We start from the raw sequence: 72,089 nt of genomic DNA on the forward strand, positions 1-72,089 counted from the left end.
TGAATCCAGCTGGCCTGGGTGGCAAGATAGACTGGAATTCCCCAGGGGACTGTCTGGCTCCTTGGTAGGACTGTTATGGTGCTTCAGAAGTTCACTTTTGTTACTGAGTTGGTGAAATTTAATTATAGACCATACCACCACTTTGGGGGGTCTGCCCTGTTTTTTGACAGTCTTGCCTGAGGTTGGTACTCATGGTAGTGAATCACCCCAGACATCGTGACAAAGGTATTTTCACAGGTTTTAGAATAAAGTCTCAGTAGGCAGCTGTTAACGTTTTTGATATAAAGACACTTCCGGGCCTGCATCTCCCCTGTCTTGCCTCTTGTGTAATCATTCATACCTGAATGTGCAGAGTGGGAAGAACACTGCCACTCTGACTAGGGAAGGTTTTACATTCACTATGAAAGTGATTACACAAGAAGCAAGGTGGGGCTGAATCCAAGCCACCATCTTCTTGGAATTCTTTCAGACAGAAATCTGCATTATCCAAATCAGCTTTTAAATGGGTCTGTCTTAATATCTGAATTTAAGCTGATGCTTTGGACCAGATCCTGCTCTTCATTTTAATAATTTTACACCAATCCCCCAGTGTGAAGGTGGACTCGTTGAGGCTCTTGTCTGCCTAGAAGAGATATAAACCCTCAAGCTCCAGGGCATGAGCCAAGCACTAACTGATGAGTGTTGGAAAGAAACTTCTCCTATGGACAGGTTATTCTACAATAGTCCAGTGCAGTGTTTCTGGATCCGTTCTCCAAAGCCTCTGGTACTGGTCACTGTTGGAGTCAGGATACTGCAATGAATGGACTGCTGCTCCTATCCACTCTGGCAATTCCTATCTACTCTTTCCAAAGATGACCAATGCAGTTTCTTACAGAATGGTGTGTGGTGTCCTGCCACGCTTTCCCTGCACAAAAGGAGTTCAAGTGACTCATGGCCCCCGTGGCACCATGTTGCTAGACAATACTTACTTTAATGTTTTGCAACCCACGCACTCCTGCCTTTAGAAAACACTGTGTCAGACTGAACAAGACAGGCCCAGAGGCAAAGTGAATGTAAACACTAAGTGGAAAACCTCTTAGGAAGGTGTAATGATGCATGCTCCTCACCATTGGGTAGTGCCCTCTCTAGTGATTCTGGGGATTAGCTCTGGCTGGTTCAGCACCCCTCTCTGGTCTTCCACCACTGCCGCTCTCCTCCCACTGGTGAAGTAGTGGTACCGCTGGTTTGTGACTCAGCCCTCCGACCAGGTCCCCTCATGATTTCTCCTTCCAGGGGAGTCTTTCAGAGTGTCTCTGCACAAGCAGCAGCAGGCAGTTCCCATGCCCACTACCCTATATGACACCCACAGTGACTCAAGCAGTCTTCCCATTTACTAGGGTTGCCAACCCTCCAGGATTTGCCTGGAATCTCCCAGAATCTGCATCAATCTCCCAGTGACTATTGAAAGCAATCCAGATTTTATTAGGATATTTTAAGAAAATGACATTACATCATATTGGGGGGGAAAAAAATCTCCTGGAACAGCTTTAGTCATAGTTGGCAGCCCTATCATTCACTGCCGCATGAAGTACCACTCTGCAGTGGATGGCAGGGGAACCCAGGCCCACCCTCCATTCTGGGTTCCAGTCCAAGGCCCTATTATAGTGAGCAGTTAAGGTCTGAGACTTCACCAATCCTACCGCTCTCTTCCCTGGACTACTTCCTACCATGCTTCTGTAAGCTCCTCCTTCACATGTAATCAGACCCCTCTTTCATAGGCCCACTAGGAAAACCCTTCCTCATGGATTCCTATCCCTTTCTCAGAAGTTCCTATCTCCCCTAGCTTCTCCCTTCCTCAGGTAGAGAGACTGCAGGCTTCTTCCTCCCTATCCCCCTTCTCCCACTGTTACCAGCCTCCTTACTTTATAGAAGCCCCACCTGTTCCCTCACAGGTGAACTTCCTTCTAATAAGCACCCTGCACACAGCCTAAATCTCCCCCATTTGCAGTTTAATTGGCTGATTGTGGCCACCTGGCCTAATTCAGCTCTTGCAGGGCCAGTGTGGGGAGCACACCCCTTCTCAGAAGGTCACAGCTCTGTGGGTGCCATTTCTACAAGCACTACTCTAGCAATGTCCTTAGAAACCTGTTACACTTAGGCCTGCTCTACACTACAGAGTTAGGCCACTTACTACAGACATAGATCTCAGACCAGCCAGTACAACCTTTAAGCATAAATAATTATTTAACTTGCCTCCCAAGGTGTTTTGATCATTTTTAGCTTTTTGTTTGTTTGTAAACAATGGAGCAAACTGCTGTAAGAGTTGTATTAAGCCCATGCCAAGTGTGCCAGGCCATTGCTTTTGCACACCGCCACAAATTACTAGACAAGCACAGGCATTTTCCAAAAACAATGAGTGTTAAGTGTCCTCTGGCAAAGGCTTGTAACATCTGCTTCCTCTTAAGTCCTTCAGTTACAGATATGAAGTGCTCAGACAATGGCTATCAAATGTTTGTTTAAAAAAAGTTCCCCTTGGAGTACTTCTCTCTGGGCCCTTCCACCACAACCATCTCTCCTGTGCTTTCCTGCATTGTAAGCAGAGAAACGATGTATGCTCACACCAATGACTCTATCAGAGATGTTTGGTGCTGTAGGATGACATGCTGAACTCTCATTATGCCAGGCTAGGCCCTGAACATATTGGTCATCTTATATTTGTGAAAATGGACTTTATGGGGTTGAATTGCAGTTGTCAGTTGTGTGGGTTAAAGTAAGTGCCCTGAGAAAGGTAGCATTGTCTAAAAGATGCAGCAGACTGCTTGTGTAGTCTATGAAAGTGAATTTTAGTGCACAAAGAAAGTGACAGCCTTGGAGACTGAAGTCCTCTGTGTAGCCATAGAATTGATACAACAATTCTGTACTGTGGCACTGCTTCTCCTCTCAGGCTTTGACCTTGTTCTAGAGGGACCATCGTTTATGACAGAGAAGGTATTTCATTCTCTGTATCTGTTCAGTCCGTGGCCTATTAATAATATGGATCCTCTCCCAAAGAGAATTATATTGACACCTTGAATTAGTTTCAAACAACCCATGATGTGGTCTTTTTAATTGCTCAAGCAGGAAAAAAACAACAAAAAAAGATACTCAAGAACAAATTAGGGCCAGATTTTCCAGGGCTCACCACCCACAACTAAATTTCAGATTTTCAGAGTTCAGCTCCCACTTAATCACCTAAACAAGAGCTGGATTTTCAAAAATGCTCTGCACCTCCTGTTGTGACATTTATGGCCAGTTTTTCAGTGAAGATCAGCAGCCAATGTGCTGAGCTCTTGTTCATTCTGGTGGTTAAATGGGGGTTGAGCTCTTCAGAAAATCTAGCCTTTTAGAGTGTGCTGAAATCTAGCACTTTTCAAGCATTGCAATGTGTAAGTAACAGCTGTCTGGTGCGTGCCAGAGTATAAGTAGCAATGTGCGCCGCTAGCCAGCTGCCATTTACTAGTGTGAGCAACAAATCAACCCTCTGGGAAAGTGGATGCTGCATGGCCATTGAAGTCAAGAGGTGTTTGCATGGGCACAGGAGTCTACCAACATAGATCCAGTTGCAAAATATGTCCCTCTCTTCTGTGAGCTCAAGCCTGAGTTAGCATGCTCAACTTTGATATAGTCAAATAAAAAGGTGTTTCTCACATCCCAGGTTTAGCTTAATATTAATTAAAACACCGCACAATACTCTTATCTATTCTCTTTGGTAATTGTACGGATTTGATGCTTTTTTGAAAATCATGCTGGTTCTGAATACAAATCATTGCCTTGGAATGCAAGACCCTTGGTTAGGAATCCAACTGAGGAAAGCCTAAACCCGTGCATATCCCTATCCCGCATGATTTCCACTGGAATCTCTATATGACATCCATGTGTTAGCCTCGGTGGGAAATTCAGATACCGCCATGCTATACTCCCAGCGTATGAAACTCCTTTCCAAAGCAGCAGCATCACAGCCGGCAGAAGAGTGTAGGAGGATTGCTCCACTGGGGACATCTCAGAAACAGGATCTTTCCTGCTTCCTTTCAATTATGCACCATCAGATGTGTGGAGTTTGACATCAAATAGACAAGCATTTCAATAACTCTACTGGTGAGCATTTCAAAGGTTAACAAGTCAAAATGACCATTTCTCATCCCTTTAATGGTCAAGAGCATGGGCAGTAATGTATATGGCTCATCAGTTTGTTGCATTTTTAAACGTAAGGTATGGCAGTGATGAAGTGCAATACAAATATAGCAAAATGCCTAAGATTCCAAATCTGCAGGGTGATCACATTTGCACTGTCCCCTTCCTTCTCCTCCCTAAAAACTGAAAGGATCTCCTGGAACAAATGTGAAACCCTTGTGAGATATGATGGACCAGGCAGCCAGGAACTGTGGCATGTCTGCAGAGTACTGGTTTGATTAGAGCCACTGTTACCATTCCATGCTGTTGAGCAGAGAAAGTTAAACCTGGCCTCCTTTTGCTACAGGTTGGAGGAATTTTTGGGTAGATGCTTGGCAGCAATAACTTTTTACACTAACTAGGAAAATAACCCTGCTCCTTCCTACATCTACTTCTCAATGACATTCTGGCTAAGTTAACTGGTGGGAACTTGGGACCATTTTTAGAAGCTTTAAAAACAGCCAGTGAGGTTACTTTCAATTTGATTTATATGCAAGGCTGGTGGAAAAATTTCTAACTATACTGTCTGGCAGAAAGTTGGGATTTTAACAAAACTTCTTTTTTTAAAAAAAGTGCCTGCTTTCCACAGAAAATTTGGGTCTTTTCATGAAAATAGGAATGCCCGAAAACAACAATTATCAGTTCTGACCCCAAAACCAAAATATTTAGGCTAAACCCCCAAATATTTAGATTCTGAAATGCCATGGTGGTGCCTCATGGGAGTTGTACTTTGGGTACCTCATGCTCGTATTCCCCTCTATGGGCCAGGCTCTCCAGCTGGCCTTAATTTCCCATTATGCATGGAGGCTGTGAAGTTGCTATAATGCACCATTTCCCTCACCAAGAAGCTTCTTTAGAAGCATTCTTCTTTAAAGAGCTTTATCAAAAATCATTGCTTTAAACTTTTGAGCATGATTCTCATTTATACTAAGGCCCCTTTATACCACTCTGGCTGTGTGAAGGGGTGTTGGTGGCAGAAGTTATATTTACTATCATTTTAAGTCCCCATTACAATGATGTTAAAGGGGCTTAGTATAAATGAGACTCAGGCCCATTATATTTGTTTCTCTTCACCATAACATAAATTAGCATTATTTTGGGTATCTTCATTATTTGCACAATATTATAATAAATTAACCCACCAAACTTATATTTAGCATACAATAAATTAGCCAACTAAGATGCTAAATCTAATCACTTCATTCCATTAATGGGCCCCAGCCCTTACACACAGAATGGGCAGTTAGGGGAATGAGTTACCACTTATCTTACTGATCCATCTGAGGAGTTTTAAAATTTCCTTAACTATGGTATTTTCATGTTGTAAAGATCTGTACTAGAGACACAAGAATGGCTGACTACAAGAAGTGATAGATGGATAGACAGAATGCATGCAGGAAATCATCTCTGAGTTGTGTTTTATGTGTTTGGTTTTGAGACAAACTAAACAAGATCGCACTTAGCAGGCAGGCAACACCAGGCAACATACCAAAGCATCACAGAAGGTAGAGTGCTTTCTACAGCAGCTCCGTAAGCTTATTTTCTCAGAACCTGCTGATACACAGAGAGACTTGTGACTGTAGTTGTGGTAAGGAGCATACAAGTACTTGATGTGTCTACACAAATTACAACATCTTAGCTGCAGTTGGCTTAAGGTTCGGTTTTGTACAAAATGCTGTATATCAGCCAAACTGTGTCCTATGGCTCTGTGTTAAAACACACACAGCAAACACTGAGCACAGCAAAATACTGTCCTAAGATTTGAATGTGTGACCACAAATGTGTTTTAAGGCAACCTATGCATAGAACTATCTTTAACTTTTTTAAGGGCTGCAGGATATGGATAGCCTGTGAAGAAGTATTGCCAAGGGGTGAAATCTTGGTGACACTGAAGTCAATGGAAGTTTTGCCATTGACTTCACTGGAGCCTAGATTTCACCCATGTGCTGTTCTTCTACATCTCTACTCCACTGAAGACAACGGGCCAGATTCTCAGGTGGTGTGAAATGGCATAACTCCATTGACCATGAGTCCAGTTGAGAATCTGGTCCAATAAGCCCATTAATTAATTTATTTATGTAGGAAAAGAAATACTGTTTCAAGCTAGAAGTTTACGAAACCCTACAGTCAGATCAGGAAGATTCCAAAGTAAAGTCTTCGGAATGTGACTCCTCAAAGAAGAATCACATAAACCAGTAAAAGAGCTACTGCGCTTGAAGTAATTTTAGAATTACATGGAAGAAAAGATTTGCTTTCAATTGGCTGACCCTCACTTGGAAGATGAGACTCTTAACAACAAGATCCAGGTTCTCTCCTGTAAACTGATGAGTAACTGATTATATCCTGTACTCACACCCTATACACTATTGTAATAATCTTTGGACAAAATGTGCCTTGTGAAGTATCCTTTGAAAACTAATAACTCACTGGTCAATACTATCATGGTGCAATGTGTGTAGAAACATTATACGTAAAGCTGTGAACATAAACTGAAATGATGACTGCAATGTGTTTTACCAGACAAGTCTGGGGAGGGGATAAACCTGTTCCTCCAAGACTAAGGACAGGCTGATGCCTCTAGCCAGGTGTCATCAAAGTTAATTGGCAATCCTGTCAAGTAGCCATTCTTTGGAAATGAAAGGGGGCAGGAACAGATTGATCTGCATTTTAGCAAATGACTTTGGAGACCTGCCTTTTATTCCTGGCTCTACCACTGACTTGCTGGGTGATGGACAAGTCATTTCACCTCCCTGTACCTCAGTTTATCCATCTATAAAAGGTGGATAATGATACTGATCTCCTTTTTAAAGTGCTTTGAGATTTCCTGATGCCAAGCCCTGTATAAGAACTAAGTATTTATTATTGCAAAATTTGGCAACACCATGTACTCCATGTAACTTCACTGACTTCAGGAGTGAAACTTGTGCAGAGCCTAGAGAGCAGGAAAGGAATGCAAGAGGAAATCAGTACATAGGAAAAGTCAGAGAGCTTTGAAAAGGAGAACTTCTCAAAAGCTTGAACTTAAGACGGAAGAAAAATGTGTATGTGGGTTCTGGTGGGATCTTGATTAACTGCTTCGCTTTTGCTCACAGCTTCTTATTAGTAATAGAGCTGATCAGAAGTTATCACAGAAAAAAATGTTTCAGTAAAAAGGACACGAAACAATTTGTGATTTCCCCACCTTGTTTTCTGACCAGATCTGTTCAGCAACCTTAAAAAATAGTTCTATCAGTAATGGAACCGAATGTCCTCCAGAGACCCTCACCTTCTATAAACTCAGATAATAGCATGGTCCTCTCAAGTGCATCCTTCTCAAAACATGGTGTACTGGCTCAGAAGTGATAGTTTTCACCCTTCTCCCAAAATCACTAGACATGTATTTGTCATTCTTAGAAGCAAGTGCAATGAAACATTTTGAAAGTTCCTGAAATACTTGGATATAGCTTTTTTTTTTTTCTCCTCTTCACGTTTTCAGTTGGGAACAAAACCTAAAGAACCAAAATAATGCAAGACAGCTTGTGTTCTAACCAAGATTGGAAACACTGAGACCCCCCCTTTAGGACTTTGAACCCAGTTTAGCAGGTTCAACATGTTCAGATGGACTTTTTGGATAGGTATCTAATTTGAAATTCTGGCTCCAGTAATGTCGATAACAAAACTCTGACTTCAGAGAAGCATGCAGAAATTCAGGGCAGCAATCCTGGCTCCATTGAACAAAACCCAAACATACGCCATACCTTTTGAGGCTGACCCATTGCTATTCTCTGTTATCAACCATACTCTTACCCCTCCTTAAGAGTGTCCTACTTTTTCACAAAGAGAGTTTACATGGCTTACAAAGAGCCTCAAGCTGTGGGACTGTGATAGATGGATTATTTTGTTGTTTTAGTTTTCTAGGAAGTATCACTGATTTGGTTCCTCCAGAAATCAAGTGCTGACATCTCACTACATTTATGCACAGCTTGGAACACTAAAGTATGTGGTAACCATTTTTTTTGTCCACTTGGAGAAACATTTTAAAGTACATACACCTACTTATTAGAGTTAACACCCCCTCCCAAAAAGAACCTTTACTTGTTAGATAAAAAAATATATCCATAAAATCCAAATCCACAAAATAACAGGCTTTTGAACAAATAAGCACATTTATCCAAAAGAACTCGTATCTGCTAAATCACTTGTATAGCAATGTGGTAAATCAGCCCACAGACTAAGTGATACTTGATAGAAAGGACTAGTTGGATATAAAAGCTTAAGTTTCCAGAATGCAGCCAGCACTAATGTTTGCAAAGCTAAGACTTGCTGTATAACATGTTGAATGTGCTTTCCATTTTTACTTTCTTGCTGCTGCAAGCATCTCATGTCAGCATTCCTTAGTCTGCATAATTCACATATATGCTGATCTTTAGCCTCCTTGTCATCACCCAGACAACAACCAATAGAGGGACATGACATTGATGGGACCATTTGCCCATGGTAGTTCAGTCAAACAGATGGGCTGCTGCATAAATGTGACACCAAAGAAGACTGAATTGGGTTGATGTTTTTTCCCGAAAATAAAAACAAGTTCCCAGAGATTTGATGCAGAAGGAGACAGTTTAGTTTTAGCATCAGCAAAACCACTTCAGGTACTGAAAACTTTGCACCTTGGGGCATGAAGACTTGATTGCCAGCTTTTCAGCTTTGCTGTTTGCTGTCTCATTTATTGTAGGAATTTCCCCATGGTTCACAAAACCATGCTTCACCCTCTCAGACTGAACTAACTCAGGGATCATGAACGAAAACAGCAGTTGTCCTTTCCAGTCCCTGTACGACCACTTGGGCCTTGCTTCAAAGGACTGGAATTACAGATGGTACCAGTACAGGGATGTGAGAGAGGAGGAAGCCCTTCTAGCATACTGTCCACCCTTGTAGGCATAGGTCGGGCCAGCTATAATCTGAATGAAGGTAGTGGGACTGCTAGTAGGAGGGAGAGCTGCAGGACTTGGGATCCTAAAGATATTTTAATGTGAGATGATACAAACTAGTGATTACCTACTATAGAGATACAGTTTCCAGAATTCATATTTCTTTGGTGTGCCAGGCCCTTTGGTTTCAGTAGAGGACTGTTGTGCCAGAGCTGGAAGATCTGTGACTCTGTTAATGGAAGTTTTTGTACAGAACGTGACAGCAGAAGCCCAATGATCATAGGACAGGAAGGGAACTCGAGAGGTCTTAGAGTGCAGTCCCCTGCACTCATGACAGGTGTTTGTCTAACCTGCTCTTAAAATTCTCCAATGACTAAATCTCCAGTGACTAAAAATGTCTAATAAAGTCTAACTCTGTTATTCCCATCAGAGGGAGCCCAGGCTTGTCCACTGAGTGGTACCATAGAATCATAGAATATCAGGGTTGGAAGGGACCCCAGAAGGTCATCTAGTCCAACCCCCTGCTCAAAGCAGGACCAAGTCCCAGTTAAATCATCCTAGCCAGGGCTTTGTCAAGCCTGACCTTAAAAACCTCTAAGGAAGGAGATTCTACCACCTCCCTAGGTAACGCATTCCAGTGTTTCACCACCCTCTTAGTGAAAAAGTTTTTCCTAATATCCAATCTAAACCTCCCCCATTGCAACTTGAGACCATTACTCCTCGTTCTGTCATCTGCTACCATTGAGAACAGTCTAGAGCCATCCTTTTTGAAACCCCCTTTCAGGTAGTTGAAAGCAGCTATCAAATCCCCCCTCATTCTTCTCTTCTGCAGACTAAACAATCCCAGCTCCCTCAGCCTCTCCTCATAAGTCATGTGCTCTAGACCCCTAATCATTTTTGTTGCCCTTCGCTGTACTCTTTCCAATTTATCCACATCCTTCTTGTAGTGTGGGGCCCAAAACTGGACACAGTACTCCAGATGAGGCCTCACCAGTGTCGAATAGAGGGGAACGATCACGTCCCTCGATCTGCTCGCTATGCCCCTACTTATACATCCCAAAATGCCATTGGCCTTCTTGGCAACAAGGGCACACTGCTGACTCATATCCAGCTTCTCGTCCACTGTCACCCCTAGGTCCTTTTCCGCAGAACTGCTGCCGAGCCATTCGGTCCCTAGTCTGTAGCGGTGCATTGGATTCTTCCATCCTAAGTGCAGGACCCTGCACTTATCCTTATTGAACCTCATTAGATTTCTTTTGGCCCAATCCTCCAATTTGTCTAGGTCCTTCTGTATCCTATCCCTCCCCTCCAGCGTATCTACCACTCCTCCCAGTTTAGTATCATCCGCAAATTTGCTGAGAGTGCAATCCACACCATCCTCCAGATCATTTATGAAGATATTGAACAAAACGGGCCCCAGGACCGACCCCTGGGGCACTCCACTTGACACCGGCTGCCAACTAGACATGGAGCCATTGATCACTACCCGTTGAGCCCGACAATCTAGCCAGCTTTCTACCCACCTTATAGTGCATTCATCCGGCCCATACTTCCTTAACTTGCTGACAAGAATGCTGTGGGAGACCGTGTCAAAAGCTTTGCTAAAGTCAAGAAACAATACATCCACTGCTTTCCCTTCATCCACAGAACCAGTAATCTCATCATAAAAGGCGATTAGATTAGTCAGGCATGACCTTCCCTTGGTGAATCCATGCTGACTGTTCCTGATCACTTTCCTCTCCTCTAAGTGCTTCAGGATTGATTCTTTGAGGACCTGCTCCATGATTTTTCCAGGGACTGAGGTGAGGCTGACTGGCCTGTAGTTCCCAGGATCCTCCTTCTTCCCTTTTTTAAAGATGGGCACTACATTAGCCTTTTTCCAGTCATCCGGGACTTCCCCCGTTCGCCACGAGTTTTCAAAGATAATGGCCAAGGGCTCTGCAATCACAGCCGCCAATTCCTTCAGCACTCTCGGATGCAATTCGTCCGGCCCCATGGACTTGTGCACGTCCAGCTTTTCTAAATAGTCCCTAACCACCTCTATCTCTACAGAGGGCTGGCCATCTCTTCCCCATTTTGTGATGCCCAGCACAGCAGTCTGGGAGCTGACCTTGTTAGTGAAAACAGAGGCAAAAAAAGCATTGAGTACATTAGCTTTTTCCACATCCTCTGTCACTAGCTTGCCTCCCTCATTCAGTAAGGGGCCCACACTTTCCTTGGCTTTCTTCTTGTTGCCAACATACCTGAAGAAACCCTTCTTGTTACTCTTGACATCTCTTGCTAGCTGCAGCTCCAGGTGCGATTTGGCCCTCCTGATATCTTTCCTACATGCCCGAGCAATATTTTTATACTCTTCCCTGGTCATATGTCCAACCTTCCACTTCTTGTAAGCTTCTTTTTTATGTTTAAGATCCGCTAGGATTTCACCATTAAGCCAAGCTGGTCGCCTGCCATATTTACTATTCTTTCGACTCATCGGGATGGTTTGTCCCTGTAACCTCAACAGGGATTCCTTGAAATACAGCCAGCTCTCCTGGACTCCCTTCCCTTTCATGTTAGTCCCCCAGGGGATCCTGGCCATCTGTTCCCTGAGGGAGTCAAAGTCTGCTTTCCTGAAGTCCAGGGTCCGTATCCTGCTGCTTACCTTTCTTCCCTGCGTCAGGATCCTGAACTCAACCAACTCATGGTCACTGCCTCCCAGATTCCCATCCACTTTTGCTTCCCCCACTAATTCTACCCGGTTTGTGAGCAGCAGGTCAAGAAAAGCGCTCCCCCTAGTTGGCTCCCCTAGCACTTGCACCAGGAAATTGTCCCCTACGCTTTCCAAAAACTTCCTGGATTGTCTATGCACCGCTGTATTGCTCTCCCAGCAGATATCAGGAAAATTAAAGTCACCCATGAGAATCAGGGCATGCGATCTAGTAGCTTCCGTGAGTTGCCGGAAGAAAGCCTCATCCACCTCATCCCCCTGGTCCGGTGGTCTATAGCAGACTCCCACCATGACATCACTCTTGTTGCACACGCTTCTAAACTTAATCCAGAGACACTCAGGTTTTTCCACAGTTTCGTACCGGAGCTCTGAGCAGTCATACTGCTCCCTTACATACAGTGCTACTCCCCCACCTTTTCTGCCCTGCCTGTCCTTCCTGAACAGTTTATAACCATCCATGACTGTACTCCAGTCATGTGAGTTATCCCACCAAGTCTCTGTTATTCCAATCACGTCATAATTCCTTGACATCACCAGGACCTCCAGTTCTCCCTGCTTGTTTCCAAGGCTTTGTGCATTTGTATATAAGCACTTGAGATAACCTGTTGATCGCCCCTCATTCCCAGTATGAGGCAGGAGCCCTCCCCTCACAGACATTCCTGCCTGTGCTTCCTCCCGGTATCTCGCTTTCCCACTTACCTCAGGGCTTTGGTCTCCTTCCCCCGGTGAACCTAGTTTAAAGCCCTCCTCACTAGGTTAGCCAGCCTGCTGGCAAAGATGTTCTTCCCTCTCTTCGTAAGATGGAGTCCGTCTCTGCCCAGCACTCCTCCTTCATGGAACACCATCCCATGGTCAAAGAATCCAAAGCCTTCACTCCGACACCACCTGCGTAGCCATTCGTTGACCTCCACGATTCGACGGTCCCTACCCAGGCCTTTTCCTTCCACGGGGAGGATGGACGAGAACACCACTTGCGCCTCCAACTCCTTTATCCTTCTTCCCAGAGCCACGTAGTCCGCAGTGATCCGCTCAAGGTCATTCTTGGCAGTATCATTGGTGCCCACGTGGAGAAGCAGGAAGGGGTAGCGATCCGAGGGCTTGATGAGTCTCGGCAGTCTCTCCGTCACATCACGAATCTTAGCCCCTGGCAAGCAGCAGACTTCTCGGTTTTCCCGGTCAGGGCGGCAGATAGATGACTCAGTCCCCCGGAGGAGAGAGTCCCCGACCACCACCACCCGCCTTCTCCTCTTGGGAGTGGTGGTCGTGGAACCCCCAACCTCAGGACATCGCATCTCATGCCTCCCAACCAGCGGAGTCTCCTTCTGCTTTCTCCCCCCAGACATATCATCTGGTCCACTCTCCGCATTGGTACCTGTGGAGAGAACATGAAAGCGGTTAGTTACCTGTGTCTGTGTTACTGGAACCCGGACATTCCGCTTACCTCTTCTGGAGGTCACATGTTGCCAAGCTTCTTCACTGGCCTCTTGGCTCCTCTGTGCAACCTGCTCTATATCTTTAGAGCTTTGTGCCCCTAGAAGCCTATCCTGAGTTTGGTCCAGAAAATCCTCAGTCTCTCGTATACAACGCAGGGTCGTTACCTGTTGCTCCAGACCTTCAATCTTCTCTTCCAATATGGAGACCAGCTTGCACTTTGTACAGACAAAGTCGCTTCTGTCCTGTGGAAGAAAGACAAACATGGCACATCCAGTGCAGGTCACAACAGCTGAACCCCCCCCTTCCATATCACCTACCTACTATGAGCTTCCTCAGAGACGTTGGCAAGATGTAAGCCTCACTGGGCTCACTCCAGGCGAACTCCCAGGCAAACTCCTGCTGTGAGCTGCTCTGCTGTCCCCGCTGCTCAGCTGGTTCGCTGCCGCTCGGCCATGGCCTTGTCCATACCATTCACCCACCCACACACAAAGGAGGCTTGTTCTGAAATCCCTTTTTGGCTAACATGGTCTGGTTCCACTGTGGATGGGCTACAATTTGGTTAAAAATGGCTTTGAAAATCAAAGTCTAGGGGACAGTCAAAGCCAAAAGGGCTACTGGCATAAGTATAGAGAACGTGAGGGCTAGAGCGTGATCCTGACTAAGGGAGAATGTGTCCCTTTACTCCCCTGTATGAGCTTCCCTTATATGTGCAGCAATACAGCAGGGAGAATAGTCATTACTAGACCATCAGTCCCTTCCTTCATATCTGGGTGGGGTGAGGGCGAAGTCTTGGTGCCACCCTCTCCAAAGAGTTGGTAAGTGCAGCTGAGGGAGAAGTAAATTGCTCCAGAAATAGGGCTGGTTGGCACAGCTTACTGTCAGCCGGGGTAGCTCTGCTGCTGCAAATGCCCCCAGATGCTGCTGGCCCTTACTCAGTATGGATTGTAAGGTTTGCAGAAGCAGAAAGGAGACATCTCATTAAATATCTTTCTTTGCTGGAAAGCCGTTAAAAAGCACTTGCTTTTTCAATCCAGATGTCCTGGCACTGAGTCTCTCTATGCCTCCCTTCCTCATCTATACAATGCCGAGAATAGCACATCCCCATCCTGCAGGAGCATTGTGAGGATAAATACACTAAAATATTGTGAGGTGCCCAGACACCATGGTCATGGGGGCCATATAAGTAGATAGGGCAACAGAAGAATCACGCTACTTCTGGGTGTAGAGAGACCTAAAGCATTAACCCCGAGTGTTGAATAGTACAAGTTTTATTATTTGCCTTCTCTTCTATATGCTTCTTTCTTGACCCCCAAAGCAATACATAAGCTAAACATTGTATAGGCTTTATCAGTTGTAAAGGAGCTATTTGTAAATCCAGGTTTTCTTCAAATATCCTTTTTTATTGTGTAGTTATGTACAGCCCCCCGTGAAATAGAGACATAAAGCTGGCCTTTCATTGCATTCCAGCTGAATATCTTAGCCAAGGAAAGACAACATAAAAAGTTAATCTCTGTGCGTTAGCTAGAAGGATTTTTTGCCAGCCAAACAGATCTTTTTTTTTTAAAATGTGTAATGAAATCAATGTATTTTTATAGATAATGAAACCAAGTGTATATTTTAAAATATTAACTCCATTTGCTTTTACATCTTACGTTTCCATTTTGCTCTTTATGTCTCCTAATAAAAATATTTATTTTTTGTGTTGTTTAATATAATGAAAATGAAAGCTCTTCCTTCAGGTTTTATCAAGCCAGCGCTTATTACTCCCATATGTGAGGGTAACAACCAAATCACTCTAACAGTTCATTCTCCTCCTTTTCACCTGATTAGGGAAAGCTTATTTTCTTTACAACAAGCATGTACAAGGGATTTGGCCCACCATTCACCACTGGACACAGAGGGTAAAAAAAGTGATCTACCAAAGTGATCTATTCTGTTTGTAGGGAACACGGGGTGACCTTTTCCCCCATGGATCAAATCAAATCAAATGATCTCTGTTACAAAATTAAAGAATTAAAAGTCTATACCAGTGAAACAAGGCTTCCTGATTTCAGCTGCACTGCTGGGCTTGGACCTTTCCTCTTGCTAGTAGTCCCATCACAGGCTATGCTTTAGAAGTCATTGAAAACAGTGGCCAAACTCCCATGGATTTCAATGGGATCAGGTTCAAAGCAAATAGGGCTACTTGTGTGAAGGAATTTGGCAAGACCGGATCCTTTAGCATTCATTTGTCTCAGCATATTGCAGTCTAGTTTTCATTTGGGATAACCATAAGTTTATTTTGAATTGCATTTGACTTCAATGCACTAGTATTTACAGTAGGCTTTGAAATAGACTATTTAAAGACAGACATGCACAAGTCATGAAATTCAATTGGATCCGGAGTTAGGGTGACCAAGACAGCAAGTATGAAAAATTGGGATGGGGGTGGGAGGTAATAGGAGCTGATATAAGAGAGACCCAAAAATCGGGACTGTCCCTATAAAATCAGGACTTCTGGTCACCTTATCAGAGCCAAACTTCTCTCAAACTGGGATGAAGCAAGAGAGGCATGAGATAGGTAGAGTATTGGAGGGTTTTTTTAAAAAAAAAAAAAATCTTTATCTTTACAAATATTAAAGCCCCAATTTAGCAAATCATCCCTGCTCAGGATAGAACATTGTTTTAAACACATATTAATGTCAGGGAGACTTAAAGCACATGCTTAAGTGAAATCCTGAACAGAAAGGGAGTTAAACATGGGTTTAAGTACTTACCTAAGGGCTTGATCCTGTACCATTGAAACCCGTGGGAGTTTTGCTATTGAATTCAATAGGAGCAGAACAGGGCCTAAATGAGCTAGGCCCTGATTAGGCAAAGGACTTAATGTGCCTAAGTGCTTTGCTGAATCATCTCCTAAGTGATTTGCCTTCAAACATTCTGAGGTAGATATCTTTATTGCGCCTGGGTTTATAAATAGGGAAATTGAGTCACAGAGCAGTTGAGTGACTTGTCTAAAGCCACAGAGGGAGCCAGAGTAAGAGATGGGATTTGAAACAAGGAATTCCTGGTTCTCACCATCTTATTTTAATCACCAGCCTGTCTAACCTAAGATAGATAATTTGGGGAAATAAATGCAGTTTTTTCTTAAGGTGTAATAATTCAGGCTATAACATGAAACTGGGTGTGGAGGGAGGAAGAAGTAAAGGCAGAAAAAGTAAAGTGGCACATAAACCCATGACAATACATCTCACACTGAAAGGGAAAATGACTTGGCTATTCATGGGTGATTCCCACCTGTTTACACAGAGATGCCAGTTTGAGTATGATGCCCTTTTGGGGGGTGCACTTTCCCTTTTAAACTCAGTGTCGTTTTGCACTATGGACAGCTCACTTAAGCCCCTATAAAATATATTTGACAACCACTTAAGCATGAGAATGCATTGGCCAAATCATTTTAAACCTTGTCACAAATGAAAAACAAACGCCAGGAACAGAACAAAAACAACAAAAAAAATCAGTAGAAAGGGAATCATTCTACAAGCTATTCCATAATACCTAAGTAAAGCTAAGCTACTGAAGTATGTTACAAAACCTGCTTGAGAGCAACAAGCCTTACAAGTCAGAACGCCCTAGTATCTCGTTCAAAGGTATTTCTGCTTCAGAAGAAGGTGGGGTGGGGGGATGAAATATGCAAAAATAAACCAAAACAATGAGATAAACCTGTGTGTTTGTTCCAACTATTTTCCCTGATTTTTATTTTCCATTTCATTAGTAATAAAATACTACTTCCTCTTGTTTGGTTTTAATATAACTAAAATAAAAACTGGTTGCACTGGGAGGGTCCCATGTTTTAATGTCCTTCATTCAACCTAGAATTGCCAATTCTTTCAATTTTAATGCGAGTCTTGCTGTATTTGGTGTTCCTAAAGCCTCAGTCTCCTGGAATCATGTGATTACATATAAATCCCAGCTCCTTTTTTCATAAACAGGTTGCTATCCCCATGGTTGCAGGGAAAAGCTTGAAAATATGACCTGAGTGCATCCAAGTGTCATTATTTCTAAAATCTCATGATTTTGGGGCTTGACTCATGATTTTCGAAGACTTGGGATTGGCGACCCTGTGAATCCAAAACCCATACCCTTTTTTGGGCATTAGGACTTGTCCTTTATTCATTTAAACCACGGGTATTATATCTTTTGCTGAAAAGGCATGTGTGCTGCGCTTAATGTGTACCTATGACGCATCTACAGGTCGCCAGCATTTGAAATGTTTTGGCATAATGTATTACTTTGTTTGCTTGTGTGGGTATAACTTGTAAGCAACAACTGTACACCTGTGAATGGATCCTGGTCAGAGGGATTAAGTCAGGGAACTGACTTTAATTGCAGAATGATTGGCACTTACAGACAAGCGCATCACAGCTAACAAACATTTCTTACAAGATATGAACTATCTATATATTTAGTTAAACAAAAGCTGCAGCCTTATCTATAATAGTGCTGTCTGGGGACTCCCAATTATTTTAACAGCACGATGACACAACTGAGTAGATGGAAACAGAACAAGTTTACGTGGACATGAATAAAAGGTCTGGGTTTCCAGAAACAGCCTCTAGTTTGCCCCTAGGATTTGCATGCAAAACTGGTTATATTTAGGGTGACCATATTTCCCGACAGGAAAATGGGACACCACGCTGGGCTGGCCCAAGCCACACACCCCCACTCACACCTGCATAGGGCTGGCCTGAGCTGCTCACCCAAGGGCAGCCCCCCACTCCCTGGGGCTGGCCTGAGCCTCCTCCCTGCACAGTGCTGGCCCAAGCCACTTACTGGAGCCCTGGCTGCCCCCCCGCATGAGGCTGTCGCTGGTTGCTCCAGCCCTGCCTGCCCCCGCCTGAGCCTTGCCTCCTCCACTGTGCGGGGCTCGCATCGCCGCTCGCCCCCCTGCATGTTCCTCTGCACTGGACCCCACTTTTTTGACAAAAGTTGGATTTGTCCCGTTTGCTCTTACCAACTGATCAAGTCATGAAGAGAAAACGGGACAGATGCCCACTTCTTCCAAAAAGAATTGGGACAGCTAGGACAGGACTTAAGAAAGGGACTGTCCCAGCCAAAATGGTCACCTTAGATATATTCTAGCTTCTAAATTGGCCTGTATATTGTGAAAATGTAGCACTAAGCTTCCAAGGCAAATCTTCAGTCAGTCAGGCCATCACCATGTTTCCATAGCTTACTATCTATTTTAGGATTTTGAACTGGTGTCCATCAACGTAGTGCCTGAGCTTCCTCCATGCCAATTAGATTGGCAATAGCACAGTCCCTAGTGGACTTCATGGAGTCTCTGGATAGTCTCTCTTTCTTGGGTCATAGAAAGCTCTGCTTTGGGTCAGTGAGTTTGAGCTCCTGGGATGCTCACTGGGGTTGAGGAACAGCTGGAGAGTTGGAACCTGAAAAGCAACACTAGAGAAAATGAGAGACAAGGTGGGGAAGGTAATATCTTTTTTGGACCCTCTTCTGCTGGTGAGACGGACAAAATTTCAAGCTTATTCAGACTTGAAGAAGAGCTCTCTCACCAGCAAAAGTTGACCCAGTAAAAGATTATTATCCCACGCACCTTGTCTCTCTAATATCCTGGAACCAACATGCCTACAACCCCACTTTTATTTTATTACTGTGCTGCGTTGACTCGGTAGACAAAGGAAGCATATTTCAATGATTAAAGCAGAGATCTGTGGGTCTAGCAATCTGGATTCTATTATTGGCTCTGCCACAATTTTTTCTGAGACCTTTGGCTTAATCTCTGTGTGTAGGTCCCCCCCTCCGCCCCCCACCTTGTGGAAAATGGAGTGTTTGGAGGTTTATAATTCATTAGTCTTTGTAAAGTGCTTTGGGATTCTTGGATGAAAAGTGCTGTAGAAGTGCAAAATATTATTACAACTTCATGGCATTTATAAATTAGCAACGATTGATGGCACCACGCTGTTGAGGTTCTTTTTTGTGCATTGATATGGGGCTGGTTCAGGGGGCACATGTGCTAAAGGGAAGATTTCTTGCTCTGAATCTTAGGCCTCACTCTGGGATACTCCTTCATGGCACCATTTGTGGATTAACTGCAGAACAGCCACTTGAGGAAGACCAAATCAGGGCTGAACATTTCTTCTCTGCACTCTCCCTCTGTCTGTGGCCTGTGCCTTGGCACAAACACCGGGCCGTAATTGCCTTTGATTGTCAACTGTAAACTCACTGACATTTATAACAATTTGGGAACCATATGAAAGAGCAACACACAGCAGAGAGGGTGTTGGTGGGGAACGTGGAGTAAGCAAAATATTTCCCTTTGAAAGAGTTTATAATCACTTTGCCATCTGGAGCATTGTGTGTCTATTATCAATGTCGTGTGATCATGGCAAATCTGCACAGCAGCCTTTGCTTCTAGGATAAACAGCTACAAAGTAGTATTTTACTACTTATTTTCTGGCTGGGATTTAGGCCTGGTGTACACCTAGTTTTTGTACTGATATAACTATTTCAGTTACAGTGTGTGACTTTTTACTGATATTTTCACACCAGTACAACTGCTAGTGTGAATGCAGTTAAACCAGTATAAAGATGCCTTATATCTCCTTCTTGTACAAGAATAACTATACTGGTATCCACACATTTATACTAGAATTACATCCACATTAATGGGATTGTATTGCTTTAACTATACCACTATCATTAAAGTAATACAATGTGTGTGTAGTCAAGCCATTAGAATGTTTAAACAGACCATATTTTAAGAAGCTATTACAAGCCATATGAAGTTCAAGCAATGTAACATGCTCACAAGGCAATAGAGTATAAATTAATGGCTAGGACTAGCAATCATGAGTTCAGGTATAAACCCATTTTACAAGTATTGATTGACTTTTTTAATATCTAGACACCCATATCCTGCTCCACCATGGAATGTCGGCTAGGTAATACAGTTGCTGTTTAAGTGGCTTATGTTGTATTATAAAATTTGTATATTATGTACCTACACATGTACACCCCCACCCCTCCATCAAGATGTTCAAAAAATATTAGGTTTCAGAGTAGCAGCCGTGTTAGTCTGTATCCACAAAAAGAACAGGAGTACTTGTGGCACCTTAGAGACTAACACATTTATTTGAGCATAAGCTTTCGTGAGCTACAGCTCACTTCATCGGATGCATTCAGTGGAAAATTTTATATACACAGAGAACATGAAACAATGGGTGTTACCATACACACTGTAACCAGAGTGATCAATTAAGGTGAAAAGAGAACAGAAGTACTTGTGGCACCTTAGAGTCTAAGGGTTTTTTTGTTTTTGTTTTTTTTCCCCACCATTCTCCTGTTAGTAATAGTTCACCTTAACGGATCACTCTCCTTATAGTGTGTATGGTAACACCCATTGTTTCATGTTCTCTGTGTATATAAAATCGTTCTACTGTATTTTCCACTGCGTGCATCCGATGAAGTGGGCTGTAGCCCACGAAAGCTTATGCTCAAATTTATTAGTCTCTAAGGTGCCACAAGTACTCCTGTTTTTTAAAAAAAAATATTAGTGATTTACGGGGCTTCCATTTTTGTGTGCCCAAATGCGAGACCTGAAAGGGAGCTCTGATTTTCAGAAAGTGCTGAGAATTTCACCTTCTGAAAAAAACCATACATTTCTACCATGTCATTTTCTATTTTTAGGACTTTTAAGGAAAAAAGATGCTGAAGGAGAAGGAAAGAGATATGATAACCAATAGGGCAGAGAAATAAATAGGGAAATAAGGGAGAGTCTTGGGGGGAGGATATGAAATAAAAGACAGCAAAGAAAAACAACTGATAGAAAGAAAGGTCAGAGAGATGTCTAAAATGGAAAAAGAGAAATAAAGGAATAAAGAAATTGAACTGAAAACAAAACTGAGAAGGCAAGAAAAGTCCCAAACCTGATAACATGTGTACGTTTTGTTCGTATTTTATTTACATTCCAGTCAGTGTTTTAGGGGTGACTCTCCAGGTGTAATTTATTGTATTTTTCCCCCTTTCAGTGTTGCAGGGGGTGGGCGGAGAGCAGAGAAGATTAATTCTTTGCCTAAGGCACCAGTTTCCCTAAGGCTGGACCTGAATTCAGAAATATGCTCACATTCCCTTGAGTTGGAATGCAATTAATTTTATATGGCACAATGTTCTAAACAGAGCATATTTGGTGAGTCTCAGGTTTGTGATTTTAGGCTACCCTCAGTCTATCTGTGCAAACAGGATTTGCAAAACCAGCCCTAGTGGAGACAACAGATCAGATTTAAATTTTATAGTTGGGAAATTAATATGCTTGGGGGTTTTGGACAAACATTTATGCAAAAAAAAAAAGTATTTACATGAAGTTTCATTAAATGAAGAGGCAAGGGTCTCATTTTACTCCTGTACGTCCAATCCTGAATCTACACAAGTCCCTAGCAAAACCCGCATTGACCTCAATGGGCCCATGCCAAAGATTTGGCTCTTATTCTGTTTAAATTTGTAGCTATCTTTCTAAAATACACTTAACTGAGACACTGGATCATTTAAAAAAGTGAATAAAAATAAGAGGCACCAAATGTAGCTTAAGGAGCATGGACTTTTCATTAATACACTGTTGTGCATTACAGGGGCTTTCAACACGCACTGCACTAGCCCAGACAGTCACGGCTGCAGCTTCATTTAAAGCAAGATGCCCTAGGTTTAAATCAGTGTACCTCCACTGAGGTCCATATGCTTCACCTCTAGTCATAATATCCCATCTTCCCTTTCAGTCAATGGAGATGCACCGAATTATACCATCTGAGGATTTGACTCAGTGCTCTAGGTGTCTCCTCAAATCTTAATCACTTTGTAAATATCCTGCCATAATACTCCATCTTCCCCTTCTCTCTGGCATTCCAAAGTAAGGAGTGGAAAGCAATGCCTCCTTACTAGCAAATACCTTGGCTACCTTCAGACATTCCCCATAAGAAATCTATTCTCATAGAACCAGTGGCCAGAATTTTCAAATCTGAAAGTCTAAAGATAGATGGTTCTAATCTTTCCGCCGCATTTACCCCCTCGGTAAAATGGAGACAATACAATTTACCTACCTCTCAGAGGTGCTGTAAGAATTAATGTAGTTTGGAAACGTTGGAAAGGATCTTGGAGAGACTAAGTATTGCTATGGTTGTCATCACCCAAAACGAACAATATGGCATGTCTTCCCAAGTGTCAAAACTTGCTCGCTGTCAGGAGCAACACCCTGCAGCTGCGCCTGCTCAGTATTCCTGACACCCTAAGGAGCCAGCGAGGCTGCCTGGTGGACCACTCTGCCTGATTGGCTGAGGAAGCCAGCATGATGCTGCTTAAGCTCAGCAACAGCAGTAGGTCTCTGGCTGCTCAATACACGTGTCCATGGACACCTTGCGCTTGTCTCTTGCTAAACCTGCTTCTGTTATGGTTCTCCATGGCTCCAGCCCAAATTCTGGACCCCGCCTTACTCCCATTCTGTCCCAGCCTTGCTCCGAGTCTTACCTCAGAACCAGCCCTGCTCCTGCCTTCCCTGACTCCTTCTAATCCAGTTCTGACCCTTGACTCTGATTCCTGACTTCAAGTGTGTCTCAACCCTCTGCTCTGACATTTGGACTCTGACTCCAGTTCTGACCTTCAACCCTAATTCCTGGTTCTGGCCCTGTCTTGACCCTTGGCACTGGCATTCGGACTCAAACCACTAGGCCTGATCATCTATGACCTGGTCTCCTGAAACTTGCATGCTGAGAAAATGATCTTGGAAGACTTCATAATAATTTTGACACTTGGGAAGACATGGAGTGGTGTTAGTTTTGAGTTATATTCAAGGAATAACATATAAGGTATTGATGTAGAGGTACTCTGGGTGAGAGGGAACTATGTGAGAAACAGAAGAGTTTGCCTCAAAAATTCATTCAACCAGAGGTCAGGGTAGTGAGTAAAATTGCTCCCCGGTGACCAGGGACTAATGCTGGGCTGGGATATAGATACAAGGAAAGAAGCATTTTTTGGGCAATGCAGGGTTTAGTGCATTCCAGCTTCCACTGTTTAATGAATAATTGAAAATGTTTGTATCAGGAAGGTAGGATTTCATGTGTTGGAATAAGATATACAGGGCATGGACCCTGCTGGGAAGAAGCTAAAGTGTGTTGACAATATATAAACTATTGTTTGGAGGGGAAAAAATGTGCTTCCTTGTGAGTCATTCATGGATCAATATCTGGTTTCAGAAGCTGCTAACCTTGAATGTAGCACCTGTTCTCATTTCTTGACTCCTAAACGGGGAAATTATGTGTTTTAACAATCTCATTTCTCTTGTAATGTGTGGCTAGAGCAGGGGCGGGCAAACTTTTTGGCCACATTGGGTTTCCAAAATTATATGGAGGGCCGGTTAGGGGAGGCTGTGTCTCCCCAAACAGCCAGCTGTGGCCCAGCCCCCGCCTCCTATCTGACATTACCCCCCGCCCCGCTTCTCGCCCTGACAGCTCCCCTGGGTCTCCTGCCCCATCCAGCCTCTCCCCCCGTTCCCTGTCCCCTGACCACTTTCGGCCCCCTACCCCTGACTGCCCCCTGCTGCCTCTCATTCCTGACTGCCCCCCTGGGACACCTGCTGCATCCAACCCCCCTGTTCCCCACCCTCTGACTGCCCCGACCCCTATCCACACCCCTGACCACTGCCCTCGAGCTCCCTTGCCCTCTACCAAACCACCCCACCCCCTTATTGCGCTGCCCAGCAGCCCAGAGTGTTGTCTGCTGCGCAGTGCACTGAGGCTGCGGGGGAAGGGGAAGAGCTGGGGGGGGGCCGGGGGAAAGCCTCCTGGGCCAGGAGCTCAGGGGCCGGGCAGGAGGATCCCGTGGGCCAGATGTGGCCTCTGGGCTGTAGTTTGCCCACCTCTGTGCTAGAGTATGTATCTACCTCTGCCCTCTGTTGGATGGACTCAGAACTGCTCATACATTGGTCATATTCCTCATACTGCTGACAGTTGACAGAAATTCTCCTTTAAACCCAAATGGCCTATGATTTTGCAGTCTAGGAACCTGAACTGTATATTTGCTGCCACCATGAAATTTTGAGTATCTTAAGTGTTGAGTGCAGTGACTGGTCTTCTCCTTGGGCCTTACTTAGAATTGGGCCTGAGCTACACAGGTCAAATGACTCCATGTCAGTCACTGGCCCAGCACCCTTCTTTACCATGCTTGGGACTATGAGATCAGCTCCGCTGGGCCATTGAGTTAGCCAGCACTAACCGTCACTGTGTTCCTGGCTGGGGAGCAAACTGTGGGATCTGCTCTTCTGTGCTGGCTCATGGGCCAGTGCTAAATGTCACTGTGCTCCAGGTTGGAGACTCTGCTGTGGCAGTCCCTTAGGCCTCATCTCGGTGCTTTGGGTTGGAGAGTGGAGCGGGAGCAGCCCTGCGGGCCAGTCACTGGATTGTGGGCTAGTCGCCAGGATATGGCCTACTCCAAGAGGGGAGATTAACACCTCTCACTCCGTTGCAAGCTGGGGAGCCAGAGCGGGGGTTCTAAACTGGCCGAGGTACAGAAGGGTGCTTAGTATATATATAAGGGCACCTGTGCCTGTCTCTGCTTGGCATTATAAAGCTCTCTGGAATGAAGACTCACAGGTCTTGGTATCATCTGAAGAATGAGTGAGTACAATTTAAAAACAACAAAACAAGTCAGGCCTGGGAACCCTCATAAACATAACAAAAAACTAATTTAGCCCTAGGTAAACACTTGTAAAATCTGCATGCTATTTACCAGCTGTGCCCACAATGAAGACAGAAATAATCCTATTAAAACATGACCTTTGATCAGCCAGGCACAGAAGGTAGGCCTAGCAGATTTTTGCTTGGCTAAAGTCATAGCTGTGCACAGACAGAAACGAGCTGTCTTCAAAAAACAGCTTAGCCAATGTCTTGACCAAAAGCCGACACTCAGCATATGGCAGATTTGGTGGTTTTGGGAACATTCCTTGCATCAGCATGTATCATTTAAGGAATTTATAAACTAGCACTGATCACTGGCAACAAGTGCTGGTTTTTCTTTTTAACAATATAAGCTATAGCCAATGTTTTAAAGTGAGTAGATTGTGATATACTTGTGGCAGACAGTGGGAGTTGGAGGAGGTGGCTCTGCTAAGTAATAAGTAAAATATTTTTAAGCTGTTTGGAGGTATTTGGGTGGAGTCTGAAATTGCACATGCTATATTTGTACATACACAAACCCTATCTGATTGGATGCAAAGCTTTGGGGAAAAGAAGGGCACGGGAAAACGGTCTTATGGCTAAGCACTAGGACTGGGAGACAGGAAGTGATTAGAGTTGAAGCATGTTGGCAATGCTGACTTTGTTACAGACTTCTTGTGTGAGACCATGGTAAATCCCTTAATCTCTTTTAGAGCTAAAAATGAAAATGTTCATTGGCATAGCTGCATCTAAGGGGTGTGCATTTTTCCCACAGTAGACAGTACTAGGTCAATGGAAGAATTTTTCAGTCTACCTAGCTACTGCCTCACAGGGAGGTGGATTAACTACTGTGCCACAGTAGTGTTTTAAGTTTAGACATACCCTTAGTCTCAGTTTTTCTACCTGTAAAATGGTACTTCCCTATATCACTGGAACTATGAGAAACTTAACTTGCTAACATTTTGCAGAGGGCTTTGAAGCCCTGGGATGGGAGATGCTATAGAAATGCAGAGTATCCTTATTTGCACACACAATTGCACCCCTGCACCATTTGCATGTGCATTTATCCACTTTGCAAGCATAGGTCCTGATCCTGCAGTTTGATCCATGGAAGTGAAGTCAATGAGACTACTTATCTGGATGCAAGCAATCCATGTGGCTCAGTCTGCAGGATCAAGACCATAGATCTCTGCTGTGAATTCATGTACAGATCAGCTGCTAGAGCATTTCCAGACTCAGATGTGCCAGTTGACATGAGCTTCAACTTTTTAGCGCGTGCTAAAGTGCATCTCCAAGTTTTGCCTTCAGTTTTGAGTGTGAATAAAGTCAAAATCTCAAAGTGAAATCCACCCCCAAATGCTAAGCGTGGCCTGTTGTTAGAGTGAATCCAAGGAAAGCTGTGTCCCATATGTTTTCCACTTAGACCCATAAATTCCCCCTCCCTCCCCCCTACTTTAAACTTTGAGCAGGTTTGCAGGAGACTAGTTAAAACCTGTCCTAGCACAGCCCAGCTAGATTGACAGTCGGCCAGGATAGGATATCCATTTACCTACTGAACATAGCAGTAAATCTAGCTTGACTTCAGTTTATTTTTAAATAGTTTATTGGTGCTTTATAGGGACAGTGACAGGTAAGCACAGTACATGAGCAAATGTGTATATATATGGAACATACACACGTAGGTACAAAGGTTTAAGGTGTGATGTTATGACTGGCAGCAGTATAAAGCCCTGACATAGAGAGAGAATTATGTAAAAGTAGGTGCACGAGGCTGGTACAGGACTGTTCTACAAGTATTGGTGTGGCATTATGCATTAGTATTTACACATTGATTTGTGCAATACTACTACATGCAGACAAACAAGTATGTTAAGGGGGAATTAAGGTTGACAGTAGAGCTGGGTGAAATTTTTCAGCGGAAGCATTTTTTCCAGTGAAAAATGCAAATTGGGCAACACCAAAATATCTCGCAAATTCCTATCAATTTTGCCAAATTGTTCTCGTAGGAAAAAATTTAGTATTTCATATTCAACATGGAATGTTTAGATTCAGTGACTGCTGAAATTTTCTTAAATTTTATTTTAAGAATAAAATGTTTTAAAATGCTCAAAACTGAAACAAAAAGCGTGTCTTTTGACCCAAAGGAGTTTTATTCTTTTGATTTGCCAAAAACTTTGAAAAATTACATGTTTTGGGTTGACTCAACATAGAATCATAGAATCATAGAATATCAGGGTTGGAAGGGACCTCAGGAGGTCATCTAGTCCAACCCCCTGATCAAAGCAGGGCCAATCCCCAATTTTTGCCCCAGATCCCTAAATGGCCCCTTCAAGGATTGAGCTCACAACCCTGGGTTTAGCAGGCCAATGCTCAAACCATGATTTTATTAATTGTTATGTGGAATTCACAGTGAACCAAAGAAGAAAAAAAAAATCTAGTTGAAAGTGCTTATCTGTACCTGGCAGGTAAAAAGATCCTCAGAAATACAAGTAATTAGCAAAAAGACTATCATGAAAAATCCATAAGTATATGGTGTTATGTATTCAGAATGGGTCAAGATGGTAAACCCCTTATCCAACTCTGTGGAGCTACCCAGCAGAGTCCCTGATCACTATTAGGATTATGAGAGTCATAACCTGAAATAAATGAATAAGAAGTCACCATTTGAGAATACAGTACAGCATTTTTCCATTTAATTTTGAACATTTCACTAACATACACACACTTCCCCAAGCATTTATTTAGCTGGTATCAGACACACATGAGCACTGAGGGTTAAAAGCAATGAATTGGTGACATGGCTATTTCTGTGGGCAATTTGTTCCAAAGATCAGCTGCTCTCAAAGCAAATGACAGGTTTCAGAGTAGCAGCCGTGTTAGTCTGTATTCGCAAAAAGAAAAGCAGTACTTGTGGCACCTTAGAGACTAACAAATTTATTAGAGCATAAGCTTTCGTGAGCTACAGCTCACTTCATCGGATGCATTTGGTGGAAAAAACAGAGGGCCAAATGCATCCGATGAAGTGAGCTGTAGCTCACGAAAGCTTATGCTCTAATAAATTTGTTAGTCTCTAAGGTGCCACAAGTACTGCTTTTCTTTTCACTTAAGATAAGCCATCACCAGCACCGGGGGGGGGGGGGGAAGGAGGAAAACCTTTCATGGTGACAAGCAAGGTAGGCTATTTCCAGCAGTTAACAAGAATATCTGAGGAACAATGGAGGGTGGGGTGGGGGGGAGAAATAACATGGGGAAATAGTTTTACTTATAAAACTATAAGTGGGCCTAATCACATCAGCCACACTATCAGAGGCTCGTTCACCTGCGCATCTACCAATGTGATATATGCCATCATGTGCCAGCAATGCCCCTCTGCCATGTACATTGGTCAAACTGGACAGTCTCTATGTAAAAGAATGAATGGACACAAATCAGACGTCAAGAATTATAACATTCAAAAACCAAAAAGAAATGGAGTACTTGTGGCACCTTAGAGACTAACAAATTTATTAGAGCATATTTGTTAGTCTCTGAGGTGCCACAAGTACTCCTTTTCTTTTTGCAAATACAGACTAACACGGCTGCTACTCTGAAACCATTCAAAAACCAGGTGGAGAACACTTCAGTCTCTCTGGTCACTCGATTACAGACCTAAGAGTGGCTATCCTTCAACAAAAAAGCTTCAAAAACAGACTCCCACGAGAGACTGCTGAATTGGAATTAATTTGCAAACTGGATACAATTTAACTTAGGCTTGAATAGAGACTGGGAATGGATGAGTCATTATACAAAGTAAAACTATTTCCCCATGTTGTTTCTCCCCCCACCCACCCCCCATTGTTCCTCAGATATTCTTGTTAACTGCTGGAAATAGCCTACCTTGCTTGTCACCATGAAAGGTTTTCCTCCTTTCCCCCCCTGCTGCTGGTGATGGCTTATCTTAAGTGATCACTCTCCTTACAGTGTGTATGATAAAACCCATTGTTTCATGTTCTCTGAGTGTGTATATCAATCTCCCCTCTGTATTTTCCACCAAATGCATCCGATGAAGTGAGCTGTAGCTCACGAAAGCTTATGCTCTAATAAATTTGTTAGTCTCTAAGGTGCCACAAGTACTCCTTTTCTTTTTTTCTCAAAGCAAATGTAAACTTGCAATGTTTATTATGAGTCACCAGAGCAAGCAAATTAGTGGTAGAATCTGACCTAGAATCCCCCCAGAAACGGGGACTTGAGGAGAAGGTAATTTCCCTCCCCCACCTTGCCAAACTCTGTGGTGTGTTAGCAACTATAATGGGAAAGGGCTAGCCATGCCTATCTGTGAAATAAACACGAGAAATATGGACACATTGGATAGCACTGAACACTGTTAGAATTGATTATGCTGCAATATTATTCTGGCTGCTTGGCTACAAAGGACATGGAATGGTTTTTACCTACTGTGGGCTTGATCAATGAGAATCTTTTCATTTCTTTCAATGGGCTTTGGATCAGGCTCTATGTGAATAACTGAATAGCAGAAGTCTCCAGTGCAGCAATGGACCATAAACAATGCATGTCCTCCCACTGCCCTACCAATGACCTTATGTCTGAACTGAGTGACTTTAAGAAACTGCCTATTGGAAGAGGAGCGGCTGGCTTTGGGGCGGCTATCACAGCGAGAGGGCAAAGCCCCCTGTAAAAACTTCTTCTGGAAAACCTTCACTTCCTGCTAACCCGCAAGCCCCACTACCAACCCTGGATCCAGGCCCCCTCAGATTTTCCCTGGCCCCTTTAGAACACAAGAACTATACCTGCATTGTAAATAACATCCACATGTCAATGGTTTCTGTTTTCTTCAAATGATTTGAGCTCTGTTTGTTTATTACTCCAGTCACAAATAAAGCATGGCTGAGAGGCAAAAAAAAAAAAACAAAAACAAAAAAACAAACAAACAGAAAATTTCCAATTTATCCCTAGCCCAGCCTTTACCCTTTGGGTCTGATTATTTTTTGCTTATGATAATGCCCACTATGGACTGGGTGCCGTCCAACACACAAAGGACAGTCGCTGTTCAGAGGAGCTCACAGCTAAGAGAAAACAAGAGAACAGAGACTACAACTATAGGGAATTTATATGCACCTGACCCCCTCATTAAAATTAATAGTATTTTTGAATGTTCAGGGAAAGCATGTTTAATCTTGTGTTAGAGTGCAATCCTTTAATCCCATTGAAATCAATGGGATGACTCCCATGAGTAAAGGATTGGGCCCTTCAATTCATTATGTGGGCTAAAATGGAGTTTCCAAGCTCATCTGCACTTAAGACACCAGCTTGCATCTGAACCAGAGATCACAGGATAAAAGACCTTGCTCACTATATCTTATCAGAAAATTGGGTAATAGATTTTTTTAGGCAAACAGAAGTAGTTCTACAGATAGCTGCATTACAAGATGTTGCTTCTAATGGCAAATGGATTAAAAAAAATCTAGTCAGTTCCCTCCTAAAAATCCCTTGGAAGTCAAAGCACCAGATTCTGCTCTGTTATACTGATGTAAGTCCCTTGGAGTCACTATAACACCGGTATAAGTGAAAGGAGAGTCAATCCTAGTGGGTTTAGAATTCATAAGGCCTTCAGGACTGGAAAACAGTAGCTTCTATCTCTGGCTCTGCCTTGACTTGGTATATGAAATTGGACAAACCTCAGTTTACCCATCTATAAAATGGGGACAATACCTTACTGCAGGCTTAATGAGTGTTCTATAATATGTCTGGGGCATTCAAGAGAGAGGCAACAAGCTGACAGAAGTGTTCTGGAATTTTCTTTCAAAATTATTTTGATGGAAAATGCAGTTCCTGCAGAACTGTGGTATTATTATTTTTTTCTGAGAAAACCAAAATGAAATGTGTTGTTTTGAGTCAGTTTGATTGAAATCAACATTTTTGAGTTTGCTGAACTGACCCAAATTATTTTGAGTCAGTTCAACATTTTAAAACTTCATTTCCCCGTGGTGTTGCACAACCTCAAAGTAGTTATTCAGGTGCCTCGTGTCTCCATCTTCTTCTATGGCCTGGACTGCATCTCCCATTATGCGAGAGAGAAAACTAAGCCACATATGAGAGATGTAGTCCAGCCCGGGAGAGCCTCATTATTTGCTGCCATTTTGTTTCAGTTCAGGTGCAGAATGGTAGAGTGAAACACTGTATGTACTTACTTTGATCTAATGCATACTTCACTTGCTCTTTGTTAGTTGTTTCCCTTAATCCTAAATAAAAATAATAGGGCTGAAATAATGCACATTTTATTTCTTTGTGTCTTTTGGGAAAACAGGGGAAAACATGATCGTACCCACTGTTTTTGAGTGAAATATGTTGGAACTGGATTGTCAGTGTCTGAATTACATGGTAAGCTCCTTGACAATATGGGTAGGGCTTGATTATCTGCCTCAGTTTGACCACTTTGAACTCTCACAGCAGCAAAAAACTACCCGAAAGCTACCCTAATACTTATCTGGCCGAGAGGTATTTTGCAAAACTGGCTCTGTATAAGCCTGCCTGCACTCTGGGCAGGTACTCATGTTCGTAGCCTGTGCTGAAGTCCCATGCTGCCATAGCTTCACTGCTATTTTTAGCAGCATTAGCTAGATGAAAGCTCGTACAGGTATGCCTACCTGAGCTGCAGTCACACTTCTGACCGCAGAGTAGAGACACCCTTAGGCTGCTCTAAGTTATATTGGGGCCATTTCAGCCCCAAGCCAGCCAAGGAACAGGGGAGTTGAAAGGTGTAACAGCTGAGGATAAAGCTCCTGGACTGTAGTATTAGCCCAGCACAGTGCTCAACAAACAAACAATAATAAAGAATGTCCAGATTTTCCACATAAAGTAATGGAATTAGGGCTTGAGTCAAATCTAGATACAGTTTAAAAGGTTCTTTGGAGTACTGGCTCTGTGTTTGTAAGGCACCCTGTAAACTTGTACTAAAAATCATGTGAATAGTAAAATAGGAATTATAATAACTTATAAGTGAGAGTGTCTTCTTTGCCATGCCAAGTGGGGACAGAAAGGATGGTGGTGGTGTCAGGACACCTGCCTCGGAATCAGAATCCCAGCTCCGCCACTCACTCTAATCTAGGGGGAATTGATTAGCTGAGATTTTCAAAAGTGGCCTCTGATTTTAGGTGCCTTAGTTTTTGGGTGACTAACTTTAAGGACCCCAGAAGTCACACACATCTTTGGGACCATGTGACCTTCGCCTCTCTGTGCCTCAGTTCCCTATCTGTTGAATGGTAATAATACGTCCCTGCCTCCCAGGGCTATTGGGAGAATACTTCATCATCAGTGTACTTGAGGCTCTCAGATACTATAGCAATTGGCACCATATAAGAACCCAGACAGCAATGTCCCTTTTCCTTCGTGCCTTCAACTTGTACCAGCCGCGCACAGCCCTGTGTCTGATTGCTCTGGGTCTGGGAGTTGACAGATCCCTGCTGCTCAGATTCTGTGGCCTTCACATTTAGAAGAGACCCCTTTTTACAATATCTATATCTATATGAAAGGCAGTTGAGCACATCAGCAACCAAGTTCAAATTCCAAGGCTAAGCACGCAGCCTATGGAGAAAAATCAGGTGCTTCTAAAAGACAATCAACCCGATTCACATGCAGCTCAGCAACTTTTTGATGGCTCAATTCCAGATTTCACAGCTATTCAATAGTTCTCTTGTGTAGCTGATCCTTGTCTTAGCATTCAGCACAACTCAATCCATTTTCCCTTTTCTTTCTATAAACACCCTCCACCCCCTCCCCTCATTTTCTTGATTTACATCTCTAGGGAGATGGGAATGTGAGGGAAAAGCTTGTAGCCTCCTTCCTGGGGGGGCCTTGAACTAGTGTCCCCTGTCCCAGGTTCCCATTATCCTTGCTGTGCTAGCCGCAGCCTGTCTATACTATAGGCCTACTCAATTGGAATTTAAATGCTTCATGATTGTTGTCTCAGAGAATAGGGAAGTGCTGCATTAAAGAGTAAATTACAGCAGACAAGTAACTGGCTCGGGAAGGAGAATGAAATGAGAGATGAGCACATCACAATGCTAATTTGCAGAAGATATTTCCCAAAGATGGAACAATCTTCTCGCAATTACGGGATGGTTTCATAAAGAGAAATATTACAGACACATGGACACTGATTATGCTCAGCGCTTCACTTTCAGATTACAATCGTAGCCCTGGTTAAAAAAAGGAACAGGCCTGCAAAGTAAAGTTCGGGTGCACAACTGAATGTCTGTAGAATCCGAGGGGGGGAGTGGGGCTGTGATTTTTGCTCAGCCCTTTACATGTGGCCCATCTAGGAAGTTTACTTCTGGGGGTGCTCCGATCAGGGGCTTGGATTTAAGCTCCGCATTGATGAAGATGTGAAATGGAATTTTTACTGAACTCCTTTGTTTTGCTTATTTACAAGCAGGAACAGAGGCAATGACATCCCTCGCTTTTTTACATTTGTGTGTTAATTCCATGCTGGTGAAAAGAAGCTGCCTGAAAACATAATCCTCTGTTTAATCCACATCATTATTATTTACTGTTTGTATTGTGATGGCACTGAGGGTCCCAGTCATGGACCCGGACCCAATTGTGCTTGGCGCTATACAAACACAGAACAAAAAGATTGTCCCCAAAAGCTTACAATCACAGCCACGAGGAGCCCGAGTCTCCTTCGCCTTGCACCATTATTTACATCTGTGCAAAATGCTTGTAAAATGTGATGACATGAGAACAACCTTGTGAGAGGCAGTGGAAAATAAGTCCAAAACACTGCACCACATGGTCAGCAGCAGGGGAGGTTTCTCCACTCTGATGTGTCACTAGATTCAAGTAGGGCTTCTGAATTTCTAAGATTTGCCCAGTTAGTCCTTTATACACTATGGGCTGACCCAATGGCCCTGTGGTTAGTGTTATTCACTAGTTAAGGACCCTGATCTGACTCCAAGACCCAGTCTTAGTCTTGATCTTTATTAGAAAGCTTGCACAGGACACTAAGGTGATTTAAAGTCAATCTAGCTACACCCCAGTACCAAGGCCTTTTCTGGAGTGCAAGGGACTAGAAAGGACTGAGTGTGGAGCATGGTCCTGGGGGCTGGGATCAGTGCAAAATAGCATGATCCACTCCCAGCATTGTAGAGACTCTTCTGACTTCAGTGTCCAAAGTATGAGGAAGTGTGAGGGAGACAGAGAAGCAGAAATAAGAGACAAAAAATTTTCATCCTAAAGTGATGAAGAGAAGTTATGCCTACCTCTGGAAGGAAGGAGAAAGGTGGATTCAGGCTATGCAACACCTTATTATTATGAACCAAGAGCGGGATCCATGGTGCTAGGTGCTGTACAAATGCAGTCAGAGACTGCCTCTGCCCCAATGTAAGTATACAAAGCCAGACAAAGTGTGGGAAAAGGTGAAAAGACTGACAATCTCCTGAACAAACCCGCTGGAATCAAGACAAACTTTACTGAATTAAGTTCAACCTTTATTGAATTACTATTAATACCTTTGGGATACTTTGTACTAAAAATGCAGTTGTGCATGTGTCGTTGTGGCATTGTGTGTGCCTTCTCTAATAAGGAGACTCTAATAATGAACTTCCTCCGATTCTCTGGAGACCAACAGACATAAGGTTGTAAACTGACACAGGGCCTTCTTCCTGGTCCACCGAGGGCCCCAGTCCTTAGAGGAGGATTGGAAGGACTTGGACCTTATAAGACTGTGTGCTTAAGCTGAGCTCTGCTGAACTTGTAACCACAAAGAAACCCCTGGGCTAGGGTGATGCCTGGTAAATTTGTTAGCATGTTTGTAGTTTCTTTTATTGTTTTTAATATGATTTCTCTGTAATGCTTTTTACCTTAAGAATAAAGTAGGCTTGTTTAGAAAGAGCTGTGTAATAACTTAAATCTGTAGCCATCACTCTGTTCTCAGTCTCAGAAGAGAGAGCAGACTCCTTAGAGACAGACTGTCTTTGCTAGGAAATAGAGAGTGAAGGCAGGGAACTGTGGAGCCTGGACATACGTGGGTCAGAAGGGAGTGAGACATGGGTCTCCACCCAAGAGAAGCACCAGAAGGGGAGCTGGAAGCCTGGGAGTAGGTGTCCTTGCTAGACCACTGAGGGGAAATAGAGTTGCCCTGAATTATGACAAAAGGCATATAATGTACGAGCAGAATATGGGGAACAGAGGACCAGTGATTGCTCAAGATCACATAAGGAGTCCATGATAGATTTGGAATTAAACCCAGCTCTCCTGATTCCCAGCTCAATGCCTTACCCACAGGGCCAGATCAGGAGTGGAGTGTAATAAACCAGGGGATTCATTCTGAAGCAGTTACCCATGTGTCCTTTACGCTTTGGCAATACTTGTACACCTTGCTGTGCCAATAAAGTGCTATTGAATTAAATTGATCTGGCTGAGTTGCGAGTAGCAGAGATAGGTGCAGTGGGCAGTTCCATTTGGCCCTACTAGACCAAGGAAGATCATCAGGAAAAGTATAAATTGGGATGGGAGAAGAAAAAAGTCTTTAGTGTAAGAGCCTCTTCTCCTCTTCCCTCCAATAGTGTATTCATTTTTCATTGTTTCCACTGGGGCTATGGCGCAAGTAAAAGTAAATTTAAAAACCAGAATCAGTAGAAAAGAGGCACCCATCTTCTGAAATCACTATATTATTTTATGGCTTACAACTTTCTCCATACTTGGCTCTGAGTAGCTCCTGTTTCATTACACTGTGGCTAAGGCTGTGCCAAAGTTTTTCATTTGAAACTGTTTTCAGAATGCCCCTTGGCTGAATGCTGACAATGTCTCGGTGCTGAAACAAATTTTTGTAAGTTTCCTATATGTACTTTTAAAAAATGTACTGCAGCTATTTTCAAGTGTGGTTCTGCACACTTTTTTTTCAGTAGGACTGTCATCCTCGTGCTTTTTAGACTTACATATTTTTAAACCACCCTCAGTAAACTTCACTATGAAAAGTGTTTACTTTTAAACCCCAATTCCAGCTATTCAGCAAAGCTTTTAAGAATGTGCTTGATTTTGATCAACTGCGTAATTCCCTTTGACTTGACATGCTTATGTTCTTTGCTGAATCAGGGTCTCCAGGCACGATCCAACATCCATTGAAGACAATGGAAAGAATGGGCTTTAGATCAGTCCTTCAGTGCACATACAAGACTAGATCCTCTGGTCCAAGGGCTTTTGAGGACATTGCGTCACGCAATGGAACCAACCAAGGAAAGGCAAGATTCAGAGAGCTTGCACTAAGAGTGCCTTTCCACTTCCCCTTTGCACAGCTGAGCCCTGAACTTTCAACACTTTACACTTCACAGCAGGAAAATTCCACTTTCTTTCAGATGTCTCATCTTTAACTTGCTCTGCAGCCCCAGTATTGTAGGGGTTTCTTTCTGCACTGTGGGAGCGAGTGATTAACATAGGTAGGGCACTGGTTATGCCTGCCAATCTTCCATTAGCATTAATGGGACAAGCACTGGCAACAGTAACCACATCTTATGCTGAGTCTGATTCTACTTTGCAGGCAAATGTGAGCACTATGCTCTGAAGTGTCAGCCCTTACTTTGAATTTCATTGCTTTGGCTGGCTTGTCTCACCACCTTTTAACATGGTTTGAATATAGCCTATTAATAAAGAAAAGGACGGAGCTCTCCAGCCACGGCAAAAGCCAAGCTTTCACATCCCAGTGTGGAGCAGATTCTTGGCAGGGAAAGCTGCTGTCACTGAACTTTTTAATAAGTCAGTGCCCAACCCTCCTCCCGCACCCAGCAGCCCTGACATGCACTTAACTCCACTGGAAATCAGTGGGAGTTCTGTCTGCATGGGAAAGCGCTGCAGGACTCAGATGTTAAATAGTTAATATAATGGGGTGCCCTCCACTTCACCCTGAGCTTGACCAGAAGAAATGGACAACAGTGTAATATGCATTTCCGTACTGCCATTTGGCTTTTGCCAAAATATACATAGCTATGATTTAGCATCCAGTAAAAGGCAACACAAAGCCTAGAATGTGACACACTAACAGTAGTACTATCTGGCTCCTCAAGTTCTTTTAACACATTGTCTCTATAATATCCAAAGGCCTCCAGATTAACTTGTTCCTAGGGAATTTCATCATCATCATCATCATTTCAAGCTAGTGTTCGGCCACTTGGGCAGATGGGAAACCCCCCTACTAAGGGAAATGAGATGATGAAATCAGAGTTATTATATTTGCATCCATCCTAAGTCTGTGCATCATTTTCAGCTGCAGAAAACCAGGTTTTTGGTACACAATATTTTTGATACTGTTTTCCGTATAAATGTCAAGTAACATAACTGTTGTTTTTGCAAAAAGCAAAAGAAGTTGACAACGCTGTTGACATTTTTCACTAAAAATTTGGTTTAGAAAAAGAAACGTCATTTTTTGTGTTCAAAACAATGTTGACCAGCTCTAACGGAAACAGTGCCAGCCTGGATCAGTGCAGTTATTCATCTCATATTCCACCTCCAAAAGTGGCCAGTACCAACTGGTTCAGAGGAAAGTGCAAAAAACCCTACAGTAAGCAGTCAGGGGATAATCTGTCATAGGAAAAGTTCCTTCCTAACCTCCCATATTTAGAGGCTCTGAAGAATGAGGCTTTATATCTTCTCCAGAACGCTTTAAAAAATCCTTAATATTGTGACTCTGGCTACTGTTATCAATAAAAATACTCATTTTTTAAAATAATGCCAGGATCTTGGCCTCAGAGATATCATGTGGCAATGAGTTATGTGGGCTAATTGGGCATTGGGTGAAAAGTATTCCTTTTCACAAATAGCTTAACTTATCAGCAAGTATGGTACAAAACATTCTGAAATACATTTGAATGGTAAAAGATTATCTGCAATATCTATTTAGATTTCAAACTGGGAGAAAAGGTGTCCATCCCAGGCTCTGCAATGCAACAAAGAATATTTGCATGATTTTCCCCAGTATTCAAGTCGCTGATGCATACAAAGTTGTTTCAGATTTTATCAGACTCTTCTGTCTTTGGCTGCCTGTATTAGGATGCCAAAGAGGAACATATGTACGGTACAATGGATATATTTCTCACAACACTTTAAGTGCCATTGTTCAAAATTGCTCATTGACTGTGGGTTGTGATCCGTGTAACAGTGTGGCAAGCTAAACAGGTTAATTACATTTCTGTGGTGCAGCTGCATACACCTGTCATGATCTCAGGCTACAATCCATAAATCAGGAGGCAGTGTTAGTTTGCACTGGAAGTCACAGGTTATTCCCGTTAACATTCATATAGGTTGTGTATTGCACATAGGGGAGTCCCTAGGTGCTTAGGGGTGAAGGCCTTGGAATAAAGTGGCCTTCATGTACACAGTTTCTCCAGATGCAGCATTGGAAAGTGTTATCCTTATCCAGGTGCCAAACAGGCCTTCATGAGCTATGCTTTTGGAGCCCCCCTTGGTTAGCAGCCTCTCCCAGAATGCCTCTATGAACTCCCTACATGATTTCCTGCCACCTTTCAAGATGATCCTTCAGGCCCAATCAGGGATCAATGTGGATAACAAACACACACAATGCTGTGAAACCTGAAATTTCATTCCAGGTGCCCGCATTTCAATTTTTGCCATTTAAAAACCAAACCAAACAAACAAAAAATCTGGCACTTTCTCATGAAAACATGAGCTATAAAATCCCCCCCCCCACCACCACCACCTAATGAGTGTCTCCAGCCCTCCCCTTGGGCAGTGTGCCATGCAGATTATCGAGTTTTGCCCAAGACTCTAAGCTTCTGACGGCTGGCTCTGGACCAACGTGCCTGAAGCTGTTTTCAATAGCACTCATGTCAAGGTTCCTTCCCCACTCTGACCTTTAGGGTACAGATGTGGGGACCTGCGTGAAAGACCCCCTAAGCTTATTCTTACCAGTTTAGGTTAAAAACTTCCCCAAGGTACAAACTTTGCCTTGTCCTTGAACAGTATGCTGCCACCACCAAGTGTTTTAAACAAAGAACAGGGAAAGAGCCCACTTGGAGATGTCTTCCCCAAAATATCCCCCCAAGCCCTACACCCCATTTTCTGGGGAAGGCTTGATAATAATATCCTCACCAATTGGAACAGGTGATCCAAACCCTTGGATCTTAAGAACAATAAAAAATCAATCAGGTTCTTAAAAGAAGAATTTTATTTAAAGAAAAGGTAAAAGAATCACCTCTATAAAATCAGGATGATAAATACCTTACAGGGTAATCATATTCAAAACATAGAGAATCCCTCTAGGCAAAACCTTAAGTTACAAAAAGACACAAAAACAGGAATATACATTCCCTCCAGCACATCTTATTTTACCAGCCATTAAACAAAAGAAAATCTAACATTTTCTAGGTAGATTACTTACTAACTTTACAGGCTGCATTCCTGATCTGTTCCCGGCAAAAGCATCACACAGCCATACTAAACCCTTTGTTCCCCACCACCACCCCGGATTTGAAAGAATCTTGTCCCTTCATTGGACATTTTGGGTCAGGTGCCAGTGAGGTTACCTTAGCTACTTCTCCCTTTAGAGGAGAAAGGATTTTATAGCACTGTATACAGAAAGGTAGTTACCCTTCCCTTTATATTTATGACAATTCACCATATCATAAATCTTTAAATACAGAATGAGAGACTGATGGTGAGTGAAGGATGCTAAAGTCTGGGCATTAATTCAATTTTTTCTCCCTTTCTAATCCTTCCACTCCAGGAAAGAAGGCCTTGGTACTGGCGTATAGCTAGATTGACTTTAAATCACCTTAGTGTCCTGTGCAAGCTTTCTAATATAGATCAAGACTAAGACTGGGTCTTGGAGTCAGATCAGGGTCCTTAACTAGTGAATAACACTAACCACAGGGCCATTGGGTCAGCCCATAGTGTATAAAGGACTAACTGGGCAAATCTTAGAAATTCAGAATTCCTATTTGAAGCTAGTGACACGTCAGAGTGGAGAAACCTCCTCTGCTGTTGTCCACGTGATGCAGTGTTCTGGACTCATTTTCCACTGCCTCTCACAAGGTTGTTCTCATGTCATCACATTTTACAAGCATTTTGCACAGATGTAAATAATGGTGCAAGGCGAAGGAGACTCGGGCTCCTCGTGGCTGTGATTGTAAGCTTTTGGGGACAATCTTTTTGTTCTGTGTTTGTATAACGCCGTGTGTGTGTGTGTGTGTGTAAGAAAATAGGCTTCTACTATGTAAAAAGATCACAAACACATAGTTATATATCACCCTCGATGCTCATTCTGAATTTCCATCAATATCAATAGCATTGTGTGTGTGTGTGTGTGTGTGTGTGTGTGTGTGTGTGTATTGAAGGCAGGATATGGTCCAAATCTACATTGCCAACATATATACTCTGGCCTCAATTTCACAAGGACATGAGCGGGTCATTAAGGCATGCACAACTTCATATGTGAGTAGTCCCAGTGGGACACCAAATTATGTGCCTGCTTAAGTCTTTCGTGATCAGGGTCTAGATCAATAATAAACATACAGAACCAGATCCTACATTTGTTGCACACCCCAATCTCCCACTAAATGTTACTGTACTCATTGAACTGAATTACAAGTGGTGGCATGCTAGAAGTACAAAGAAGCCGCAGGAATTGGTTTTCAAGGTATTATTAAATTAATCCCATTCCTAAAATGCATTACATCATTTGCTTCTGTGCCTATCAGTCAATATGTCCTGAATTATTTCCAATTTGTTATCAAATACCATTGAATTATTGTAATGATTGCTTAGTAATAATATACCTTAATTTAATAATGCAGAAACTTTACATCCCTGGAACATTGCTGTTTAGTGTATAGATTATAGTTTGATTTCTAGCTGTGTTGCCAAAGTAAATGGGAAAGAAAAAGGACACACAGTGGACATGACACATGTTTACAGATGCATTGGAATTTAAAATCAAGCATGTCAGAAGAAGAGCTGTGTTTTGTACTTGTATTTGTGTGTTTGCACCCAGCCGGAATGATGCAAGAGAAGCAGTACAAACGCTGCAGTGAGCAGTTTACTTTTTCTCGGAAGGTATCATCTGAAAAAAGACATCCACAACCACAGTGAAGCAGTTAATTTCTATATTCAATTTACTAATGATTAGACATCCAGAAATGAGCAGTGCACTCCAGGTGCTTGTCCCTCCAGAGTGCTTGTGCTGACAGAATAGGTGGAGTACACATTTGGGGACGGCTGTTCCAATGTGATCATAAAAATTGCTCACATTCTGGTTTTTGGGCCTGATCTGAACCCCACGGAATTTAATGGGAGTCTTTCCATTGACCTCAATGGACTTTGGATCAGGCCGTTATTATGAAGGCCACATCTACACTACAGTAATAACCATGTTTAAACACAGTATTATAGAATGGCTTCTTCTAGATAGAGTGGAGAAACCTAGGCTACACTGCTCCATAACACAGCTCTAGGACTGCATTTTCTGTCCATGGGGTAAGACGAAGATTACTACCATGCTATGTTTCAAAAGGTGTTCAGACATGGTTCCTCTTGTAGCGTACTCATGCTCTAGTATTGCTCAGTATGAAGAACACATACTATACTTGACCAGTAGCTATTTGAATCCCTCTCTCTGGTTCCAACCCCCTCTGCAACCAAAGTATTTGTATAGCTGATCAGAATGGGGGGGTGGGGTGTCACGTCACACACAAACCAAAAACCACTGCCACAACACAACTGGCTTCTCATTCAGTTCAGATCCAGGTTTATTTTGCCCTCTTGGTTTTAAAACATTCCCTGGACATGCTCCAGCCAATTTTGTCTCTTGCTTTCACTCTCTCTCTCCCTCCTCTCTTCCTCTAAATAACTGGCATCAACCATTATCTTCTCTATATCTTTACTGATATCTAATCTTGGTACAACAGCTTTCTCCTCGACACCTCCTACTGCCTGGAACAGTCCTAGTAGATGGCTCTATCTCATTGCCCACCCACCCACCTATGTTCAGAACCCATACTGAAACCTCTCCTTGTGCTTTTTTTACCCTTACTGCTCTTAGGCCTGGTCCAATGCCCCATTGAAGTCAGTGAAAAGGCTATTATAGATTTCAAGTAGTTATTGGATCAGATCTTAAGGGCCGTTTTATTGAGCTCTTACTCATGCTGACCAGTACTTAGTGTCACGCTGTCTGGAGTGGTTCACAATCATGAATGCCAACGTCAGCATAGACTGTCAAAAAGCCAGGTAGAAACACCGAACTGGTGTTATGGTCTATAATTAGATTTCACCAACTCAGTACCAAATATGAACTCCTGAAGTATCAAAACCATAACACTCTTACAATGGAGTCACAGACAGTCCCCATGGGCATTCCTGTCTATCTTACCACCCAGGCCAGTTGACTTAGTGATAATTGGTTGCCATACACCAAAGATCACAAGGGATTCAGGTTGCTTCTAGTCCCAGGAGACCAGTCACTTATGCCAAGCCAACATGTACCTCAGATCTCACACCAAAGAATATGCTTGTAGCCAATCCTATAGTAAACTAACTAAGGATTTATTAACTAAGAAAAGAAATGCGAGAGTTATTTGCAGGTTAAAGCTGGCAAACACATACACGCAAATGCGGTACAGTCTCTGGTTCCAAAAGGTGAGAGTTGTAATAATCTGTCTGCACTGTATGTCTTTTAGGGCTAACCCAGGTTGGCCCTAGGATCTCTGCTTCTGTTTCATAGCTCCAGCCCTGTGAGAGTCCCAACAGTCAAAGAGAGAGAAAAATTTCTTGTTTCTGTTTTATCCACTTCTTCTGGCATTCAAGCTGATATGTGCAAGAAAGCCTGTTTTAGCACCTTCATGAATGAAAAGGCCATTAACTAAGTCTCTGTATCATGATGTTCCACAATGGCCAATTTAGTTTTGGCAGTCCTCCTTGGTGGGCAGGGGACCATTACTCCTGATTGGGTTCACAGGTTCAGAGCAAGCATTTTTATTGTTATTAAGCAAAAAACTTACATATCACCTTATAGCATAGGATACAGACATTACAAGTGAAACTAATGCATGTAGCAACATATAAGCATTCCACAGAGTTTAACACACTAAACACATTCTTATAAGTCTACATATATATATATATATATATATATATATATATATATATATATATATATATATATACACCTATCTTGAATAATACTAACATGCAGGTGAGCTAGTCTGGTTTCCAGCTATCAATTTTTCAGCTGACGCCTACAGCCTTGCCAAGAGCTGGCACCTAGTCTGCCACCATCACACTTTACACTGAGTATTCCACTGAAGCCAATGGGACCATTTGTGTTATAAGGGGCTACTCAGTGTAAGTCAGGGTATCTCAATCTGGCTCTTAGCGACATATTTTCTATGAAAGGTATTATACAAAAAGGAGTAGCATTGCTACTTTACACTGCATTATAGAATGCCAATACTGAGCTCATTATTATTATATGGCTTTTTTTCTCTTCAAAATATGTACATTAAACCACAAAACACCTTTCTCAGACAAGAAAGTTGCATTACCATTTTACATATGGAGAAACTCAGGCAAAGAGGTTAAGTGACTAGCTAGGGTTGCCAACTTTCTACTCGCACAAAACCAAACACCCTTGCCCCGTCCCTTGCCCTACACCACCTCTGAGGCCCCACCCATGCCCCACCCCTGCTCACTTCATCCCCCCCCCGTTGCTCGCTCTCCCCACCCTGACTCACTCGCTCATTTTCACTGGGCTGGCTCAGGGGGCTGGGGTGTGGGTGGAGGTGAGGGCTCCAGCTGGGGGCATGTGCTCTGAGGTGGGGCCAAGGATGGGGGGTTTGGGCTAGGTGGTGGAGCCAAGGGGTACAGTGTATGGGAGGGGGCTCCGGGCTGAGACAAGGGGCTGGGGTGTGGGAGGAGTACGGGCTCTGGGCTGAGAGTGCGGGTTCCAGGATGGGGCCAGAAACCACGGGTTCAGGGTGTGAGAGGGGGCTCTGAGTGGGGGCAGGGGGTTAGGGTGCGGGGGGTATGAGGGCTCCGGCTGGGGTTGCAGACTCTGGGGTGGGGCTGGGAATGAGGGATTTGGGGTGCAGGAGGGTGCTCTGGGCTGGGATTGAGGGTTTTGGAGGGTGGGAGGGGGATCAGAGCTAGGGCAGGGGGTTGGGACACGAAAGTGGGGTCTCGGGTAATCCACACACCTCCTAGGTGTCATGCTCTGTCCTATCTAGTGTCACCAAGACCACTTGAGAGAGATTAATGAGTCTGCTCTATAGCCTTAGCTAAGGGCAATAGAGGCTCATGCACTAAGTTCCAGAGGCACCAGGTTCGATCCCACCGACGACTGGGGTCTGTTGGTGTTACACAGGCTTCGGGTGGTACTTACCTCAAGCAGCTCCTGGAAGCAGCAGCATGTTGCTCCTACATGGAGGAGTGGCTAGGGGGCTCTGCGTACTGCCCTGTCTGCAGGTGCTGCCCCTGCAGCTCCCATTGCCTGTGGTTCCCGGCCAATGGGAGCTGTGGGGGTGGCGCCTGTGGACAGGGCAGTGTGCAGAGCCCCCTAGCTGCCCCTACGCATAGGAGCCAGAGGGGGACATGCCGCTGCTTCCCGGGAGCTGCACAGCACGGAGGCTAGCAGGCAGCCTGCTACGCGGCACTGCCAACCGGACAGTCAGTGGCCCGGTCAGTGGTGCTGACCGGAGCCTCAAGGATCCCTTTTCGACCTGGTGTTCTGGTCGAACAACAGGTACCTGGTCACCCTATGACTAGCCCAAGGCTACTAAGGGAGTCATCAGAATTGAGAGTAGAACTTGAGTTCTAAGGCCCAAGTCGAGTGTTTAAATCATTAGACATATGTTATAGATTCACAGATTATAAAGCCAGAATTGTCTTTAGGCTTAAAGTCAGACAGCGATAGGCTGCTAGTGAAAGTTATTTCACATCTAAGAAATTTACCCACTTGTGAGTTACTGAGACTTTTCCTACTTCCAAACTCAAAACTTGAAGTTGAGGGGAGGGAAAAACTCCTATCAGCATATCTTTATTTGAAGTCCTTTTACACCTAACTGTCACTGTAACCATCCTCTTCCCAGCCCCCAAATGATTATTTCAGTCTTATATTACCTTTTTTGTCCTTTCTTCCTATCTTCTGATTTATTACTTTTAACCCTGCAGGCCTTTTATGGCTAACCTAGAATATTGTACACCCTAAATCTAGGGATTACAAAGTGCTTGCAAGTGATTTAAGATTTCAATTTATTACTGACTTCATGGGATAGAAAAAATGGGTCTTTTCTCTCTCTCTCTTTCTCTCTCCATATCAGATGGCACATTACTGGAGACAGACTCTTTGCAGCTAGAGAGGAGACCTTTGTTTTAAAGCAAGCCATGGTTGCTGCTATGTGTAGTATGTATATAAACAACCACAAAAAGAAAGCCAGCACTGCATAACAAGCATGTGAAAGCAGTTTCACCACTTAGATAGGATCTCTGAGCCAAAGAGGCAGTTGTCTGACTCGTCAGCATCTGGGAAGCAGCACTACTGAGACATGACTATATTACTTCTTGCTATAGATTCAGCCTTATTTAATGCTTTAGGCCTATCTCTATAGTGACAATTTGACCTCCTCAAGTGACACCACACTTCTGTCTTAAATGGAGGGTTAGCAGCATTTGTTCCTGAGCATATTATCAGAGCTAGGTATTATTAATTGGTTTATATTTAATTGATTTGTAAAATACATTCTGTGGAGTCTCCAAAATGCCACCAGACTTGGACTCTTGTGGACCATAAGGTGGAGCAAATTCAAGACGAGGAGCACTACTGTGTGAGCTGCTTTGACACCAGCTATGAACATGGTATAAATGCAGAGACAAATATCCCTGGAGCCTGCCCTGAGGATTGCAAGTGCTGTGACGATGCACAAGCAATCTGTAAGATAACTGGTTTCAGAGTAGCAGCCGTGTTAGTCTGTATTCGCAAAAAGAAAAGGAGTACTTGTGGCACCTTAGAGACTAACAAATTTATTTGAGCATAAGCTTTGGTGAGCTACAGCATATCTGATGAAGTGAGCTATAGCTCACCAAAGCTTATGCTTAAATAAATTTATTAGTCTCTAAGGTGCCACAAGTACTCCTTTTCTTTTTGTAAGATAACTGGGTCTCAACCCTCTTACTGCTTTATTAACTGATACCCAATACTCTGAGCTGAACTCAGAAGCAAACTTAGTCAGTCCAGATCATAGAACACAAGAATTCTTGTTTAAGATGGCCTATGCATATTCACTTCTGTGATGCACCTCCAACTATTGGTCCCTGGAGATACTTTCCCTCCCCTCCTGCATTGCATCTGTTTTAAGCTAGTGCAACTTAGAAATGGTCAGAAGCAGTGTGTGTTGCAATGTGTAAATAGGGTGACCAGATAGCAGTATGAAAAATCAGGGAAGGATGTGGGGGTAATAGGTGCCTATGCAAGACAAACCCTGAATATTGGGACAGTTCCTATAAAATCAGGACATCTGGTCACCTTGTAATATAACAGATTGTGTGCTGGTGCTGACAGTGCTCTGGCAGGTTTTAAAGACATGGGCTGAGGTCTTCAGTTGCTCCATTAAAATCAATGAAGCTATGCTGTTTTACACCTCCTGGAAATCTGACCCAATTTTGTAAACTGAAAGCCCCAACTGTGCAAGGGAACCTGAGCGTGATGCATTTCTGAGCTACAGGTTGCATGGATTTATTATTATAACCCTGGTCAAAGCATCCCGCAACTTTTAGACTATTCCAAAATGGATGCATTCTTGTCTTGTATTTGGTGGTCAAACTGGTACTAATCACAAAAGACCAGAACAAAAGTAGAAAGATTCAGGCTGATAATAACAATTGAGTAGTTTACTTTCTCAAGGATATTTTAAAACCTGCTGCAGGTAATAAATACTATTACTACTACTACTGTAATAATCATCTTAGGGTTTTATACTCCTGCCTGTCACTACAGCATCTGAACACATAATAATTGGACTGTGCCAATGAATGCAAATACAACCTTGTTCTTTGGGACTTGCATGCCTTCCGGTGCCAAGATCTGGCCTCAGAGAACACTCTTCCCTCACCACTTTCGAATAGCTCCTGCTGAGAGGCTGGAGCTCCAAATCAGACACTACTGATTAATGCTGGCTCCCTGGCCAACAAGCAGGCACCATTCATATTTAAATATTACAACACTTCTCAGCAGTCAAAAGAAAAGGACTTAAGAAAATGCTGAGGATTGTTGTGTCAGTATCTGCCCACATCCCCAGCTTGCAGAAAGCTTAACAGTGAGCTCACGAACTTAAAAGTTTCCTTTATTGTCACCATTAGTTGAGACTGGAGATACAGCATTGGGCGCTAACCCTCATTCCATTCGCCTGCCCCCGGCGAGCCAGGGAGTTCACTGCATCATCAAGCTCTGACAGATGTCTCAGAAATTGTTCAGAAGTCTAGAAGTTGTTTAAAAAGAAGATCTGCCCCTCAGGGAATAAGATTTGTTTAAATGTGCCTGTGCAACAAAATGCAGGGGCTCTCTCTCTGGCCTGCAGGGGGGTAACTCCGGCTCCTGCTTCCTCCTTCCTTCACGTGGGTACTGGGGAAGGGCTACAGGGAGTGGCTCACTGGGTGCTAGGAATGGAAGGCTGCTTTGGAGAAGGTCAGGTTCTGCACCTGTGAGCTATGGGATTAAGTTGGGTCAAACTCCAACATCTTCCCATTTTGTTAAATTATTTTCATGTTGTCCTCTAGCCCTGAGGCAGAGGCCTTGAGGAAGAGAGAGACCTTGCTGCTTATGAGGGCTTTACAGTCAGTTAAAAGTGTATATCTGAGAACTGGGGCAGGGGTAGGGTCAGGGGCGAGAGATAGGGTACAGGACTGGAACTCAGGAGATCTGCATTCTATTCCCAGCTCTGCAATGCAACTTTCAGCATATCCACTCCCTTCCTATTTGTCTTGTCTATTTAGATGTTGAGCACTTCAGGGCAGGGACCATTTCTTACTATGTATTCGTACAGGGCCTAGCAGAAGAGGACCCTGATCTCAATTGGGTCTGCTCGGTGCTATCATAATACAAATGCAAATTGGAGCTGAGACAAAGGTGGATTTTTCCTTGGCTTCCATGGATTACACAAATGGAAGCAGATGCTGGTAGCTGGATAACTTTTGTTAAAGGGCTTAATTTTAGCTTTGGGCTATGCAGCAGCAATGGGGAGGCTCCAGTAATAGGGTTTCAATAGAGCCATGCTGCCCAAGAGCTGATGGGTCCAGAACCACTGGGTCGCCGCACACATAATAGTTTATAATAGAGATTTGCCAGGCTTTGGGGGCAAGTCACAAAGACTGTTCTGCAGGTGGTAGAAAACCCACCGCTGCTTTAGGTGATTTGGGGGGACTCTCTATGAGGGGATCCTCCCAGAGATTTCCTCCGCCTAAGCCTTCTCCTGTAGAGTTTTCCATCGTAGGGATCTGTGTGTATGGTCTGCTAGAAACCCTCTGATATTATGGTGATGAGCATGGTCTAAATGCTTAAAGTAGGTAGAAACCATTGTTCACTAGCTATCAGGATTCTGAGTGGGTGGTTCAGCTGAATTATATAAGGCAGCATTTGGCCACTGGAACTGTATCATGTGGAAGCATACGCAGGTAGCAATCACCAACAAAACAAATGACAGGTGAGATGCTTGGGATGATAATGTTTGTTAAAACATCTTTCAACTAATTGTTATGCAGTGAGCTACCGGTTTTTGGAGTTGTAACATAAAAGTCAGGTTACTGGGCAACTTAGTTATGTCTGTGACTTACGTGCCACGTTTATTTGACAAAGGATGCTCTCTTTCCAAATTTTTTTCTTGGTGACCTTTAAAATCAATCAGAAGTGAGAATGTGACTCTGTCGTTGAAGATAAAAGGACATTAACTTTCATCATGTTTTTTCCCTTTTATAGGAAACCAGGTCAAGGGCCTGTGTTAAGCAGTTACTGTGTTGTATTTAGTTGACACTCTTGGTTTGCAGGTGGATTTTCCCCACATATGAAAGGCAGTAAGTGAAAGTCCATGGAATATTTTCAGGATGACACAGACCATGTACATGCTATTCAGCAGCATCAGATGACAGAGACAATGGAATTTAAAATGCCAGCGTTTAAAAAAAATCTGCATAAGAACATAAAACACTTCTTTAAAAAAAAAAAGAGAGAGTACTTGTGGCACCTTAGAGACTAACAAATTTATTTGAGCATAAGCTTTTGTGAGTTACAGCTCACTTCATCTGATGCATTCAGTGGAAAATGCACAGGATTCTTAGGCTGGCACCTCCCTGATCATTCAGTTATTATCCACACCAAGCATCCATCCACATACATCCTCTATCTCTATTTTAATCACAATTGTTAACAAAGCGAGATGAATACAACAAAAGGGTGGGGAGTCTCTGGGTGCTGTTTCTGTTGTTAGAGTATTGCTTTGAGTCTCTCTCTGTGTGAATAGTTGTTGTTACAAAGAATTGCTTTGAGAACAGACTCTGTCTTAGAATGTACTAACACAATTAGCAGCTTGCAAGTTTCACACATAGAGGGAGAGAAACAGTACCAAAATCCAAGAGACCTCTTAATTAGTAATACCCTAGAATTTAAACTATGGGGAATCAAACTCATTTGTGATTTTAATACAGAACTTCTTTAATATGATCCAACAATGCGCTCAGATAATTATCACAGACAGACATTTATTCCTGAGCCTTTGGGGGCATAGCATGGAAAGATGAAGCCCAAGGGAAATATGTCTAAGGTGGTTTTAAGCCATTTTTGTGCCCTGGCATTAAGAGCTGCTTCCCAGCTGGGAACAGCCCAGAACCACTAGAGTTGGGGGTGGTGTAATCTCTCTCCTGGGCCCCTGGCATGAAAGAGAACTTGCACCAGGTGAATTCTCCCTGGCCAGCCAGAAGGCTCTCTTACTGGATGCAGAGCTTGCCAAGCCAATTTGCAGCAGTGAAGTGCAGAGCCCTCTCAGACCCCCATAGAACCTGGTCAGAAGGCAATCAGTGATGTGTGACATTTTGTCTTTGGCCATAGCTGCATGTGGGATCCTCTCATTGGCAAAGGCTAGCTGCACATTGAGCCTAGCTTGTTTGAAGCCGGTTCAGAAGGGCTGATGAGCAGAATGGCAAATCAAAGCCGAGTATGTGCATGGTTGGGTCAGTTATAAGAGACTGGTTTCAGAAATCAGCTGCAGACCATTCTTCACAACACATTGTCAGAGAAGTCTGGGCAAGGCAAGTGGGCCCACCATGGGTGCCTCAACAACAAGTGTGCTCTTGGATGTTTGAAGCGGTCTGTGTATAGTGATAGGCTCAAGTTTGCCCTGATCTTCTCAATCCATTCTGGTTGTAGCATCCTCATGATGCATGTATGGAAGCCCAGTACTTGTGTGGGTTGAATCGTCCTAGTTACGATGCACGTAGCTGAGCGTCAGCGTACTTGATATGAGATGAATGGAGCCAGAGCAGAGCACAGGATTCTGCTGCAGAGCAACAGAGAGCTAAGTTGGATGGTCAGAGTTAGAACCTCTGCCCTCCATCAAATGCCACCCAATTTGCTTAAGAGGTTGTTACTCATGCTCACCTTTACTACCTGAGGAAAACTATGGCTAAGATAGGAGAGAGATCTCTCTCAGTGTTACTCTGAGGTAGATTGGATGGGGATTAGTGTTTCAAGCTAAGTACATTGAGAAAGAGATTCAGTTCTTGATTTGCTCTGGCATTGTAAAGATGGAACACTCAAAACTGTCTTGGTCACACTTGGTTATAAATGTCACAGACAACAGTATTCAGCCATCTTAATCAAATCAGTGTTTAGGGCATCTTGAAGGGAATGACCGTGCTTTGACACCTCAGCAAATATCATCTGCATATTGAACTTGCAGGGCTGGGTGAGCAGAAGGTCATTTGTATACAGGTTGAAAAAAAAGTATCCATCCCAGCACAGAGCCTTTGGGTTGACTGTTGGTTTGTCTTTTCCATGTGCTAACTCTGTCTCCCTCGGCATTCAAATGTCTGTGGAAAAGGAGAAGGTCAACAATGTTGACTACCCATGACAGTTTGATTAAAAGCCCTGTGTGCCAGACTGTGTCATATGCTGCTGTCAGGTCCAGAAATATGGCTCCTGTCCTCAGGTTTTTCTGAAAACTATTTGATGATGGTTGTCAAAGCAAGCACTTGATCCCAGGTGCTCCAACCTCTCTGAAAGTCTGCTTGATTGATACTGAGTATTGACATTGCTTGCTTGACACTGAGTATCCACTTTGGGGGAGATGTGCTGCAGAATGAGGTGCTCCAACACCTTGAATAGCATAGACAGATATATTGGTTGATAGCTTGCAATATTGTGTGGTTCTTTCCCTTGTTTCAGGAGAACAATGACTTTTGACATTTGACATGTCATTGACTTCTTGCATGAAGAACTGTGCCAGCCACTTGTGAGCATGAGTCCCAATGTATTTCAAGAACACTGGCAACTTGTTGTCATAGCCAGCAGCAGGACCACTCCTAATATCACTCAGAATTTTGTCTAACTCAGTGGCTGTGAACAGCTCTATGTATTGCAGAATGGCATTTCTCCAATGGAACTGATGCCATTAGCCATGGACTTGTCCTCTGACATGCTTCTCATCTGGGGCCTTTGACACATGCAGTGGATGACTGGCAGCTTGGATTGGCATGACAGGTAGTCAGTTTAGGGCTAGTGGTTGCTGAACTGTGCCAAAATGATGAATCAAATTCTAGGATTTCTAGCTGGAGTGAGTGAAGTTTAGATTCCGAATTATCTCTTCCCATCATGGTTGTCTAGCAGCTACCTGTGACTAGATTAGGTGGTCAATATATGACATCACCAGAGGATTCATATTGATTGAGCAGTTTAGCACATTCAGCATCAAGACACGGTGTGTAGAGGGGACAGTGTCCGCATGGTATGCATGCACAGAACTTTGAAAATGGGACTTCAGAATCAACTGAAAGCTTCCTCAACTGGGATGATGCATGATGGTACGGAAACACTTTTTTCTAGAACATCTGTGTACTTCATGCAATCTGCCTTGCTGAAGTTCCATCTTGGCTTGTTAAAGGTTCTAATGATTGGAAGTTATAGGCAGATGTGGCTAATAGAAGGTCTGCATTGGGTGTGTGGAAAGTCCCCCAAGACCAGAGATGATGCAGGTTGGCGATAATCATCCATGAATGACTCCCAGCACAAATCAGAAAAGTATTCACAAGACCATCTGGCTGACCAGAACGTACCTCTATGCTTTGCATCACTAATAATGGAAAGATTGTTGTTAGGAGAACCATTCCACCAGCGGTCTCCATTAGTATTTGATGCAGAGTATCCCCAGTTGGGATGATGGCGGTTGAAATTACCTCCGTAGACAGCTGACTGAACTAGTTTTTGCAGAACTTGCTGGTCCTAGTTAACATTCAGTGGCTTGTAAACATTTGTGATCTGGAAACCTCCAATCTAAATCACATCACAGAAACTAGCAGATGTAAGCAGAGTGACATCTGAGATGTTTGACCATGCCACCTACATTCAGTCGTGTTCGTTGTGTGGGATGTGGTACAGTAGGTCAAACCTAGCTAACCTGAAGCACGCTGTTTCTGAAGCACCGATGTGCATCTCTTGCAGGTAGATGATATCAGTGTTGTGATAATGCTGCATTTGGCTGCCAACAATCCGTCTATGTTGAGCTGCAGTATTCTCAGGGGTTGCCTGATGGCTTGAACATTGGGAAGTGGAATTGCATCAGGAATGTCAACTGGCAAGTGACTGGAATTCTGCCCTAGAAAGGGCTTTGAATGTGGTCTGCTGATTAGATCTTAGTTTCCCTGGTATGAGCCAGGTACTCATGGGGAGAACCGTTGCCCCAATAGTGTAGGGCTTTTATAATTCCCGTATGCCAGTGGAGAGTATCCTATATACGCAGAGCCTCCCCCAACACAATCTAGCCCTAAATATTCCTTATTTCGTCGTTTGCTACACTAGGTCCTGTGGTCTGGCCTGCTTAACTATTCCATTGTGCTCCTGTATTGCATTACTAGCAGCTTTACCAGACTGCTGCATTACACTGCCTGATTTGACTTCAGTGAGTGAAGGACTCTGTGCTAGCAGATCCAGCTGCATGATCGGGGTCTTGGGGTGTGTCTATACATATTATACACAAGGTATGTTTTTTGTTTTTTTTAAAGAGAATTAATGTTTCCCTTCTGTGCAAGTACAGGAGACTGAAATCCAAGTGAGGCTAAACTTCTTCACCATTGACGCCACAACAACATTTGAGGTTGGGAAAATCAGTGGAAAAAATGTGTTGCTGTAGTATTAGGACTGTAATAAGATCTTAGCCTTGGAATAATGCAATTCTGAGTGAAGTAGGAAACTTTATAACACTTCCACCTCTTTGAGATTTGTGAGGATAGATGTGCCACAACGAATCCTAGTTATTTTGAATTGGTATGAAATGCAGCTGAGGGTGAATGGAAAGACATTCAGCAACAACACAAAGGGATGATGTTTCTCCCCTCTCCTTCCCTCTTCCCAAAAACAAGCAGATATGTAATACAGCAGCCTGGTAAAGCTGCTAGTAATGCAATATAGGAGCACAGAGGAGTAGTTTAAAAAAAAGTTAGACTAGAGTACTAAGAGTAGTAGAAAAGAAGTTACAGGTTTAGAACCAGGTTGTGCTACTGGGGTATGGGTCCACATTGGGGGCGGTGCTTAACTGCTCTTTCCCAGAGTGATGCACTGAAAGGCATTTTGTCTCATAAATGCACACAGGAGATGCACAACCCCTTCACCACTCCAGAGGAGAATGCCACATGCTCTTTCCTGCATATCTGGCCAATGTGAAGCAGGGATCCCATCACAGCCATCTTTGGAATGCCTTGCACTACAAGGAGATCCAGGACTGCAATTGTGCCTAGCCCCTGCACAGAGGTTGTAAGGGAAAGAAAGCACCTTTCCCATGTCCCACTCTTTCACACCCTACTAAGGTCCATGTGTAATGTGGGTAGCAGTGGAGTTATTCAGTACTCCAAAGTGTCAGGTCATTGGCATTTGTGCAATACTTTATTAGAGATTGGGTTACAACTTTTATTCTTATTCCCAACAGAGCTCTGGCAGTGTCATCTGCCTGCAACTGCAGAGAACCTGAAGTTATAGCTCTGAAAGGTCTGAGATGAACGGAGCAGCTCATAACAGGCAGCCTGGAGAACAGTGCAGCAGTTGAGTCCTGGGGAGATAGCCTGCTGAAACCTGCTACAAGCTCCACACTTCCTTGGCGTACGCAGGGAAAAAGGAGCTCGTGGAGAAATCAGGAGCCAAGGCCCAGGGGAATGGAGCTAGGCTTTGTGGAGAGCATAATGAAAAACCCATCCTCAAAATTAATCATGGCAGAAAATCAAGGTTTATGTGAATGAGTATTTTCAATTGTGAGTCATAGCCGTATGTGTTTGAGTGGGGGAGAGGAGATAGGAATAAAGATATTTCATTACAATAGAATGAAGGCATGTTGCCATTGAGGTTTGGGGTTAGTGCCAAGGAATTTGGTCTCATTGCTGGGGAGCACACGGGAAGCCTGGAGCATAGGTGGGTACATTGCTTTGCCTCCCTTGAGTCATGAGATGTCCGAGCTGCAAAATCCAGATCCAAATCTAAACTCTTGTAAAGTTTGAAGGAGGCCAGTTCCAGGGTTTCAGTTCATCCCATTTATGGAGAGATGGATCCATATGTTTCCAAAGTCTGGGGCTCTTTGGACTGAGGTTTTTGGTTCAGGCTCATCTCAGCTTTGTATCTGAATGATCCCACACTGAGGATGAAACTCAGTCAGAACCACCATATTTTTTATTTGGAACTTGGCAGGGTTTGCATCCCAGACGATGTTAAAATTGCATGTGTGAGCCTTCAGCAAGACTGGCATGACCTTTGGGATTGTAATGAAACCATAGGACTGGAAGAGCCCTCCTGGGTCACTGAGAACAGTCCCCTGCTGCCACCAGCAACCCAGTCATATAATTCAAACCAAACAGCAGACATTTCATCTGAGTGTTGGTTTTGTTACCAAAAAATGTTTCTTTCACATCTTTAGTTTGAGCTAAAGACTTTGTCTGCATTGAGATTTAAGCCACGGGGGTAGCTGCAGCAGCTCAAATCCCTAGCGTGTAGACACGTTTTACCCAGATGTAGTGAGAATTGCATTGGCCCAGCTTAAAACCAGGGTAAGTTACAGTGGTGCAATTTGCACTGCACCAGTATAAACCATGATTTACACTAAGGGGCCACATGGACACAGCTACATGGAGGGTTGAAATCCAGACAAGGCACAAGACATACCACAGACACTGACAGTTCTTGAATTTTAACCTTTTCCTCACATCTATTACTGGCAGTTAAAATATTTCCCTGGAAGTTTTCCTTTCTCTGCATGTAAAAAAAAGTTTGTTACAAGTTATTGTTCCTGTAGATTCATGCGGGGAAGACAAATCTCCAGATATGTAAAATAAATCCCTATTCAAGTTTCAATCAGATTTTAAATAGCTGGATAGAGGAGGCTGGAAACAGACAGCAATAACCTGATGACAGACATGCATCTTTTTTCCCATGATGGGGAAATCACAAGCCAATAGAATTTAGGTTTTTAGTAAGTTATTCCCTAGTTATTTTTATTCTAATACATTCTATCAGTGTGGGTGACAAGATTTCATGGATTTTCTGACTCCATTTACAGATGCTAAAATCCTAAAACTAAACCACTATAGCCTAGAGGAATTGCAACTACAGGCCTGATCCTGCCACCTGTCAGGGTTCCCCCACAGTCTGAACTCTGGAGTACAGATGTGGGGACCTGTATGAAAGACCTCCTAATCTTACATTCTACCATTTTAGGTTAAAAACTTCCCCAAGGGACACATTTCTTTCCTTGTCCTTGAATGGTATTGCTGCCACCACCAAGTGATTTACACAAAAATTCAGGGCAGGGTCACTTGGAATCCCTATCCCTCCAAGCCCTTTCACCCCCTTTCCTGAGGAGGCTTGAGAATAATATACCAGCCAATTGCCTTTAATATAAGTACAGAAGAGACCCTTTATCTTTAGGACACTAAAATCAATCAGGTTCTTAAAAGACGAACTTTTTAATAAAGGAAAAAGGAAAAGAATCACACCTGCAAAATCAGGATGGAAGGTAACTTTACAGGGTAATAAAAATATTTAAAACACAGAGGACTCCCCTCTGAACTCAGCTTCACAGTTACAAAAACAGGAATAAAACTACTACTTAGCACAGGGAAAATTCACAAGCTAAAACAAAAGATAACCTAACGCATTTCCTTGCCTTACTTACAATTTTTGTAATCTTAGATGGATCATTTCAAGTATGTTTTCAGGAGATGTTGTACCTGCCTGGTCTCTCTCTCCATCCGAAGGGGGAACAAACAAAGAGCCAGAAATCAATCCACCCCCATAGATTTGAAAGTATCTTCTTTCCTCATTGGTCCTTCTGGTCAGGTGCCAGCTAGGTTATTTGAGCTTCTTAACCCCTTACAGGTAAAGTGATTTAGTACAGCTGCCAAGGAGGGATTTTATGCTACCCTTCTCTTTATATTCATGGCACACCCTTACTCAGGTAGTACCTACTTTCGTGAGCATCACCATTGATTTCAGTAGAACTATTAACATGAGCAAGTGTTACAGGATTCTTGGCTACTGCTTTAAAAAGTTCTAAATTGCTGCAATCAATCATTCATTCTATAGACATTGTAAGGATAACTTTGATCTTGCAATACCTTTTCTCTTTAGTAATCAGTTAACATTTCTAAAGCACCTACTGTTGTATTACCTTGGGATACAGGCTCAATTCACTGGTGCTCTGCTTTTTATAGCAGTTATACTTTGAGGTCCCAAACATGATCATGGCCCTATTGTGCTAGCACTGCACGCACATACATCCAGACTCTCCCTGCCCTATTTACAGTGCTAAACAAAGGATGTATTATCCCTGTTTTATAGGATTAAGTAACTTGCTTAGGGTCAAACAGGGAATCTATGAGAGTCAGGAATTGGACCCAGATCTGCTGAGTCCCTCTCCTGTGCCTTAGACAAGACTTCCATCCTCTGATTTCCTTCAAATAAACCACACAAAGGTGTGTGAATTTGATTTGGGGATATTAGTTCCTGATAACTTTTTTGATTTACTTTGCAGACTTTGATTTCTGTGTTACTTGTTTCTTTCTCCCCTCCCCACAGCATAATTCGTGGCTCAGAGTTTAATATTACTGGTTGCAAGGCTGAAAGACTTAAGGCCAAAATGAGAGCCTTGAATCTGATGCCATTCAAATTTTGAAGGGAGGGGTTTTGGGATTTGAATCCCAGGATCCGAAACTAGAAGCTTGAGTTCAGATGAGGCCAACATCTCAGGAGAACAATTGCTGTCATGGGACAGCCCATAGTGGAGCTGATTTTGTGGGATGTCCACCATTTTGTAATGGAATCTCTCATGAGAGATTTAATTGCTGTGAAAGCCAAGTCAGAGCCCTGATTTGATCTCCTGCATGAAGTCCGTAGCCTGGCCAAAACCTATTCTGGATTGGAACATGGTCAATTTAGCCCCTCTTGAGTTAGTGGCTGGTCATTATGAGCCTGTGATACTGATAGGTTTTTTTAGTTTGTACAGTTTTATGGCCTGATCCTATACCACCAAAATCAATAGGACTTTTGTCGCTGATTTTAATGGAATTAGAGATCAAGATGGAATGAATGTACAATAGTCTAGTGGTTAGAGCAGAAGACTAGCTGTCAGGACTCCTGAGTGCTAATCCTGTTCTTCCCCCCCACTGACTCCATGTGCCTCATTAAACAATTCACTTAACCTCCTATGTCTCAGTTTCTTTAGCTTTAGAATTTCCTGTTCCTAGTGGCACATTTTCCTCATTGCTGTTTGTCCAGAGCAAGATGTTTGACTCCATCGTAAGTTATCTCCATGATGGCAGCATCCTTTTCAGTTATCCTCAGTAGAGAATACTTTGCCCCCCAGGCCTTCTCTTCCCTCCACATTGGATCCAGTCTAAGATGTACCATGTGCTTCTGCTCTGGGCTAACCTGATGACATGAACAAACCACCATAGCCATCTATTGAGATTATTGTGTCCGCAGGCTGCTGACCTCTGTGGCACAACACTTCCCCTTTTCTTACAAAATCTCCCTAATGAATTCCCAAGTCTCTTCTTAACTGGAAGCTGAAAGCACTCCTGCAGTGTCATTTTGAGTACTTCCACCATTTGCTGAGTTTCCTAGGTGTACAGTAGCATAACTGTCATTATACAATCTTCTGACTCTTCCAGATGTTTAACACACAGAAAAATGATCCACTGGCTTTCCAGATTATTATCTTAATTTCTTTAGTGTGCTGGCGATTAGCAGATATTGTTCTTCCAAGATGGACAAAGTCATCAATTCTTTTGTACTCTTCTCCATCAATCACACATTCACCAGTGTTGACAGCATTCACTCCTATCTCCATGATCTTTGTCTTCTGCATACTGATATGAAATCCTACATTGGCTTCTTCTGCTTTTGTGCTCATAAAAAGTCTCTTCATTCCACCCAAGCTAGTATTCAGAATGACTAGATCATCTGCAAAATCTAAGTCTCACAGCCTCTCTCTTGCCCAAACAATATCAGTGTCCTTCCGCTGCAGCCATCAGTCTGATCACAAATAGTGTGACAATGTAGAAGAGAAGAGGGGATAATATACAACCTTGCCTTACGCCTGTAACAATCTTAAACCATTCCATGTCACTGCTATGTGTCCTGATGCAGCATGCAGATTTGTCACATGAAGTCTGTTTCCCCACCTGTAAAATGGGTATAATACCCTCTGGAAGCTCATAAGAAGTACTGTGAGTTAGTTAATATTTTGAAAGAGCTTTGAGACCTTTGAGGCACTGTAGACATGTAAATGAGATCATCCAGGGAAGAATAAAGTAGTCAAGAAATTTTGAAATAAATTGATAGGAAAGTTCCCCCTTAAAAAAGTAGCTTTCATTTGATAGTGACTGAGTCTTCTGATCTACTGGAAGGTGTACAAAATATCTACATTTTGTTTACAAGACTCACAAAGGACTTGATCAGGTGTCTCTGGAGTGAGTCACTTGTGCTTCTAAACCTTGGATAGAGAAAGCATGCACATTTATTGCTTTAAAATGGGCCCTATTCTACTCTCACTTACATATGAATAACCCCATGTACTTCATTCATCAAGCAGCAGAGTAACTGAGGACAGAACTTTACCCTTTGAGTTTGGGTGGCTTTTGGAAATTTATATTAAAGAACCTCACAGTGTATTTCCGAGAGTCATAAATCAGTGGCTGCAGTGGCTGGTTTTAATTAAGACGATGAACAAAGACAACTGAAATATAATCCTGCACGTTTGTACACTCTCTGGAGGCTTTCCTCTTAATTTGGTGTTGGTGCTGAACTAAGAGTATTTACAGATGATATTACAGATAATATTACTGAACACAAAAAAATAGGAAGCAAGGCATAGTTTTTGCTAGGGTATGTCAGCCCTTCGGCAGAGGCATTCCATGGGTCTTACTCCATTTCACTGCACTGAATTATGGCCGATTTGTGGTCGGAAAAAATAGAGGCACTGTGATTAGTGAAAATTATATACTGTGTTTCCAGTTTAAAGGGAAACAAAGGCATGTGCTGTAAATATAAACTTTATTTTACAATAATTCATTTGAATCTTAAATTAAGTTTCCATTGGGCAGATACATTAAATATACCAGTTCATTACCTAGTTAGGAAAACTTTTCTTTAGTTTGGAAATACTCTTCTAGTAGAGAAGTTAGCATCAGGATAATTTAAGAAATAGCTACCACTACTTACATTTTTATATTTCATATAATTTATACAGTAGTTACAACTTTTGCTCCCAGGATGCTTCAATGAGAAAGAGCACACACATTTTGAACAGCCAGGGTGATTAGCCACTGGAACAGTTTACCTAGGGATATGGTGGATTTCCCATCACTTGAAGTCTTTAAACCAAGCTTAGGCATCTTTCTAAAAGATACGTTGTAGCTGACCCAGAAGTTATAGGTTTGATGATAAATCGCTTGGTGAAATTCTATGGCCTGTGTTACTTATGAGGTCAGACCTGATGATCATAACTGTCCTTTCTGACCTTAAAAATCTAAGCATACTGCTTTGGTGAAGGGAATATTGTTTATTATATGGTTTTGTACAAGACCTATCATAATGGGTCCCTCACCTGGTTGAGACCTTTATGTGCTGTCAAACATAAATTTTAATAATGCTAAAAAATAAAAACCTAGTTATATATATTTTGCTTTAAAAAACTTGTACTTTTTCTTTCACACCTAATTTGTCCTTGTTTATCACTATGAAGTGTTCCTATTATACATTCAGTAGATTCAGAATGTAAGTCAGCAGAGAAGAGAAAATGGCAGAAACCTTAAGTATGCATTTTTTTATTAAATGCAACATTTCTAGCTGAGGAAAATCTCTTCCTCCACCGTAATGGTTGCTGTCTTGGTGGATATCTGGGGAATTGAATGGGGACCTCTAGAGCTAGAAGCAGGAGTGTCTACAATTTCAGCTGAAGAACCAGTCTCTGGAGCTTTCAGAGCAAGAATCCCAGGTGTGGTGACTTTTCCTCAATAAACCTGGCATAAACCCTTTGAGCCTGGCTTGAAGATCCATTGAGCTTGCAATAGCTGCATCTTCTTCCTGTAATTGGATTACTCTTAACATTACACACATTTTGCATTTTTACTTTTAACCATTTCAAGACCCAATCCAGAGACAGAACTTTTGAAAACTTCATATAAAAATTTTCCCTCTCCCATTATTTTCCCTTTTGGTATGCCAACATGATTCTGGTTACACTTGAGATGGGGATCAATATGCCAAATCATCATGAGAAATGCAATTAGATATTATGATACACTATTATGGATGTAACAACAACAAAAATGACTTCTGGCTCAGACAGTACTAGAAATAATGAAAATCTAACGAGAAAACCTTTGGATTTGGCTGCAGTTTTGCTAGCACAAGTAGTTTTGTAAACTTCAGATAAGCTTCCCAAGCTTTGGATTCAGATCCAGTCAAAAGCCAAATTCTAAAATGGCAAGGTTTGTTCATCATTAACAAACACTGACACGTTTTATATCCATTAGCAATTACTAATCGTTTTATGGACTTCTGCATGTTCTGTCTAGCACTGCCTACTAACTGGAATTACTATAATTTCTCTTCCTGTGCATCCATATAGATATCAGTAAAGATGAATAAATCTGAGTAGTTTAAGTCTAAATTGTGCTATTTATGTCAGATGGTTTAGGGTATTTCAGAACATTTGTTTAGCCAAAGACCTTTCACACACTCATTCCAGATCAAAGTACTGCATTAGACTCTGTCCAAGAAATATCAAAGACAAAATTACCATTCAGTATGCCTTTATCAACCTACACCGGCCAAAATCTACAATCCTTAATCTGTTCTTACTCAGCAAAATTCTCATTGACTGCAGTTTTATTCAGATTATACTGAGTTCTTATGCAGGCAAACTCCCCTTGACTTCAGCTGCAAGTTAAGTTCGATGAATTTTACTTGATTAGTAACAGAGGAAGTTTGTTAGAATTTTGACCTCTGAGAATTGCTGAGTGCCTGCAATTCCTATTGACCAAGAATGCCAGACATAGGGACTCAGCACTTCTCAGAATCTAATCTATGAAAATCTTAGATATCTGAACAACTGCCATAAAAATTGCACGCAGTCCTGATTGCATTGAAGTTAAAGGTAGCATTCCTGTAGATGTCAATGGCATGAGAATTTGCACTGTTCTCTTTCAATACAGGAACGGCTCATTCCAATTACAGTACATGCAGATCTCTGGTTTCACAAGTGAGCCTGACTCTCTAGTCACATCAGTCCAACTTCCACTGAGTTATTTCTGACTTACAACGGTGTATGAAAGAATCAGCCCTGCTAATGTACAAGTTTCCCTTGAAAAAAGCATTTGGATTTTAATACTATTTCTCAATATCCATAGTTCTGTAAAAACTTGCTTAACTACATAGTAATATTATATCGTTCATGTTCACCTATTTTTGGTACTATTCAAATATGTTTCTGTAATTCTTCCTTATGTCCTTGAGCTCATTTGCAAGGCTTCCTGTCCACATTAAAGACCCTCTTTAAGCCCCACTCTGAATCTAGCTGACTTGTATAATAACCCCTAATTGTTACTCCCCTTTACCTTTAGTCCATCCATCCTTAGACGGTTAGCTCCCTCAGGGCAGGGATAAATAGGACTGACTGAAATATTTCTGAAGAAAAACTTTTTCAATGGAAAAATTTGGTTTCCAACTAACTGAAAAATTCCACAGAAAATGTCCATTTTTAATTGAAAAAAATCCCTCAAAGCCAGAAAAAACAAAATATTATGTGTGAAGTTTTTGGGGTTTTGGCCACAGTTTTGAGGTATTTGAATTTCCGGTGAAAACATTGTCATTTTATGTGGTAAAATATTTTTAAATGGCTAGCCTAGCACATAGTGGACTCCACTGCAAACCAATTGATTCTTATTATGATTAGGTGAGTTTGGAATATCTGTCTCTAATATTAGAAAGAATGAAATGGACCAATTCCTTGATGAGTCAGAATCAGAACCTCAATCTGCACACCAGCTTTGCACCTGATTGGTAAAGTTAAGGGGGATTTACACATTTAATAAGTTATAAAAGAGTTAGTACTTTCATCCCTTTTTGAGGTCTGACTGAGGATGATGTGTCTTTTCCAGCTTTACATAGGAGTTAGATCAAAGTTCAATGACAAGGTGTTTATCACACTATTTAAAAATAAAAGCAGGCTCTCTTTTGTCCCATTTCAGGCCAGATACTTGTTTAGAGAAGTGACATATCCCTGTATAATGTCAGGCATCACAAACTTCAGTGAGTGCTTCAAAAGCTCAGAGGGTGGTCATTTTAAGTGTTCACAACACTTTAAGAGGCCTGGTCTCGTTCTGACTGATGTGACTTTAAAAAAAAAATTTGAGATGTAAATATACATTGGTACAAATGACAAAATGTTAACCTTTGAGGGTTAACCTATAAGTCAACAAAAGCAAGGATGTTACTCCATCTTTAACTCACTTCATTGTGCCTGGCTTTCAAAACACAGGTGTTAAGTAATGGTTTGTCCACACACAGTTTTTGTACTTCTTTTCAATTGATACAGCCCTTCCCATGTGGACACGGCTGTACTGGTACACTCTGTACAGTGCCTAGCACAATGGACCCTGTTCTCAGCTGATTCATTCAGATTATCCTAATAAAGATGATGAATAAAAATAATATGGAGGGGGTTATTGTGGTTTATAATATGACATAGTTTATTCCTATAAAAGGAATAATGGGTTTGTAACAATTTCCAAACCAGTATAGTCTAAGTGGTCCAAAACAAAAAGACCCTCAACCAACCAACCAAGCCAACCAACCAGTGTTGACGAGCTCAAAGATCTCAGGTGATTCAGAGAGGTATGTAGTAACTAGACATAGCCATAAGCATTAAGAGCACAATGAGAGCTTTAACTCTGATTTTTGTTGCTTTAGGTCTACATCTACACTTCGAGCTGGTGGGGATGATTCCCAACTTGAGCAGACATTGAACTAGCATGCTACAAATAGCAGTGTGGCCGAGGTGAGCAGCAGCTCAGGCTTGCTGCTGCTCCAAGTACAAACCCAACCAGACCCCATGGGTAAGTGCTCAGGGCAGCTAGTCCACGATGCTGCCCTTGCTGCACTGCTATTTTAGCATACTAGCTCGGGGAAAGCTAGCACAAGTATGACTGCTCAAACTGGGAAAAGCACCCCCTGCTCCAAGTGTAGCTGTAGCGTAAGTTCAGATTTTTTTTTCCTTGCTATCCCTATCAGCTTGTCACAAAGACAGTTGTATGACTAGGTCAGAGCAGGAGTTTGTTCCTGGTACTGCCACATACTTGCTGTGTGGGCTCAGGCAAGTCACTTCACGGATTTATTCAATGCATTTAAATGATGGCTGCCCTGACTCTCAGAGGTGTTCTGAGGCATAACTAACTAAAGCTTGCATAGTGCTTTGAGATCCCTAGTTGAAAGATAATGTAACTAGGTTGTTCTCGACAACTACTTGACAACTTATTAGAACACTGATCCAAACTGAAGGGCATGCATGGCAATGCTTTGAACTGTAATAAACCCACCAGACTAGCTCCTGCTATCTAGTCTAATTCAGAATCTCTAGGTCAGACATTCAAACTACTCCATACCTATGCTTTCTATGTTTTGTCCAAAACATAGGTCTTAGGTGCACAAATTTACGTTCAGTTCTCACATGACATTTTAGAATGCACAGCATCACATAACTGGTTCAGCCTCTTTCCAAAGTGTGACAAAAGGGGCAGAGCTGTGGATCTAGATGCAGAATGAAATTGCCAAAGAGATGGCTGTGAGCCATTGTGTAGCAGATGTTAGAGATGTCAAGGGAAAAGGAGAGTAAGTGTTTCAGAATCAAAGGTGTAACAGATGTTAGTACATCTAGTAATTGTAAATAACATAACTAAGTATCATGAACATCAGTTATTGTCTGGCAGGCATAAAAAATACTGAAAGACCATGTGGAACAGACTGGTACAGTGATATGTGTGTATAGTTTCTGTAAATGTGCAGCAGGAAGCAAGAAAAAAGCAGTTGTGGGAGGATCTAGGCAGAAGCGCAACACGAAAGCAGAGAGAGAGGTTTTCTGTATGAAAGGGGGAGCGCTTTAGGGATGATACCATTTTCCTTGTTCAGATAAAGATCCTTTCCCACGGGTAGAAGAAAATGCATCGTTTGTCATTCTGTACCATTGCTCTACAGGCTGTAGCAATGCGTGTGTACAAGGCATGAAGACGAACCAGTTTCAAGGTTTTGTTTCCCCTCTCTGGGCAATGAGGATATCCAGAAGCTAATAGCTGGTGCTAGGTCAGCATCAAGTTCTACTCAGTACACAGGTGAATACTGCTTAGCTGTTGGTTTGGCTCAGAAGAAAACTATTTGAATGGCTTGTTTTAAAAACAACCACCTTGCCCCCCCCCCCGCCATGTAACTTGGGGTCACTTACCCAATATTTTAATTACAGTAACTAATGGCTTAAAGAATTTTGGAACCATGCATATGCTGGGTTAAACCGGAGTCCGTTGGCCCAATTCACCATTGCCGTGCAGGCCCTTTTTACATGCACTTTGCACTGGTGTAGTCAACAACCTCATCTATGCTCCTTTTCCCCCCTTGGTACTTCTAACCAATAGGAAAAGTCTTAATGTGACACATTCTTATAACTAAGGCTATGTTTACACTACAAACCTTCCAGCAGCACAGCTGTCCAGCTGCAGCTGCACCGCTGCAAGATCTCCCACATAGCCGCTCTACACCGGTTACATGCCATACTACCCCCCAATGAGATGCAGTATGTTAGAGAGAGAGCATCTCCCGCCGACATAGGGCTGCCTACACCAGAACTTTGTGTGGATGAAACAAAAGTGCTAGTGTAGACAAAACCTAAGTCTGATTTGTTGATATCTGGGTGGTCTCCAGACATTTCAGGGATGTCTGAGAAGAGTTCTGGTTCAACTCTCTGGAAGCTGGTCACACAGACTGCTGGTTTGATCGGTAAGATCCACAGAAACAGTTTCAGTTTAACTCAATGAAAGTGAAACAACTGAAAGTGAAACATTTTGGTAAGGAAATCTCCAAGTAGGTGCTTTGTGGTGCTTCTCTACTCAACATGAATCCCTGGTCCTTTTCAGGATCATGTAACACTAATTTTTTTATTAACTAATCACCTGGAAAGTTACTTTTCTTCCCAATTATCTGGTTTTTTCTTGTTTACAGAAAAGCAAAAATATAACTTCATCCTGATCATTAGGGCCTGATTCTGACCTCACACTAGGAAAAACTCCACTGCAGTGAGCACAGGTGTGAAGCCACTGTAAACAAAATCTGAATTAGGTCTCCTGATTTTTTGCGTTCTGTAGCTTACATTAGCCAAATTGCTATTTTTCAAAGATTTGTGAATGGAAAATAATTCAGCAAAAAATCCCCCAGTAATAATTATTACTCCATAAATGAAACATTGGGCTAGGTTTTCAAAAGTACAAATGGCAGTAGGTGCAATAAAACACTATGGACTTTCAATAGGAATTAGGCTATTTGTGCCTTTGAAAATTTCCCTTTTTATTTTCAAAGTTTCAGCTGGTAATAATTCCTTCTCCCATCCTCCCCATTTATTACCAAGGTTCCAATGCCGCGTGTTGTCTACATGGACAGTTCCCCTGGATTTCAGTTGGATTTTGTCCTCGAGAGTACAGAGGTCTGCTCATCGAGAGCTCATTGCAAGACTGGGGCCTAAATTATTATATCTTCCCCTGAATACAGAAATGTACAGGACTGTCCCACAGCTCTACCCGTGCTATAGTACCTGAAATTCAGCCTTAACTGTGCATGGACAGAGGAACACCAAAAGATCCAACACATAGCAGATCTAAGCAGCCTGAAGAAGCCCAAATAAACTGCTTGGATCTGTCAGACCCAGCCTTAGATTGTCACTGACAACTCAAAATATATTGGGAGTATAATTAGCTAGAGTCTTTGGGGACCCTAACCTACCCTTCATAAAATCTTCAGCTGAGATTACACTGGACCAGATTCTGATCCCCTAATTCAGGAAGAGCTATTCCATGTGAGTTAGGGGATCTGAGTCTAGCTCAGAGGAACACTCAAAGAGTTGCTACCCATATTCTTCTTGGGCCAGGGCTCCTCAATAGCATCTGTTGCTGCAGTTCCATGGTGCATACATAATTAAATATGCCTCAGATCAGGGGGATTGAAACCCAGGTGCTCTGACCTCTGGGCTAAAAGTTCTAAGAGGAGATGGTCCTCGCACTGTGCTTTTGCAGGAAAGGGCTTAGGTGCCTAACTCCAGGAAAGGGCTCACAGCCAAGAACCCAAAGTAGAGATGGGCACTCCCTCACATCCACACACACCCTTTGATGAGTGGGATTTGAACCCACATCTCCATACAGAGACCAGAACACTCAGGAGAGGGGAAGTAAAGAGCCTTGAGTCTGGCACCTTAGACCACTCATCCTAACACTGACAGGTAAAATCTAATTCTGCAAAGGACTCCGTCCCAGAAGCACAAGTCCATCCTTCAGGGAGCACCTTGGAACCAAGTGGAGCAAGTCTCCTCAACAAGAAACCAGACCTTTTGTTGCAGCTTGCCAGGCTGAAGTATTGTACTACAACAACAACATTTAGTCATTTGGAACTACTTCAGAATAGTTAATGTTCATAGAAGTGTAGGACTGGAAGGGACATCAAGAGGTCATCTACTCTAGTCTCCTGCACTCAAGGCAGGACTACATAATAATTAGACCATTCCTGAGAGGTGTTTGTGTAACCTGTTCTTAAAAACCTTCAATGACGCAGATTCCATAACCTCCCTAGGCAATTTGTTCCAGTGCTTAACTACCCTGACAGTTAGGAAGTTTTTCCTGATGTCCAACCTAAACTGTCCTTGCTGCAATTTAAGCCCATTGCTTCTTGTCTTAGCCTCAAAGGTTAAAGAAAACAATTTTTCTTCCTCCTCCTTATAACAACCTTTTATGTGCTTGAAAACCATTATCATATTCCAACTCAGTCTTCTCTTCTCCAGACTAAACAAACCCAATTTTTTCAATCTTCCCTCATAGGTCATGTTTTCTAGAACTTTACTCATTTTTGTTGCTCTCCTATGGACTGTCTCCAATTTGTCCACATTTTTCCTGAAATGTGGTACCCAGAACTGGACACAATACTCCAGATGATGCTTAATCAGCGCAGAGTAGAGCAGAAGAATTACTTCTCGTATCTTGCTCATAACACTCCTGCTAATACATCCCAGAATGATGTTTGCTTTTTTTGCAATAGTGTTTCACTGTTGACTTATATTTACTATAACTCCCATATCCCTTTCTGCAGTGCTACTTCCTAGGCAGTCATTTCCCCTTTTTTATGAGTGCAATTGTTTGTTCCTTCCTAAGTGGAGTACTTTGCAATTGTCCTTATTGAATTTCATCCTATTTACTTCAGACCATTTCTTCAGTTTGTTCAGATCATTTTGAATTTTAATCCTATCCTCCAAAGCACTTGCCACCCCTCCTAACTTGATATTGTCCTCAAACTTTATAAGTGCACTCTTTATGCCATAATCTAAATCACTGATGAAGTTATTGCATGGAACCAGACCCAGGACTGATCTCTGTGGGACCCCACTCTATATGCCCTTCCAGCTTGACTGTGAACCACTGATAACTACTCTCTGAGAACAGTTTTCCAACCAGTTATGTATCCACCATAGTAGCTCCATCTATGCTATATTTCACTAGTTTATTTATGAGAAGGTCATGCGAGACAGTATCAAAAGTCTTACAAAAATGAAGATATACCACATTTACCCCTTCCCACCTTTCCACAAGGCTTGTTACCATGTCAAAGAAAGCTATTAGGTTGCTTAGACATGATTTGTTCTGGATAAATCCATGCTGACTTTTACTTATCATCTTATTATCTTCTAGGTGTTTGCAAATTGATTGCTTAATTATTTGCTCCATTATCTTTCCAAATACTGAAGTTAAGCTGACTGGTCTCTAATTCCCTGGGTTGTCCTTATTCCCCCTGTTATATATGGACACTATATTTGCCCTTTTCCAGTCCTCTGGAATCTCTCCTGTTTTCCATGGCTTTTCAAAGAGAATACCTAATGGCTCAGATATCTCCTCAGTCAGCTCCTTGCATATTCTAGGATGTACTTCATCAGGCCCTGGTGACCTGAAGACATCTGACTTGTCTAAGTAATTCTTAACTTGTTCTCTCCTTATTTTAGCCTCAGATCCTACTCATTTAACAGGCATTCACTATGTTAGATATCCAGTTGCTACTAAACTTTTTGGTAAAAACTAAAACCAAAAAATCATTTAGCACTTCTACTAATGAGGGGTAGCCCTTTTGGAAACCAGCAGCTGTAACACTTCAGTAATCAAACTGCCATGGTAAATGCCTGTCATGTCCCGCAAGCATGCTTTGAACCACATGCCTCTTATAGAGGAGACTATTGCTTTGAAGAGGAGGACATTAGTGCTGTGGATATGGTACTGCAGATGGAACCTCTCCCCATCCAGCTGCTGACACAAGGGTCCCAAGTCTCCTCTCACTTACTTTTGCATGATCACTAAGTCAGTGTGCTTATACCAGTGCAAAATGGGTGTGAGAAGAGAATCAGGCTCAAACACTTGTAAACTGGTGCAGAATATCAGCCATAAGGCAGACAGCACCAGTTGACAGGATTAAGGTATAACCCCTTTCATTGTTTCCCAACTTGGAATCTGTAGTCTGAATGCATAGCACAAGAGAGCCGGAGTCTCATGCTAAGTAATGAGGTTGGTGACAGATTAAAATCAAGGTGCACACAATTGTCTCATGAATTTTAGGGCAAACTGATACACATGCACTTTACTGAAATGACATTCATGTCTGAAGAGATGACATAGCAGCAGATGTGCTGCACATCTGGGGAGAGGAGAATCCCTCAGAAGTGTCTGCTCTGCTCTCAACTGGGACCTGATTTAGGAAATATGAAGGACAGAGGAATTGGAATGACCATGGGTGTCTTGCCAAATAGACCAGAGGAAAATGAAAAAAGATGCTATGCACAACATAGATATGTGGCTTATGAGGACATCCTGTTCTAAATCAGAATGGATGACATACATCCCCAGGATTATCCAACATCATAGCCTTCCTTTAATGATCTCAAAAAGGAGGTGGTCAGGGAAAATTACTATCTATTCCCAACAAATTGAGTAGGTAAGCAAAGTTCTGCAATATCATTGCAAGGTAGCATGTCTGCTTCAGATAAGCCTGCTACAGCGGGTTCAGTCCAGTGAGTTAACATCTTCCCCCTACTGTGTAGGAGATCTGAGTTCTAATACTCACACTGCAGCATATGCTGATGGGTGCCTGGGACCATGACGGAAAGCTCCCATCCAGCTTGGGAGGCCACTAAGCCATATAAGAAATGACTCCTTTCCCCTCTAAATAGAACCCCATGACCACATATAAGGGGTTGAATTTCAATGGAGGTTGCTCATATGTAAATAGAATCAGCCTCTGTTAAACTTGTGTTTGGCCCACATTGAAAAATGTTTTTAAATGTGGGTTGAAAAATACAGCGTCTGAGAATTCAAGTTGGACACAGCTTGAAAGGCAAAACCATTTAGAGACAGAGTTAGGCTCCTGCCTGACCTAAAATATCATTTTCTAAGGCCATTTTAAAATACTTTTCTTAAGTCCACATCATTCTAGTCTACACTAGAAAAGTGATCCAGAATTGACAATCACAGTTTCTCCCTCCTCCCCTCTCCTGTAGTGCCTCCCTCAGTAGCAAGACGGCAACAGCAGTTATGGAAAGCATGCTAAGCCACTGTTACAGGAGGTAGGCCCCATGCTTGCTGAAATGGGGGCTGAATCAATTTGACCCTTTTTGTATTAAAGCCAAAACATTTTCAAAACCAATTGGCAGGACTGGGGTATCAGCAGACACATGTTGTTTGACACCTGTTGACCAAGACATGCAATTTCCTTTTATAAGCAGGGCCAACACCTAGCTAAACCCATGTTTAGAGATGTCTCTGACCAGCCAATAAGCCCACTCCTGGCCGGGCATGGTGTAGCAGTCTCTTTGACTCCAGCAACTCCTTGTCAATGGCCATCCTAGGCCTGGGATGGTTTACCCCTTCTCATAGCTCAGTGCTCTGGCCAGGTCACTTTTCAGGGGAATAAAGGATCCAGACCTTCAACCCCACCCTGGACATGATAGTTCTTGTCCCTTCCCCCTTTGTATCAGGGGGACTTTTACATCCCCTTCATTGGGGGGGAGGGGTCAGGAGGGGTCTGGCCCAGAGACCCTGAATAAAGTAGCTACAGTCTGCTTCCTCAGACTAATTACTGTTTCCCTGGGCCACTTCCTACCTTCATCTGCCTCCTGTCTCTTTCACAGAGCAACACCTTGAGTACCTACTGCCTAGAGGTTCCAGGTCCTTGTGCTGCTTCTTGCCAGTTTGTGGTTGATACAGAGTCCCCTCGGGCTCTCTTGCAAGCTAGGCCTCCTGCAGCTCTCTCTGGAAGATTCTGCTGCCCTCTTCCCCCCGTTCCTTTCCTTAGGATCTCCTCTCTTTAGGAGCCTCTTCCTCCAGCTGAGCTCTGGTAGTCTTTTGTCAGGTCCAGGTGTTCGTTAGCCAGTTAGATGCCAACCAGCCACCTAGGCAGTTAATTATTTGCAGGTGTGCCAAGAAGGACTCATTCTCCATAAAATGGCCCATCACGGGTAGGCTGGACCATGGCTAGCTGCACCATGTTTAACCTATCTTGACCGGAACCATTTTTAAACTCATCTTGCAAAAAACAAAAAAACTATCCCAGCACCATTTTTTTAAAATCACACACATCCAAGTTTGTGTTGGACTCCCAACGTCTTCTAATACCTCAAGGGAGGAACAAGTCCTCCGTGGCAGGGGACTGTTCTAGAAGCTTTCAAGAGCTTTGATTTTGATAGATTTTGACTATAGTCCTGCCTGCTTCAGTCAATGGGATAAATCGAAAATGTAATAGGATTTGAGTCAGACATCTTTACGCTTCTCAAGATGTACCATGTAGCAGTGGCGGATTAATGATTTTGTCACCCCTAGACCCAGAAATAATTGCTGCACCCCCAGCTTGCCTCCGCGCCACCAGGACCTGCTTCTCCCTGCTCCCTGCCAGTGCTTGTGGGCGAAACAGGTTTGTGAAGGAGGGGGGGAAAGCGGGGAATGCGGCACGCTCAGGAGAGGGGGCTGGGCTGGGGCGGGGATTTGGGGAAGGGGACCAATAGGGGCAGGGAAGGGGCAAGGAAGGGGTAGAGTTGGGGTGGGGCCGTGGGCAGAGGGTGCAAGCTGGTGCCGGGGGAAGCA

The sequence above is a fragment of the Dermochelys coriacea genome, chromosome 4 (assembly GCF_009764565.3).
Source record: "Dermochelys coriacea isolate rDerCor1 chromosome 4, rDerCor1.pri.v4, whole genome shotgun sequence".
NCBI lineage: Eukaryota > Metazoa > Chordata > Testudines > Dermochelyidae > Dermochelys > Dermochelys coriacea.